This window comes from Vicia villosa, linkage group LG2 (assembly GCF_029867415.1).
Source record: "Vicia villosa cultivar HV-30 ecotype Madison, WI linkage group LG2, Vvil1.0, whole genome shotgun sequence".
In the NCBI taxonomy this organism is placed as follows: domain Eukaryota; kingdom Viridiplantae; phylum Streptophyta; class Magnoliopsida; order Fabales; family Fabaceae; genus Vicia; species Vicia villosa.
Window position 1 is genome coordinate 116,993,652 of NC_081181.1, and position 72,089 is coordinate 117,065,740.

Consider the following 72,089-nt stretch of genomic DNA (forward strand, 5'->3'; position numbering starts at 1 on the left):
AATTCTTTAAATTCGCATTGGTACAAATGTTACGACTTAGAAATTGAAGATTAAGTCACATACTATTAAAAAATTGTAGATATTGAAATTTAACCTTATACCTTGAAGTATTTCCATCTTTCATCAATATTGTTATCCAAAATTGGTTTAAGTTGTTTTAACAATTCCTTGTAGCACTTCAGAAGAGCTAGTAGAACATTCATGAAATGCCTACTAATCGTTTCACCGGACCTAACAAGCTGTCTTCTAATCAATCTATTCTTAACATGATGAGCCAATATGTGTAAAAACATAGCCACTAACTCCTCAACGCACATGTGTCGAGTAGGAACTAATCCACCAATACCTTTCAACATCTCACATAGTTTATGAAAAGCGGCCCTATCCATCCTTGTATTCTCAATACATGCCACATCACTTGTGTAAATAATTCTCTAAAAATGCACTTCTCTGACTAAACTTCTCTCATAACAATCCCATGACCTTTTTCGCTTTTTCAAACGATTACTTAGACAAAAGTAGCATAACATCATTGTCATCAAAGTAAATAAATTCAACATCTCCAAATGCATGATCAATATTGTTATTATCCTTTTCTTCCTCTCACGAGCTTCCGCCAAATGAGCCATAACCAAACCTTAAATGACTTATTTGCGAAAGTTTCTTTGCACTGTACTACATTATTTTTCCAATGCACATAAGTTAATTTAATAAAAATTATTAAACATGAATTATCATCAAATACATAGGTATATATAATACATCAAGTGTGTGAAAAAACAGTAAAATGGTGATTATGATACACGAGAGTTTTCAATATGCAAACACAACATTCTACACGGTGCTCATGTTGGATAAACAAGAGTTTTCTACACATAACAACATTCATAATGCAATGACATTGTTCGAAACATAATCATGTTCGATACATGGGAGCTGCAATCTACACCCCGCAATGTTCAATACGTAAAAACGGTGTTCTACACGGTGAGTATGTTGGATACACAATGGTGCCCAGAACATAACAAGGTTCATAACATGGTGACGGTGTTCGATACACAATCAAGTTCAATACGTAGCAGCAATGTTCTACAACACACAATGTTCAATATGCCAAAGCGGTGTTTTTACACGGCGATTATGTTGGAAATGCCACTGTGTTATACACATAACAATGTTCATAACGCAATGACGGTGTTCGACACACAATCATGTACGTTAAATGACGATATTCAAAAAACCATATATGATAATGAAACACATGTAAATAAAAATAGTCATTGAAATAGGAAAATTAATACCTGTTAAAAGAAATCAAACTCTAAGCAAACTCACTGAAAGATAGATGAATTTGTGATTCCTTAAATCAAAATCAAAGTCTTCAGGAAAAAAAAGATCCATGTATTAGCTTGATTCTAAAAAAAAAATATAGATTCAAAGTAAAAGATAACTTACCATTGTTGTAACTTGTGGAGAAACAAAAAGAAGCTGAGAAAAGTGAAAAGGAATGTGTGGGTTATAGGTTTTATAGAAAATGGGTAAATTTTAGAGGGAATAATGCGCGGGTAAATTAGGGATATTTGTGACTTCTTCCTATGAGAACGTGGGTTTACATTCCCAGGAATATATTATTCCCAGCTTAGTTCCATGGGAATAAAATTAGATAGAACGTGGGTTAAATGGTTTCCTGTGTATTATTTATTCCAAGGTATTTTTTCCCCTTCCCATCTACCAAACATAGGAATAATTATTTCCTATCTTAGATTCCTAGGAATCTTTTTTCTAGCACCCAAACAAACACACTCGTAGCTACGGAATATTTCATTTAATTTGGGATCTTCCTAAGTTTTACTATGTTTTAACGCTTCTGTACCTACGGAAAAAATCAAATTTTTTAAAAAAAAAAGTGTTTTCGAAAATACATCTACGAAAGTAGGGAACATAAATGAAATTTTGTGGGTGGCTAAGAAATTAAGGGGTGGATTGAGATTTTCTCTATTTTTTAACCCAAACTCTAATAGACTTTTAAGTTCAAATATGTTACTATCATTCCTCTTCCATTAACTCCATCCATTTTATTTAATGATCAAAGTCCAACCAAACACACATTACACTTAATGGAGAACGAAATAATGCTTGTATTTAGATACATAATTTTATATACATAATTTGTTCTAGCACTATTCGGCCATTTAAAACAGTTTGACACCTTGTCTGGTGGTATCCAAATAAAAGATCAAGGAATTCGTATAACCTCATACTGATGAGAAATTTGAATAGGAGATTGATCTGAGACAGATCTGTTCTCGGACCAAAGCTCCAGGTTGACAGTGCCAGAGTCCCAGTGAACAAGACACTTCAATACCTCGTTAACATTAAATCGATTGACCAGTGCCAAGCCAAGACATTTATCAACAAACCTCCACTCACCTGAAATGAAATTATAATGAAAATTCTATACTTGAATGAATAAACATCTTCACTTAAGGTCTCTTCAACTCTCTACTTGCCAGCATGAAGACTGTCATCACATTATGAGATTAAAGTGTTTTAAGGTCGGTCGATAAAGGGATAAAATGATCATTACCATTGGGAATATGGTGTCCTTCGAAGATTTGCTCCCTATCATCTGGGAAGACTTCGTGCTTCGATCCATCGATTGAAGTAAACGAGACAAAAGATTCTGATGGGTGCAAAAGATTGAATGTTGGGTGAATTCTTAAGCAGGCCAACCTGCAGAATATATAAGGAAGCATAGTAGGAATCAACCATACTAACAATTGAGATACAATGCTAATATTATCAGGGTACAAGACAAGTTTTAAATAAAACCTCGAGAACCCTTCGGAACCAGCTCTGACGCTGCGTGCTATTATGCTAGAGTTTATTTGGATGATGTTGGCAGCGTTCTTTGGGAAATATATATGCCGTTGAAGAACCAATCGTCCACCAATATCACCCTCCAATACCACAGATTCCTCCTCTCCATCATGCTCAAGTTCTCGACTGCAAGGGAAAATAGGTTTGCCAAAAAGGACATGTTGAGTACAAAAATGTATAACAGATAAATGGTGGAGTGAGAATAGAAGAACATGATAATAGAAGGGTATATACAATAGCCTTTGATGGCTCTGCAACAATAATTTTTCTCCTATGAAACAGTAAAGTACAAGGGAAACTTACTTGATTATGGAATATTCCTCAGAACACCCAGCAGAACGATACTCTATACCACTGTACTCCTCGTATCCACTGATTTCAATCTTTCTATGGAGCCATTGTATTCCTGAAAACACATAGTTATTGTGATGAATAATAAAATGAATATTATAAATAAAAAAATTTCATACTTGTAGCATAAGGAAAAGAGAAGTTAGATAAGGGAATTTCTGAAAACTGTCGAGCTTAACAGCTGACTTCAACTGATTCAGGAAGCTTATTTAGAAGACTCGTAATCGTTACAAGATCACTTTGACTTTTCTGTTCATAAGTACTTGTTGAAAAGTTTATTCAAGCAGGTTTTAAGTGAATTGAGCAGTGTTATAAGCAAGTTAGTTCTAGCTGAGTGAGGAAAAATATTCTAAATGCTTAACTACTGCACTGCATAAACCGTAAGTTTGTTTTTTATAAGAGTGTTTTTTATAAGAGATTAAATAAAATGCTAATGGATAATCAACTAACCTGAAGGAAAGTGCGTCATGGAGATGATTCTACCCCCAATCCAGGGAACAACTTGAAGAAGCCACTCACTACTTTTCAGTTCAATAGGAGTTCCCGAATCTCTGTCTTCTACATCAGGAATTTGAATTGCTTTTTCTGCAAAACATTCAGAAAGTAGTAGCATAACTTGATACATATTTGTAATTTTTACACTACTTGCATTGCAATAAATCTTGGTTCTCAAGAGAAGGGAAAACCCATATAAAGGTAAAAATATGGATACTATAGCATAGAAATAGCAAGGTAATATCCAATCCAGGAATAATGTTTGATAGATGTCATCAGGGCCGGTCCCGACATTTTAGAGGCCCAGGGTTAATAATAAAAGTAGACCTCTAATAAAAAAAAAATTAAAAAAGAACACCATTTATTTAAATTATAAATAATATCAACATCAAAATTAGTCATTTATATGTGTAACTAAAATAAAAAATGTCAGAAACAACGTTTAGCCAGTGCACGTGCCTCCGTAGTACAAGCCGAATTAGTCAATCTATTATGTAGGTCGAAACCGGTGCGAAAGCAAGAAAATAAAATAAAAAATGTCATATTCTAATTAATCATTAGAGTAATTGTAATCATATATCACTTTATACTGATAGAGAAATATGTATTTAAAATTTATATTTTATATATATTCTTAAAGTTATAAGGCTTTTATGAGACAATGCCATAAACACTTCAAAATTTGATTAGAAATAATACTAGCATGAAGAAGGTCGAACTAATTAGAACAATTAAAAAATAATTATATATATATATATATATATATATATGTATATATATATATATATATGTATATATATATATATATATATATATATATATATATATATATATATATATATATATATATATATATATATATATATATATATATATATATATATATATATATATATATATATATATATATATACTTACTTAATCATAGTAATTTAATTAAAAACAATACTTTTATATGACTATAAAATAACACAAAATAATATATCTTTCTATATAAAAAATAATAATGAATTAAATACATATAATAGTGTGTTATATTTTATTATAAAAGTTTAATAATAAATGAGATAGTTTAATAATAAATCTTAAAATATTTATTTGTAAAATATCAATATTATTTAAAACTTATGTTTAAAAAAATGAAAATAAAACTAAAGAAATAATTAACAAAGAATAGAATATAAAATAATGTGTTTTTTATCATAAAAATTAATAAATTAAATAGTTTAATAATAAATCTTAAAATATATATTTGTAAAATATTATTTAACAAAGATAGGGTTATACTTATTGATTTAGATTTTGGTTGGCCCTTGTTTGGCCCGAAAAAAAAAAAGTTTGATTCTGGAGTTGAACCCAAGACATGAGATGGATAACAAAGCCCCAGAACTGCTGCGCTACAACTGTTATACTGCAGATATTTTCTACTCGCCATATATATAACATATTACTTATAATTTCTAAAGCCCAAATAAAAAAATTATGAGGCCCCTTATTTTTGGAGGCCCTGGGCTGTGGGTCTGGTTTCCCTGGCCCAGGGCCGGCCCTGGATGTCATATAATATCTTTCAAAAGCCGGCTTATTTTCAAGAGATAATCTAGAAAACACAATAACTATGCCATAGGATAAAATGTAGATCAGAAGATAAAAGGATGATCAAGAAAATAATAGTTTAAGTGAAATATAAGCATAGATAACATTTAAGATAATATTCATAAATTGACCAGGTAAAGATTTGAACAAGCACGTACCCAAACGTTCCTTGTATTGCTTCTCACTAGCCAATACCAGCTTCGATGTCTCCTCCTCTGAAGGAAAATTTATATGCAGAACTTCCCCATCCACTCCCCATGTATCAAGCTGTTAAGAAAACCAAATTGTATAAATATTAAGATCAAGTGTCCAGTAAAAGATAGATTAATGAACAAATGAGGCAAAATATTTTACAGTTTCTATCTGTACACAAATTTCATTATCTTCAAAGTTTCCTCAGTCACATACCGTTGCACCCCCACCTAATAATAATTGAATGTGGAGGCGGCGTGTAGGTCTTTTCCATGATCCTTCAGTTTTGTGCACACTCACAGTAACAACCGATGAATGAAGTTCAGCCACATAATGTGTTAATAAATAATTTCCTTTAGTGAATTCATATCCATCACCATCATCCTCAAATAGAAAACCTTCAGCTTTACCTGGCAATGATTAAAATCTTGTTCATACAGTCTTTAAGAGCAAGACACTACTAATCTGACGAGTAAAGACCTTATTAAAATATCAGTTATCGATTTATCGTATTCAAACACACTAAGGTCAAATCGAATGCATGGACTTACCATATTCATCTAAAGCAACGAGAAGTGTTAATTCGTCTGATGGAGAAGCTTCTCCAACATGCTGAAGAGGGAGGCCCACAGGAATAATTGATCCCCCTTTCAAATATAATGCAGGCAAATCCTAACATGCCCCAAACAGAATAAAATTAAAAATATTTTTGTAAAGATAATAAAAAATAAAAACATAATTATATGTCCTACTAAAATAAAATACATATAAAATGAGCAGAAAAAAATACCGGATGTGCATCACTGAAATCAAAACCCAACCATATCCCCTTTGGTAGAGCAACCTCCAATTTGTCCAACCCTTGATTGCGTATGGTGCTGATCAAGATACAAACAAGATATTAAATCATCGTAACTTGTAAGATAAGGTAATAAGTGAGAGAAGATACTACACTTCAATTTTTAATATTTTCCTCTATAATGCCAAATGAACAATTTCGGATGAAGTGTTTCAACTTACATACCAAAAAACACACATGCGGAAACCAATAGAATATGCTCATAGATAGTGACAATCTATCTCGAGTCTCAATAAAGATATAAATTTGACATTAGTTTAGAAGTTTTTTCGGAACAATAGTATCAATATTAGATTAAGATTTGAATTAACCAATTCAGCCAAGACTTAATTAAATTTCAGTTTTAGAAGTTTCAGCGAATTCAAACATCAATTGATCGTAACCAGAATCTTGGAAATGATCACAATTCACAAGGGTGAGCCACACCATCGCCAAGGGCGCCACCTTCATTGTTAATACTGCTTATAAGAGAGAAGGAAGGATGCATTGTATTGTTTAACAGCTAGAAACGATGAGTTGTAATTTCCATTTCCTATTATTCCCCCTTTCTCAATGACTAAAAGCTATATAATTTTTTCCACTAAAATGCATAACAGTATCAGGAAAACGAAGCCCAATTTGTGCAAAGACATCTTTCATAATATGGCAGTGTAATCTAGATTGATAATATACAGAGTAAGGAAGTAGAATAACCTTGCATACACTAAAACTGGACCGAGCAAAAATGAATTTTCAAGTTTCCTCAAGCTAGGATCTTTTGTATCTGCAAAACCAAAAATAAAAATTCACGATGCATAAGAAAAAAGCTCAAATATCATTCATGAAACCAAAGGTACTAGAAGCAATCAACATAACAAGAACCCACCAGCAAAGAAAGTAGGAGTTGCCACTGGAGTGCCCCTCGTATGTGCAAAATAAAAAAGTGTGTAGATTAGGGGGATAAGGCGGTAGCGCCTCTTCAATGCCAATCGGCAAACTTCTTCACACTAAAAATCAGAACTAAATTAGTGGTGTACAGTGTTAGCATATAGGTAATTTGAAAATACAGAATATCAAGCTCAAATATACAACCTTCATAATTTTACTCCGCATGATATATAAAGTAATAAAGACATACAACTCCATCTTGGAATTTACATGAATGTTCACTACATGACAAGTTGGAAAACATTATAATGATTAATCTTATGCAGACAAAGTTGATCCAACCTCTTCCCCAAAGGACCAGGGTTCATGGTCAGTGGATCCAGCTTCAGAATGTCCACGGCAAAAGGGAAACAAGGAACCTACACCCATCCACCTTCCAAAAAGCCTCGGTGTTGCGTTGCCAGCAAATCCACCAATATCAGGACCTGAAAGTGGCTGACCACTGAGTCCCTGAACACAACAAATTCAAATTAAGAAGAAAATTTGAACATGTATTTAACGTGACCGTTTGTATTTATATTTGATATCAACACTGACTAGATCATAACAAGAGAATGCCATCTTAATTCATCTGGCACTGATCTACATATTCAAAAATTAAGGAAAAACATGTGAAATTAATTTTTTTTCCTTGATGAGGAAAAGTAATATACCTCTCATATAACATGTAGTTCTAAAAAGGAAACCGATAATAAAATCATGTGCCATCAGCGTCCTAAAGAATAAATCATAACCACAACTCAAAGAAAACTTGGAATGGATAGTCCTTTGTAGCAGCTACTTGCAGCCATCTTGTTTTATGACGATAAAATAGTGTGCAGTTAATAAAGGTATAAATCATCATTTGGGAAACTAATTGAAACAACAACTTATATCTAGCTAAGCATACACTTATCCAATCCAATGTACCAGAAAAATGCATACGTAAAAATGCGTTATATAAGACGTGACAAGGAAAAACTACAAATGCTTAAATCATGCTTGACTAAAAGCTGCAGAACTGAATGGTGTCAATAAAATATCGAATGACAATGGTGTTCAAGGGAATTATCACCCATGCTCCTAAGATCCTCACCAGTTGCAGTACCATGGAGATACTCATATGAAGATGCTCCCAGGTTGAAAGATTATCTCCAGTCCATGTTGCAGCATACCTTTGGCTGCCAATAAATCCAGCTCTGGTGAGAACAAAAGGACGTTTGTTTTCACTAGCTAGTTTCATGCCTTCATAGGTTGATCTTGCCATCAGCAGACCATACACCTATAGTGAAAAGTCATGATCAATAATAAAAGTCCAGAGCGCACCACAATACAGGATAAGGCATAAAAAACTCAACAACTAAAAATTCATAAACAAACATCAGAATCAAGCCACATAGCAGTATCTTAATGCATAATCAAAGTGCATCCTACTTGTAAGCATTTTCCACAATTTTATGGTAAATTGATGTGATTCCAAAATCGTAAAGGGAAAAGATTATCACATTATGATAGAAAGAATGATTCTGACAGCCTCCAAGTTCACCATCACCTCTATGAACATTGCTCCCAGGCATTGTGTTCATTGCAACCTGGAAAAGAAAGGGATTTTAAAAGGTTGAAACAGGACTTATCAATAGTCTCAAATAGTGAGGCTGCTTGGTTTCTTACTTTGAGAAAAGAAACCAAAGAGATTATAATTACCTCGGAGACAGCTGGTTCGTTCATATCATTCCATATACCATCAACACCATTGGAAACAAAGTCCTTAACTAAATTTCCCCACCATGCACGAACGTTTGACTGTGTATAGTCAGGGAACACACAAGGCCCGGGCCACACGTCCCCTGAGAATGGATATATGGGCTCAATGCATCAACAAAAGGAAAAAGGACAGAGAAAAAGTACTAATGTGTAAAGAAAATTTACCAACAAAAGGTGTTCCATCAGCCTTTTGGACCCAAACATCATTTTCAGAACCACTGTCATATACAAAATAACCTCTTTCCTGCTTGATCCCTGGATCAAGCATCCAAATAGCTTTGAAACCACTATAATGGAGATCTTTCACTAAAGACTTAGGATCCTTAAAGCGCTCCTGAAAGATAGCATAATACTTACGTTTCTAGACAAAATATTATTGCTATAGACATTACAATTTGGCAGCCAGCCCGAATCAAAAGTTTAACTTAGAATTTTCCAAATTACAAATACTGGTTAGAGAACTAATTCTAGGCACCAAAAGAAAATCATGCAATGCATCAATTTAGCTTATGAGTTGCAGACTACACCTACTCGTCACTTAAAATATTCATGAGCACAACTAAAAATACCTTATGTGAAAATCAAAACAATGACACTGTAAATTGATTATTGATCAGAGGAAAAACATGCCTTGTCAAAGGTAAAACAACGAAAACCATCCATGTAATCGATATCGTGCCATATCACATCACAAGGTATGCTCTTTTCCCGAAATGTTTTTGCAACCTGCAAATGTTAAATTGTTAACGGAGCATTGAATATACTTTTAGTCCTTATAAAATTACAAAATTTTGTTTTTTGTTCCTACTTTTTAGTCCCAACAAAACTATCATGCAAATAGTTTTAGCTTTCGAAGTTAATTCAGCACATTTTTTTAATGATTTTTGTCAGGCATGTTTTAAAACATTATAAAAAGTTTCTCCATAGAAATTTAGAATTTTCTTGCAAGGAATGAATTAAATATGAATTTATAAACACCAAAAACTAGAGATAAAAGTAACCAACATTTAGACTTAGAACCATAAATAAAATATGAAGCATTCTTTTGCAAAACTAACAAGCAATTATGGACAGTCAGAACATACAAGATGATAGGAATGAAGATTTGAATTTCTACAATACATAAACATATAAGCATGCAATATATTCGATATGATATGCATCAAAATTTCAGATAGATCTTAAAAGGATTTCCTTTTCTCTTATCCAAACAAATAACAAACGAAAAAAAGACAGTAACAACAGTGAACAGCAGTCAGAACTTGGAACATGTGTCATATACAGCACCTCCAGCTCAAGCTTTCTACATCTATAGATGTTAGTAATCCCTCTCATCACTATTGGGAGAGAGTAGGAGTAGCATGAAGTACCTCCAGAACTCTCTGATCAGATAAATAGCTCCAACGGCATTGTTGATAACCTAGTGACCACTTTGGAGGCATAAATACAGTTCCTGATGATAAAAGAATATGTAAGGATGTGTGACATGTGTCTTTCACCACTAAAATGAAGTAAATGATAACCTAGTTGAAGTTTTTGCTAAGAAAATTACCAATTGCTTTTGATAGAGATATCAAAACATCCGTAGGTGAAGCAAAAGGACCAAATGTAATGACAGGGTATGAGGATGGAGCAATGAAACGTACTATTGATTCTTTCCTCAGATCGATCTATATATGAACACAGCAAAAGACCATCAAACAGATCATTATATCATTATAAACACATTTGCCGAATATGACAAAAGGGTAAATTTAACAGCACCTCACAGCGCCTTGTAGTGTCAGCAAGAATTCCTAGGGCCTCTCCATTTGGAAGAACAGCTAACACCCATGGATGTGATTGGTATAAGGATGCAGTGTCAGGACCATAACCCCATGCGTCAGTGTTCCATGTGAAAACCTTAAAATAAAATTATAACTGATGAGTCTATATATATAATAAGAAAATCTATTTGAAACCAAAATTTCCTATGGCTACCTACTCTTTTGCCTGTTCTCTCAAGTTGTCCACCAACTTCTCCAGTTCCATAGAGGGAGGTACCTATAGGTAGCTGGTTCGAGAACAAATTCAATCAACTTTTGAAGACAAAGGACATGGAATTGCATAATCGGCAAATTAGACCGCGACAAAATGAAATGGGAGAATAAAAGATAAGCAAACAAACTATACATTAAGCTAAAACGAAGCAACTGACCTCGAGTTGGACAACTTGCTGCTCAAGAAGGCACTCAAAGGTAGGGATATACGAGGGAAGCTTGTGAGTTTTACTAGTGATGGGAGTGTCTCTATCTTTGCTATTCAGAAAAGAAATACTAGGATATGCTGCATCTCTATCATCTGCAGAACAATCAAATCGAAACACTCCATCATCCAAAATAGGCTCAAAAATCATATTCCCTGATCTCACATCGCTACTTCCACTAGAGACTTGTCCTTCGTGATTTGCCATTTCAATAAATCTCTTTCTTCTGCAAACCAAAAACAGCATAAGCAGTAAACACACAAAAATGATGATAGTGTAAAAATAACGTGAAATTCAGAAAACAGTAATCATATTTACAATCAGCAAAAATGATGATAGTGTAAAAATAACGTGCAATTAGCTAGCCAATGTAACTGCAACTCAAGGCTTCTTCTGCTTCCATTGATCATGGACTTTAATAGTATGATTTTTATTTTAAAATAATAGTCCATTATTGTTCAATAAACTATTTGGTTTATGGTGAACTTGAGTGGAAGAATCAGTGTTGGAGAAATTATATTCAAAACACTAGTAGACATATATGATATTCAAACACACGCAATTCAAACACACGCAAGTGACGACATACTGTGACGCTGTATCCGTTAAACGGCAACTCCATAATTTCCGTGTGTGTGCATAGACAATTCTGTAGTTTTCAAATACAATATTTGATATTCTCTACCAAGTAATTATCTATCAATTTTAAGATCAAAGGATAGATATCAACTATCAATTTTATTTTTTGTTGAACATTTTTCCACTAATACAAGAACCTTAATTAACAAATGATAAAACAAAGGTTTTTTCTACTTCCTATCAACATTAGATTTTAAGTACCTAGATTGCCCTCAAACTAAAAAAAAGAAAAGATATTTGGTCTTTTTTAAATAATTAACTAATGGGTCTGTTTAATTCATATAGGAAGCTACCCATCAAAAATAAAACAAAAGTTAAACAAGCAACTACTAATATAGTATAATGAAAAATGGGGTGCGTGTGTATGGTCTAGCGGTGAATCGTTTGGGTCTTGAGAGTGTGCTCCTCTCAAGGTCTCAGGTTCGAAACCCGCTAGATATTTGTGTAAGTTGCATCATGAAGCAATCCATATTTGTGTAAGTTGCATCATGAAGCAATCCATATTTGTGTAAGTTGCATCATGAAGCAATCCATATTTGTGTAAGTTGCATCATGAAGCAATCCAAAAAGTGAGTTGCTTATCATTAAATAATATTAATCTTGATAATTTGTGGGGTCAAATATAAATTGATTGGACCACATATTGATTGCTTATTAAAATCACTATTGGAGTAAAATTGGTTTAGATTGCTTATATGTTACTTAAATGCAATGTGGCAATTTAGTCCCACACAAATAACTCAAGCAATTTAAATAAGTTCTCCCCATTAGAAATGCCCTAAGTCAAAGTTAGCAAGGTGATCACTTATTTGACACGTGGTGAGATGAACATGTTACGAGACTTCTTCGAATGAAGGTCACCTGCCACGATCCAGATGAAGTGGGGTCAATATAACGGAATCTGGAACAAACAACATGAAGGCATTACAGTTTCACTAGGTCTAAAAGGTTATACATATCTACCTATAAAATTAGGTTAAAGATGATTTTTTTTACAAATCACTCCCTAAAGACATTCCTTAACACGTCACAAACATGATCATTATTATTGTACTCACAAGTACAGATGGCAAACATTCATGGGCCACAACTTTTAACAAGAGTTTTTCTCAATCATGCACCATTTAACAATGGTGGTCACACAATTTTCATCAAATTTTGACAATCAAGAAGCCTTAGCGAAGATGTAGGTCGTTATAGATGAGCTATATCGTCATTATTAGGGGTGTTCGCGATACAGTTTAGGTAGTTTTGACGCAAAAAATCATCCAAACCGCAACAAAAAACGTGTGGTTTGGTTTGATTGACTTTTAGAAATAAAATCAAACCAACCCAAACCAAATCAATGCAGTTTGGTTCGGTTCGATTTTTTTCAAAATTTTTATTGAATCATACATAAACATATAGATGACAACATAACTTTGTATTGAGTCATCCATACACTACCGAATAACAATAAAACTCATCATATTTGGACCTCAACTTTCAATTTAATATCTAAAATCATATTAGACAAAAGGAATAATAAACATAAAACAATATCAAATACTTTATAATGAAAAAAAATAGAGGAGATGAGAGATTAGTGAAAATGAAAAAGAAAGAGCAGAAGAGAGGAGAGATTAGAGAAGAAGAGGTGCGATAAAAACAGAATTGAAAGAGAGAGAAAAGTAGCATAAAAATGAGAAAGTGAAAAAGAAAGAATATCAGAGAGTATAGATTAGAGAAGAAGAGACAAGATGTATTTGGAAAAGAAGACGATATATTGCTAGGAGAGATTTGAGAATGGTGAAACTGAAACCCTAAGTGTGAGGAAGAGAAAATCGTTCGTAATCGTAAGATAAAGATGAAGGATAGAAAAACACTTAGAAAGGGGGGGTTTGAATAAGTGTAGCTTTAAAAACTCTTAAGATAAAAACAATTTGCACAATGATTTTTATCCTGATTCGTTGTTAACTAAACTACTCCAGTCCACCCCCTTGGAGTGATTTACCTCACCTGAGGATTTAATCCACTAATCACACAAGATTACAATGGTTTTCCACTTAGATAACCTCTAAGTCTTCTAGAGTATTCTGATCACAACCTGATCACTCTAGGAACACAATGCTTAGATACCCTTTAAGACTTTCTAGAGAATCCGATCACAACTTGATCTCCTCTAGTTCTTACAAATGAATGTAAACAAATTCTTATAAGAGTTACAATGCTTCTTAATAAGCTATTATCACAACTGTGATTTTTCTCTTAAGTTTAAGCTTAATCTCACTAAGATATTATAACAGTAATGAAGTGAGGTTGAAGATGAAGTTTGAGAGCCTTTAGAATTTGACAGCGTTTCTGTATGTTTGCGCAAAGTGTTGTATTCAGCTTCTCATCAGAACTTCTATTTATAGGCGTTTGAGAAGATGACCGTTGAGAGCATTTAATGCGTTGCGTGATCCGTACAACAATGCATTTAATGTTTCACTCTTTTGTCAACTACCTCGAGCCTTGCTTTTCCTGCTGTAACTGACGTTGCCTTTAATAGCTTCTAACGTTCCTTTTGTCAGTCAGCGTAGCCTGCCATCTTGTACTTGCTTCTGATCTGATGTTTGTGTAAACAACGTTTGAATATCATCAGAGTCAAACAGCTTGGTGCAGAGCATCTTCTTGTCTTCTGACCCTGAACTGCTTCTAGCGTGATACCATGAGAACTTCAGTGTTTCTGCTTCTGATATCAAGTTCTTCTGATGCTTCAATAGACCATGTTCTGATTCTGCTTAACCATCTTCTGATGTCTTGCGAGAGCATGTTCTGATGTTGCATACTTGAACCTTCTGAGTCAGTGCTTCTTGCGCTGATTTTGTGCATACTCTTTATGTATTTCCTGAAATGGAAATTGCATAGAATTAGAGTACCACATTATTTCAAGCAAAATTCATATACATTGTTATCATCAAAACTAAGAATATTGATCAGAACAAATCTTGTTCTAACAATCTCCCCCTTTTTGATGATGACAAAAACATATATAAATGATATGAATTTGCAATCAGAATATCAGACGGCTAAAGACAATTACACAGTTATAGCATAAGCATATAAACATAGTGTGTGAATATGTCTCCCCCTGAGATTAACAATCTCCCCCTGAGATAAATAATTTCCCCCTGAAATAAATACTGGAAGAAATTTATAAATAAAAGACTTCCCTGAGTATTTTTCATTTCAGTTGAGACGTTCACATAAGCTTAGAACTTCAGAACATTCAGAGCTTCTGCTTCTTGCTTCCAATAGGACAGCTTCAGAGCTTTGAATTTCTTCTTGAATCATTGTATGCTAGATTGTATCAGAACATTGTTGAATGTACCAGAGCATCATCAGAGCATCTCTACATCCTGAAATGTTTCAGAACAAGCTAAACGACAAAAGTCAGAGCATGAATGAATCAGAACATAAAATATGTTTCAGAGCATATACTATGTATCAGAACACATAAAATGCATCAGAACATAAAATATGTATCAGAGCACATAGAAAAAATGTATCAGAACATATAAAGAGTAAGAATGTGTTAGAGCATATTCTATCACAAGAATATCAGAACATTCTTCCTTCTTGCTTCTGATCTTGAAGCTTCACAGCACTCAGCTTGCTTCAATTTCCATGAGCTTGTTTCTATATAGAATTGCTTTTCCCCATGTCTTTGCTTCTCATGTTGAGATTTTTAGAATGTCTTCAATCCTGCAAAACACTCAAAGACATAGAACTTGCAAATTCTGTTAGAAATGTGGAGACTTACTCCCAGCAACTGATAATATAAATCAGATCATTTATCACATTCTCTCCCCCTTTTTGTCATAACATCAAAAAGCATAAAAGATTCAGATGAAAAACAAACAATATGAGAGAAAAGAAGATAATTTTCATTGATTTCATCAGAAGAATTATCAGAAGATACAAAAGGAGATGCAAGAAGACAGATGCAAGAACAAGGAGACAACTAAGACACAAAAAGACTACGACTAGCCTAGCTTAGACATAATCTTGGCCAGCATGTCGTGAATCCCAGCAGTGCTTTCATTCTGCTTCTTCATGAAGTCTCTGAATTCTTCATGTGCTTGATCATGCTTATTCAGGCGAGAAGCAAGAACTTCTTGATTCTGTTGAAGAGCCTCCAAAGTCTTCTCCAGACGAGAGGATTCACCAGAAGTTTCACCACCAGCATTCAGTGGAATAACATGTCCAGCAGAAGAATCCAATGTAAGAACATCTTCTTGAGTTTCCGGAATAGGACTTTTCTCAGAAGATTGATTCTTAGCATATTGTTTCTCAGCATCAGCTTCTTCCATAGAAGCATCTTCATCATATTCTGGAGTATGAAGATCAGAAACTCCATCCTCCAGGGCTTGAAGAATCTCATCCAAATTCTTTGGAGGAATGGGAGCAGTGTCGATTGGATGATAGATAACCTCAGGAACATCCATGGTAGGAGTCTGCTCATAAGAGTTTGCCCTAAGCCAGTGGAATAGCCATTGGGAATCTTCAGTCAGAACAGGAAACTTAGGCTTCCACACAACAATCTCCCAAGAGTGTGCTTCTTGTTCAGCTTCTGAAGCTTCTGCCAGTTCATCAACAAAAGCTTTCTCTTCAAAACAATGCCTGCCTCCAATGGGACTGTGCCAGAACTCTTCATAGGATCTCAGAATTCCAAGATGACCAGGAGCTTCTGCTTCACATTTCTTCTGAAGCTTCTCTCTTCAATCTTGCTTCTTTCTTCTTTTGTTCCTTCTGCTGCAACTCAGCCAGAGAAGGAAGCACTCTTCCTCGAATCCATGCAGGATCAACAGAAGATTGAGCTATTACAGAAGTGTTCAGATAACGCTTAACAGACTTATTAAGCTCTTCTTTGAACAAGGAAGCAAAGCCTTCAACAGGAACCCTTCTGGTCAGAATATCTAGAAATATTCTTGGAACAAAAGTTACCTTCTCAATATGACGCATCCTTTGTAGATCAAAGCCATTCATAACATGTCCTTGAATGACACTAGAGAACCTGGACGTTCCAATAGTTCTTAGAGGATCCAACAAGTCACTTTCTATCAGAATGTCTGAAATCATTCTGGCGAAGGGAATAGCATTCTTCTTGAAGTCTGGAAACTTCTTGCGTTCTTCATCTTGTGATTCTTCAATACTTGTTTTCAAATTCTGAAATAGAATATTTGAGATGTTAACTTCAATCCCTCTTCCAATGCAGAAGAGAGCATACTTCTAATCCAGATTGATGTATGTTGAGGTAAAAGATCTCTTTCTATGATAGAGAGATCCTAGAATAATCTCAGCCCAAACTTTGTAGAACGGCTTCAACAAACCAGTTTGATGAGATGCAATACCATAAGCATTAGATATTTGTCTCTCAACTGTTGTCCAACAAACTCTACCAGGAAGAGCACCTGTGCTTCCTTCTTCATCATCCAGATTGTACAACTTTCTGATTAATTTCTCAGTTATCACAACTTCATGCCCTAACACGAAGGAGATGATTGCAGTTGGGGTAACCGTTGCATGAGCCTAGAAATATTTTACTAATGTCGGATAAATTGGTTCAACCAGTCTATCAAGGTAGTTTGACTAGCCTTGTGCCATTGTCTCAGCATCAGTGTTGAAACCATGTAATCTTAGATTTTCAAAATCTACCGAAGACTCACACAGAACTTCCAATTTAGTTGAAGGAATGGAACATGTCTTCAAGGGAGCATAACCATGCTTGTGATGAACACGATGAGCAGAAGACATTTCTTCTTTACTTGAGGAACTTGATGAAGAAAGCATGGAGATATACTGAGGATTTGGTTACGAACTAGGGTTTATGCAGAAAAAGAAAGAGAGAGATGAATGAAGAGAGAATGTAAAAAGACTGAAATGAATGGGAGATGAGTATATAAAGGGACTGATTAGAAGGGAAATACAATACGTGTTTGAATGAATATGATTATAGAAAACATGGAATCAAATGCATTTAATGAGAGATGACGTTAGGAGAGATAATGTGAAATTTGAAATGATTTGCACAGTTACCTAGGGCGGCGTCTCCTCAACTGTACGCATGCTTGTCCAAAAAGAGTGAACACATGTTTATCTTCTGGAACAACTGGTGACAGCTGTTTTACTTTAAAAGAGCTTATGAATCAACTTAGATAATGAAACGTCAGTGATAACAGAATCAGAACTTCTAATTGATCACTATCAGAACTTCTTATAAGAAGATAATCCAAACATATTTCAGAGCTTATCCATGCGTCAGAACTTCTCATCTTCTCATTTTGGGCATAAATCCATACTGATATTCTTCAGAATGAACTTAAACCTATCTTCAGCAAGGGGTTTCGTAAAGATATCAGCCCATTGATGGTTTGTATCCACAAAGTTTAAAGAAAGAACATCCTTCTAAACATAGTCCCTAATGAAATGATGTTTAATCTCAATATGTTTAGCATTGGAATGTAAGATAGGATTCTTAGATAAACCTATAGCAGAAGTATTGTCACAGAAGATAGGAATGCTACTCTCATATCTCTGATAATCTTCTAACTGACTCTTCATCCAGAGCATCTGTGTGCTACAACCAGCAGCAGCAACATATTATGCTTCTGTTGTTGAGAGGGCAATGGTAGCTTGCTTCTTGTTGTACCAGGAGATCAGGTGACTTCCAAGAAATTGACAACTTCCAGAAGTGCTTTTCCTTTCAACTCTATCTCCAGCATAGTCAGCATCACAGAATCCTACTAAGTTGTACTCTTTAGATCTTCTGTAGACTAAACCAATATTAGTAGTACCTTTCAGATACCTCAAAATTCTCTTAACAGCTGTTAAGTGAGATTCTCTAGGATCTGATTGGAATCTTGCACACAAACAAACACTGAATAAAATGTCAGGCCTAGAAGCAGTCAAGTATAGAAGAGATCCAATCATACCTCTGTACAACTTATGATCAACCTTCTTACTTACCTCATCCTTACCTAGGACACACGTTGGGTGCGTAGGAGTTTTGGCTTATTTGCTTTCAGAAAGATTAAACTTCTTCAGAAGTTCTTTCACATACTTCGTTTGATGAACATATGTTCCATCAGAAGTTTGATTGATTTGAATCCCAAGGAAGTACTTGAGTTCTCCCATCATACTCATCTCGAACTCAGCCTGCATAGACTTAGCAAACTCCTTTCCAAATGTAGCATTAGATGTTCCAAAGATAATATCATCAACATAAATTTGACAAATTAAAATATCTTTCTTAAATGTTTTACAGAAGAGAGTAGTATCCACTTGTCCTCTAGTGAAACCATTGTTTAGAAGGAAAGAACTTAATCTTTCATACCAAGCTCTAGGAGCTTGCTTCAATCCATACAATGATTTCTTTAATTTGAAAACATGTTCTGGAGACTTAGAGTCTTCAAAACCAGGAGGTTGGTGGACATATACTTCCTCATCTATGTAACCATTTAAGAAGGCACTCTTAACATCCATCTGATATAGAGTGATGTTGTGTTGAGTGGCAAAAGAAATCAATAAGCGAATAGATTCTAACTTGGCCACTGGTGCAAAGGTTTCTGTATAGTCAATACCTTCTTGCTGACTATAACCCTGAGCCACAAGTCTGGCTTTGTTTCTTACCACTTCTCCCTTTTCGCTTAGCTTGTTTTTGAAAACCCACTTTGTACCAATGATGTTAAATCCTTTTAGTCTAGGAACAAGATCCCATACATTATTCCTTGTAAACTGATTTAGTTCCTCTTGCATGACAATTATCCAGTCTGCATCTTCTAGAGCTTGATCAACAGAAGTTGGCTCATCAAAGAGACAATACCTAATTGACATTCTGCATTGTTCTTAATGAATGCTCTTGTTCTGATAGGATCATCCTTCTTTCCAAGAATGACATCTTCTGAGTGAGCAGAGGAGAGTCTAGAAGATCTTCTGACCGTTGGCTCTTTAGAGATTCTGAGATTCTCTAAAGACGCAGCAACTTGATCTTCTGATCTGTTGCTTCTGAGATCTTCATCTTCTGATACTTTGCTTCTTGGTTCTTCAGCTTCTGATATATCAATATCTAAATCTGCGAAATTCTCAAACTGCTTTGGCTTTTCAAGACCAAGCTTATCATCAAATCTGATATTAATTGATTCTTCTGCAACCAATGTTTTAGTATTGTATATTCTGTAGCCTTTAGAGCGTTCAGAATATCCAAGAAGGAAACATTTCTGTGCCTTAGATCAAACTTACCAAGATAATCTTTAGTATTCAGAATGAAACAAACACATCCTAAAGGATGAAAATATGAAATGTTGGGTTTTCTGTTCTTCCACAATTCATAAGGAGTCTTATTTATAATAGGTCTTATAGAGATTCTATTCTGAATATAACATGCAGTATTTATTGCTTCTGCCCAGAAGTGTTTGGCCATATTGGTTTCATTGATCATGGTTCTGGCCATTTCTTGTAGAGTCCTTATTCTTTCGTTCTACAACTCCATTTTGTTGTGGAGTTCTAGGACAAGAGAAATCATGGGCAATACCATTTTCTTTGAAGAACTCCTCAAAGAATCTGTTCTCAAATTTACCACCATGATCGCTTCTGACCTTTATGATTTTACACTCCTTCTCAGATTGAATCTGAGTGCAGAATTCAAAGAACACTAAATGAGACTCGTCCTTGTGTTTTAAGAACTTTACCCATGTCCAGTGGCTATAATCATCTACGATGACTAATCCATATTTCTTCCCTCTGACAGATGCTGTTTTGACTGGGCCAAACAGATCAATGTGCAGAAGTTCTAACGGCCTAGAGGAAGAAACAACATTCTTAGACTTGAATGCAGGTTTGGAGAACTTGCCCTTCTGACATGCTTCGCAAAGAGCATCTGATTTGTATTTCAGATTAGGGAGTCCTCTGACCAGATTTAGTTTTTTAATCTGAGAGGTCTTTCTCAAACTAGCATGTCCTAATCTTCTGTGCCAGACCCATTGCTCTTCGAAAACAAACATAAGGCAAGTCACCTTCTGCTTCTCAAGATCAAAAAGATCAATCTTATAAATGTTGTTCTTTCTTTTGCCTGTAAATAGGATTGAGCCATCCTTCTGACTTACAGCCTTGCAAGACTTTTGATTGAAGATTATGTCATAACCATTGTCACTTAATTGACTTATGGACAATAAGTTATGCGCTAATCCTTCTACAAGAAGTACATTAGATATGAAAGGAGAGTTACCAATACTTATGGTTCTAGAGCCAATTATCTTGCCCTTCTGATCTCCTCCAAACTTGACTTCTCCACCAGACTTAAGCACCAGGTCTTGGAACATAGACCTTCTTCCCGTCATGTGTCGCGAGCACCCAGAGTCCAGGTACCATGACATGTTGTGCTTTGTCTTCTTTGCTGCCAAGGATATCTGCAACAGAAATTATCTTCTCCTTAGGTACCCACAACTTCTTGGGTCCTTTCTTGTTATTTTTCCTCAAGTTCTAATTGAACTTGGGTTTAGCATAATAAACAACAGGAGGTACATCATGATATTCTTTAGGTTTAGCAGCATGATATTTTCTAGGTTGTGTCACATGCTTCTTAGTGTGTGTAGCATGAAAGCTTTTGGCATGTGAAGTGAGCCTAATATCATGTGAGTGGCCATATTTGAACTGATCATACAATGGCTTGTATGTGATTTTCATATCATCTACAGGTTCAAATTTGTGTGGGGTATCACCCTCATAGCCAACGCCAATCCTTTTGTTTCCAGAAACACCATATATCATAGAAGCAGGATGACTTCTGCCAATACTTCTAGATAAAAACTTTTTGAAACTCGAGTCATATTCTTTCAGAATATGATTGAGACTAGGAATGGATTTTTCTGATTCAGAAGGAGATCCAATATCTTTGGATAATTTTAAAACTTTTTCCTTCAGTTCAGAATTTTCCACTTCCAGCTTCTTAGTTTCAGAATCAAATAGCTTTTTCAGCTTTTTGTATTTGATACTAAGATGAGCCTTGAGTTCCAGAAGTTCTGTTAAACTGAAAACTAACTCTTCTCTAGATAGTTTAGAAAATACCTCTTCAGAATCTGATTCTGATGTAGATTCTGATCCATCATCAACTGTGGCCATCAGTGCAATGTTTACCTGCTCGCCTTCAGAGTATGATTCTGAATCTGAATCATCCCATGTTGCCATAAGACCTTTCTTCTTATGAAACTTCTTCTTGGGATTCTCCTTCTGAAGTTTTGGACACTCATTCTTGTAGTGACCAGGCTCATTGCATTCATAGCATGTGACCTTCTTCTTGTCAGATCTTCTGCTTCTAGAAGATTCTCCATGTTCAGGCTTCTTAGAACTTTTGAAGTTCTTGAACTTCCTATGCTTTCTCTTCCAGAGTTGGTTTACCCTTCTGGAGATCATGGACAATTCATCTTCTTCTTCTGATTCTGATTCTTCAGAATCTTCTTCTTCAGCCTGAAAAAGCGTTAGTGCATTTTTTATAATTAGATTTTAATGCAATAGACTTACCTTTCTTCTGAGGTTCATTAGCATCCAGCTCAATTTCATGACTCCTCAGAGCACTGATCAATTCTTCAAGAGAAACCTTATTCAGATTCTTGGCAATTTCGAAAGCAGTCACCATAGGACCCCATCTTCTTGGCAAGCTTCTGATGATCTTCTTGACATGATCAGCCCTTGTGTATCCCTTGTCAAGAACTCTTAATCCAGCAGTTAGCGTTTGAAATCTTGAGAACATCTTCTCAATGTTTTCATCAGCCTCCATCTTGAAGGCTTCATATTTCTGGATCAAGGCAAGAGCTTTAGTCTCCTTGACTTGGGCATTTCCCTCATGAGTCATTTTCAATGATTCATATATGTCATATGCAGTTTCCCTGTTAGATATCTTCTCATATTCAGCATGAGAAATAGCATTCAGCAAAACAGTCCTACACTTGTGATGATTTTTGAATTGCTTCTTTTGATCATCATTCATCTCTTGTCTTGAGAGCTTTACACCACTAGCTTTCACTGGATGTTTGTAACCATCCACCAGAAGATCCCATAAGTCACCATTTAGACCAAGAAAGTAACTTTCAAGTTTATCTCTCCAATATTCAAAGTTTTCACCATCGAATACTGGTGGTCTAGTATAACCATTGTTACCATTTCCATTATGTTGCTCAGCAGAGCCAGATGTAGATGTAGGTGTTGGATCTTCACCAGCCATCTTGACTTAAGCGTTTTTCTCTTCCTGAATCTTTTCTAAATACGGTTAAATGCTTGCACCTTAGAACCGGCGCTCTGATGCCAATTGAAGGATAGAAAAACACTTAGAAAGGGGGAGGGGGTTTGAATAAGTGTAGCTTTAAAAACTCTTAAGATAAAAACAATTTGCACAATGATTTTTATCCTGGTTCGTTGTTAACTAAACTACTCCAGTCCACCCCCTTGGAGTGATTTACCTCACCTGAGGATTTAATCCACTAATCACACAAGATTACAATGGTTTTCCACTTAGATAACCTCTAAGTCTTTTAGAATATTCTGATCACAACCTGATCACTCTAGGAACACAATGCTTAGATACCCTCTAAGACTTTTTAGAGAATCCGATCACAACTTGATCTCCTCTAGTTCTTACAAATGAATGTAAACAAATTCTTATAAGAGTTACAATGCTTCTTAATAAGCTATTATCACAACTGTGATTTTTCTCTTAAGTTTAAGCTTAATCTCACTAAGATATTACAACAGTAATGAAGTGAGGTTGAAGATGAAGTTTGAGAGCTTTTAGAATTTGACAGCATTTCTGTATGTTTGCGCAAAGTGTTGTATTCAGCTTCTCATCAGAACTTCTATTTATAGGCGTTTGAGAAGATGACCGTTGGGAGCATTTAATGCGTTGCATGATCCGTACAACATTGCATTTAATGTTTCACTCTTTTGTCAACTACCTCGAGCCTTGCTTTTCCTGCTATAACTGACGTTGCCTTTAATAGCTTCTAACGTTCCTTTTGTCAATCAGCGTAGCCTGCCGTCTTGTACTTGCTTCTAATCTGATGTTTGTGTAAACAACGTTTGAATATCATCAGAGTCAAACAGCTTGGTGCAGAGCATCTTCTTGTCTTCTGACCCTGAAGTGCTTCTAGCGTGATACCATGAGAACTTCAGTGCTTCTGCTTCTGATCTCAAGTTCTTCTGATGCTTCAATAGACCATGTTCTGATTCTGCTTGACCATCTTCTGATGTATTGCGAGAGCATGTTCTGATGTTGCATACTTGAACCTTCTGAGTCAGTGCTTCTTGCGCTGATTTTGTGCATACTCTTTATGTATTTCCTGAAATGGAAATTGCATAGAATTAGAGTACCACATTATCTCAAGCAAAATTCATATACATTGTTATCATCAAAACTAAGAATATTGATCAGAACAAATCTTGTTCTAACAAAAGACATAATAGGTTTAAGTTTGGGTTGAATGTGAGTTAAGTGAAATTGTGTTGCAAATTACAAACCGCAAACTGAACTGAACTGCACGGTTTTGTTAAAATATGACCCAAACACATCCGAACCAAATGTTTTTTTTTTGCGATTTACGGTTTTCTATTGAGCTGATTTATTTTCACACACCCCTAGACAGTACAAACCTTGCAAGCAACTGCCCAGATAATACAACAACAACACCAACAAGGTGACAAATACTAGGAAGGGGTGAATTTTAAAAACCCTGAGACCCTTTTGCTGAAATTTGAGTCGCTTTAGTCTTAGAACATTTTAAATTGCCCCATATGGTGACGCTTGATGGGAAAAGTCTAAGAACATTTTAAATTGCCCCATATGGTGACGCTTGATGGGAAAAGCGACCATCAATGGTATTTCATGACCTTCAACACGTATATGACAAAAAGTTTGTTTACCCAGTTCGATTAAAATATCTAAATTTAGGGGAGAGAGCAGCTCTCCAATTCACTTTATTCAGAAAGTTGTCACAAGAAATTACAAATGTGTTACAAGAAAATAGTCTTCGCCTTCAAAGTTACCAAGAACAAACCCCTATTTTCACCCAAGTGTTTCTCAACATCTCTAACTCTCAATATAATAATCACTTAAACCCAATTTGTATTTTCCATTCCCCTTAGATACTCCAAAATTTTTCCAAAAACCATTGTTTTTCTAAGTATCCCCTTATAAAATCTTAAACCCTTATTTCTCCCTTTTATTTTAAAACTCTAAAATTGTCACAATGTAATAACAGAAGAGATACATATAAAATCCAACAAACAAAGCTCAAAACAAAATCCATTAGCAAATGGATCCATGAACCGAAAAAGTAAAAAAACACGCCAATAAAAAAAATGTTGATTTATCGAAAAATCTCAAAAATAGAACGAACTAATTTCAACGTAGCCATACGAACCCGCCAGACCTCTGTCGCACGGACCAGCTGCGCTGCCGTTGTACGGATCGCCACAACGCTACGGACCTCCCGAGTCGCCGCCTTCCGTCCACCGACCGTCGCACTCCAACAACCACTGCTTGCGTCACAGCTACCTCCGCCGCCGATCCTGATTTTTAAATCGACACCACCTTTCTAGATTTTCAGGCTGCCGCCAATTTTGGTCGACTACCGCCTCCGCGGTTCAATTGCCACCGCCGCTTGTCGGTGCTTCTAACCCAATTTTTCCCATTTTTTTGACTTTTTAAAATATTTTCTAAAATTTTCTGATTTATGCAATTTTTAAATATGATTTCTTCTCTTCATCAACAAAAATTTCAAGAGATGTAATGAGCACATGGATGCACTAAGCACCCAAATTTATTTATATTCCATTTCATATGATATATTTTACGTTCCATTCCACTTGATTCTATTCTATTCTGCTTTCCGCCCCCATTACTTTTAAAATATCTAAACATAACCTAAGTTCTAATCAAATTTGCCTAGTTAAGATATTAAAAATCATAAACAACCCTAACTCATAATAATTCTATGAATACCAAGCTTATTTTACATAGCTAGATACACCAACGTTCGAAATTCTAATTCATGCATTACCTTTAGGGTTGGTTCCCTTTATACACTCTCCGTCACAACCTTAGAGATGGAGAACTATGAGGTTCTAGAAGAGCTTCACAACGTCGAAGCCGAGATTGAAGATGTTCAAGGTGCTTGCTTCTTCCCTCAATTTCTCAACTCTCGCTAAGCCATTTTCAATTCATAATAACACTCCCAATATTTATGCCACAAACAAACAAATAGGTTAACATTGTTGCTAAAATTTTCTAGATTAAATGCAAACAGAATGGGGTTCATGTTCTCCAAAATTCATGGACAATTTTCATCTTGATATTTTTGAATATGAAATAAAATTGTTTGTGCAGAACAAATTAGGGCCTTAATTGAAAAGCAAGAGAGGTTGTATGAGAGGAAATCTGAGCTGAATTCTATTCTGGAAGCGTGTAAAGAATCTGAAAATGAGGTCAATAATGCAAGTTCGAGTACCGTGGAGAATTGGGATGGGCCGTTTGAATGGGATTCTGAAGCAGCTGATCTTAGATTGAACATTTTTGGCATTTCATCTTACCGTGCAAATCAAAAAGAGGTAAAATCAATACTGTTTTTTCCCCTCACAAATTCAAAGGGATTTTATTCCTTATAGTACATATTCATTGTTTTATTTGTGAGAAAGAAAGCGGGGCATCATAATCCTTGAAGCACATACACATGATTGATAGGTCGACGTCAATAATAATGAAAAAACGGGAGTAATTGAATGTAGACACATGTCTTAGTCTGAGACATGGACTACACTAACACATGTCAGATATGAGATACACATTCAACCTGAAGTGCTAGTGTTACATAGTTATAATGCGGGGAACATTTGTGTTAGGCAGGCCATTTCATGTTAAGAATATCAATATGTTACACGACTTAAACGATTCAATTTGTTGCTTCTCTGTGATTTACTAATATGTTTTTGCTTTTGTTGCGAAGTGCTCGAGCTTCTTAACATTGTGGTTTTTGTTCATGTTCTATAGTGGGTTTCTGAGGGGTGGTTGTTGTTATCAGCTTTGAATTTGCACACAGAAATTTACACGTCAGAATTTTCTCTGTAGGATATTTGTATATGTACAGGGTTACTCACCTGATTAACTTGTCATAATGGTTAGTTTGTGTTAGAAAATTTAAGTACTCTGGTTTATGATGCTGTTAGTTTTTTCTAAACACTATTTGCTTTCAATTTCAAAGGTTAGGCAGTGTATATTTTCTAATTTATAATGCTATCACAAGTGTATCAATTGTTGAACTATTGACATTGAGGGCTTTTTAGTTTGTCTTGTTTTTTTTTCTTCTTTTTATTGAAGAACTATTTTCTTGTGTACAATTTTATTAATGAGTAGTCCCATCGATGACAGATTATTAATGCCATATTGAGTGGAAGAGATGTTCTGGTGATTATGGCTGCAGGTGGTGGCAAGAGCCTCTGCTACCAGCTTCCTGCTGTTCTTCGTAATGGAGTTGCTCTAGTTGTCAGTCCTTTGCTTTCGCTAATTCAAGATCAGGTGCATTTCATTTTGTTTGAATGCAGTCCATTTTTTTTTGGTTCATGAGCATTTTCATGAATTTAAATGGTTATTTTCTGTTTCTTTTTTGACTGAATGGTGAGATTGCTTTAGGTAATGGGTTTGACTGCTTTGGGCATCCCGGCATATATGTTAACTTCAACAACAAGTAAGGAAAATGAGAAGTTCATATACAAGGCTTTGGAGAAGGGTGAGGGGGAACTCAAAATTCTGTATGTTACTCCAGAAAAGATATCAAAAAGCAAGAGGTTTATGTCAAAACTTGAAAAGTGCCATCATGCTGGTCGTCTTTCTCTAATTTCAATTGATGTGAGTTCACAATGACAGACTCTTTAGAGTTGTTTCAAATTATGTTTGCTGATTTTACAATTTTTATGCACGTCATTGGTTGTTGATTTTATGAATTAATACAAGTGTACCTGGAAAATTGTTGTATTTTGCTTCATTTGCTGATTTACTTTTAAGCTTTTTTAAACTAATGCAAAAATACACGGACTCATCATAGGTTGTACAACACTAAAGATAAATTTAAGAAAAAATGTTTCTATTTTGATTTTCTGTTTTTACTAATAATTATGAAAATGCCATCTTATTTTCATTTTTTTTCTTCCTATTTTCAATTATTTTTTTAAGGAAGAGGTGAAAACAACATTTGTAACTGAAAATTATTAACAGATATAAACAACCATCAGGGGCAACATACCCCTTGTGAGAAGTAGTCAAGTAGAGTACCCTGTGAAGAGACACTCCTAAGACTGAATTAGAATTTATGAACTTGTAAGGCCTCTAGAGGCGAAGCATGCACAACCAAAGGTTTTGAGAAAATTTAAGTTAGTTTTTGATTAAAACTTAGATGAAATGGATGGAAAAAATTAAGAACAGATGTAGGAAAATGATTTATTAGATTAAATATCGGTTAGGAGGGCATGGTCCTAAAAAATGTAGTTTATAGACAAAGAACTATTTATAGTAAGGGCTATTGCAAAATATTATATTTCACTTTGTATTTATGATGGAAAACACTTCAAGTTAATAAGGTTAGTTTAGCAAAAGTGTCTTGTCTTATGACAATTTCATTGCAATTCTTAATTTGTGTGTAAAAACTTTAAACAACACTCATTTTGAAATGGATAGAGTGTTAAACTAGCTTAACGACTATATAATATTCGTCGACTTATGTATAGGAATGAAATGATTTTATATTCATTAAAATTGATTTTATATATTAAACATTCAATTTTGTTCTTATGTCAATGTGCTTTTTGTGTTGAATGAATGAAATGCCTATGTGTTCGCTATAACCGTATTAGGGAGACTAAAAAAATAGTTGGAAGTTTTTTTATGTTTTGGTAATAATAATTACCTATCTTTATTATAAATTTTAAAACTTTTAATAAATATTATAGATAATTCTAAGAAGCTTTAAAATTATTATTTTTTTTCCTAATGGTGAGGGCATAAGTCCAAAAAAAAAACAACTACACAAAAATTACACATGGATTACAAATCCCATGAACATCAGTTTGCAGCAAAAATGATAATGTATCAAGTTGTGGAGGGATCATGAGGGATTACAAAGGGGAGTGGAAGGGAGGTTTCTCCAAGTATGTGGGAAGGAGTAGTGCTCTTTTGGCTGAATTTTGGGGAGTGTTAGAAGGTTTGAAACTTACTTAAAGATTAGGTTATTTCAACGTGGAGATCAATATTGATTCGGTTCAAGTTGTCAAAGCTATGGAGGAAGGAAAGGTGGGGTCTGTGGATTGTGTAGCCATTCTTAGTCAGATTCTGGAGATAATTTTTCTTATGAAGGTTGTCGTCATAACACATGTTCATAGGAATCCAAATGCATGTGCGGATGAATTGGCAAAGAGAGGATGTGTGGACAAGAAGTAAATCTTCTATGAGCACGCTCCAAGCTTTTTGAAGCACTTGCTGCAAACTGATGTTCATGGGATTTGTAATCCCTGTGTAATTTTTGTGTAGTTGTTGTTTTGCTTTTGGGCTTATGCCCTCACCAATAATTTTTTTCTTAAAACTTCTTAGAATTATGATTATCTATAATATTTATTAAAAATTTTAAAATTTATAATAAAGATAGCTGATTATTATTACCAAAACATAAAAAAACTTCCAACTATTTTTTTAGTCTCCCTAATACGGTTATAGCGAACACATAGGCATTTCATTTGTTCAACACAAAAGTCACATTGACAAGATAGTAAAATGGAACTGAAAAATAGGATTATTCTATTAACACAAGAACAAAATTGAATGTTTAATATATAAAATGTTTAATATATAAAATCAATTTCAATGAATATAAAACTATTTCATTCCTACATAAGTCGACGAATGTTAATAAGATCAAAGAAAACAAAATTTCTTAATTTAACACTCCATCCGCTTCAAAATGAGTGTTGTTTAAAGTTTCTACACACAAATTAAGAAATGCAATAAAATTGTCAACACTCGTTCAAACACTTCCTTTCCAACACTTTTTCTTTTATTGCACAAAGTTCATGTGAGTCCCACCACTTTATGTGGTGGAACCCATTTCCAAAGTGGCGGGATCAACATGAATTTCACCTAAAAAGAGAGTGTGTTGGATAGAGAGTGTTAGAGCGAGTGATGCTAACACTTCTCTTGTATTAATTAGTAAAATTAAGAAATGAAAATGGTAAAATGTTTCCTCAAACCAAACATAGCCAAAAGTATCTCAACGGATTCAATCCTGCCGCAGTCTCATGTGTTTGTCATGTTCTTGAAATGCATTGATAATACTTTCCAATGGTGGAAGTTGTTGATGCACATGAAAATCGTCTGCCAAAAATAATAGCATAAAATTTTAGCTTGGTTTAAAGAGATATTCAGCAACAGTCATTTCTTGTGTTTGCCAAGTGGTTTGGTAGAAGGATTTGCCTCAGTAAAAGACTTGTATTCATATCCTAGCACACACTTTAACTTTGTTACTTTTAGTCATCTATAATTGGACAAACTTAGATGACATTCAAATCAGATGTTGTACGTTAAGAGAAAAAAAACAATTGTGTCTCTACCTAGTAACTAAGTTTTTGGGTTGATTTGGTTCTTGACATTATATTAGCCTGTCTACAGGCAAGCAATAATGAGTTAGATCTTTGCTGCAACCATTCTTCATTATAGAGTTTTATTTAGAATTTAAAAGGCCTCGTGCAATGAATTGCCATGCTTCAAGATCAAAGAGATTTTGCACTAGGGTTTGTGTGAGGATTAAAAGCTATTCATGTGCCTCGTTCTAATTGCTTAAGCTTTTGGGTTGATTTGGCTCTTGACTGCTCCTACACTTGATTACTTAATTATTTGTTGATTTATTGCTTATGGCTTCTAGTATGTTGTATGTTCTTAGTATTATACATTTTTATTAAACCATATGAAATCCGATGCTCTGTTTATTCTACATGTTAAGTCTCTGCTACGACTATCCTGCAGAGGTCTTGGTGTTTCATAGCAATACACTGTTTGTTGCATGATAGTACTAGTTCTGATTTTGTTTTGCTGCTTTGCACTGCAGGAGGCACATTGCTGTAGTCAGTGGGGTCATGACTTTCGACCTGATTACAAGAATCTTGGTATTCTCAAGACACAGTTCCCTAATGTTCCTATGGTTGCTTTGACTGTAGGTTTTTATCTTCACGTTTCTGCTAAGTATTGCAAATAAAGTTATTAGATTTGCATTTGCTCTCCATACTTGATTTTGATTTCTAACATTAGATTAATTTTGTCAGGCAACTGCTACTCAGAGGGTCCAAAATGATCTGGTAGAGATGTTGCACATTCGTAGATGTGTCAAATTTGTCAGCACGGTCAATAGGCCAAATTTGTTTTATATGGTATATTTGTAATTAGTATCAGCACAGTCAACAGTTTTTTTTTTTATACAGATGCCCTCCTTCCCCAGCCAAAAAAACTTATACCTCTGGCTTTAATATCAAGTAAAATTAGTTTATTATCTTTGATCATATTGTTTCATATTTACACTGCAGGTAAAGGAAAAGTCATCCGTCAGTAAGGTGGTTGTTGACGAAATTGCCGAATTCATTCAAGAATCTTATCCGAATCGTGAATCAGGGATTGTTTATTGCTTCTCTAGGAAGGAATGTGAACTGGTACGCATGATTATGGTTTTCCTCCAACACTTAGCAATACATATTTTGAATGTCAAATATTGCCCTCAAGAAAGCAAGCGTAATGCTCACATTTCAAGAGTGTCTTTTCGCCCTTGAATTTCTTAGGGATGTGATTATGTTTTATGCTTCTCTTTGGTTTTATGCACATGGCAGTTTCAAGGGAGTTGCCATCCCTGTATGCAGATATTTGGTAGCTTTGCACTTGCTGGTTGTATTTTCTTATTGTTCTCAGTTTTGTTTTTCCTCTTGTATTTTCCAGGAAACCTTATCCTTTGCCGCGTTGCACATTTTTTCTTTCCTCTAATCTTTTTTTCTTCATACAAAAAATTGCCTGACCTAGGCCTCTAAATACACTATATGAGCTAATTGATATATTTTTGAAAACTTTTATGATTTATATTACCTGAAATCCTGTCTGTTGTTAGTTGAAATCACCACATCAAGAATAGGGTGCTATGTATATCCACCCACCTCTATGCTAGGAGGCGACGGTGGAGTAGATACAGGATACTCATCCTCTCTATTGCCAACATTATTTTAGGTTGCAAAGGAGCTAAGGGAGAGAGGAATTTCTGCTGGTCATTATCATGCAGATATGGATGTAAATGATCGTGAAAAAGTACATATACGGTAAAATAATTGTCAGAATATTATCACTTTTATATGTTAATGCTTTATTTATATACGTTGGTTGAGTTCTTGCTTAGTTGTGCTGACTATGGCACTGAATACTGAAGTTATGCTAGCTGGTGTTTTAGGAACTAAGCGAGTAGAATTGCATTTGATTTTAGTATTGAATGTGAGCTCTATCTTTACCAATTAATCCCTGAACCGTATTTTTCAAAGACCTTGACTAATTTAAGTATAGATTCCAATTGGCAGTCTTGGGCCCTGCTTAATGGTATTAAAGTAGATCAGCTGTCCGATATAGCTTTTCTATCTTAAATCTTGTCATAATGTGATGTCCAAAGAAATTTGAGATACATCTGGTTTTTTGTGCATCATTCATGTTTATAAAGATATAGTCGATTGTAAATGATATGATGATGGCATTATTTATTAAATGAGTTTATGGAGATTTGACATTTGATTATGCAGATGGAGCAGTAACAAGCTGCAGGTCATAGTTGGTACGGTGTGTATCATTGCAGTTGTCATCTTGTATGGCATTCATTCGTTACTTATGGCTTGTTAAAGCATTTAACTTTAATATAATAATTTACATTTCAGGTAGCTTTTGGCATGGGAATCAACAAACCAGATGGTTAGTATTGCAATTTGACAATGCCTTCTTGAAATTCCCCCAACATTATCTTGTGTTATCACACTATTGGTAATAGCTTTTCATCGGTAACTAGGATGGGCAAAGATTGAAAGGATCATACTTAACATTATTTTCCATGTGTTCAGTGCTGACATGGCTACAGTGTTGTAGAGTACGCCATGTATTGTTCACAAGGACTTTTTTTATTTATTTTTTCTTTCTGTGAAAATCAATGTTCTTTTTGGCCCTTTTGGAGATCAGTATGGTGACTTTCTATTTCGACGTGATGTCTCTTGCAATCTGAATTTTATTGGAATTTCTGAGATCTTTTTTGATATTCGCTTACATGGTTATATTGTTTCAAGTAGATGCTCGCATGGGTAGATTATGCACCTTATTTTATTAAATATAGAAGCTTGACTGTGGATTTTTTGCAAGTGAGAAGTCCTTAGGTGGACATGCATATTGTATTTGCTGCACCTCCACTGCAGCTGACAGTATCTAATGCTAAATATTTTCATGTAGTCAGGTTTGTCATCCATCACAGCTTGAGTAAATCAATGGAAACGTACTACCAGGTTTTGCTCCAATTCTGAAAATATTTTCTTTTGTTACATATCCTTTATGTTATTATAGGAGCCAATTATTCTAGAAACTTAAGCAGTTGGGTGAAGGCCTTGGACTTTTTTTTAATCTAGCACCATCTCATTTGAAAATCTTTTGGGGTTGATGTGCGATTAAAAAGCCAATGTTTGTCACGCCTCGTGCTAAAAATCAATTTATTGAAGAGAGATGGTGGTTGGCTTTTAGTTAACATCATTAAATAATTTTTTCAACAGGAAAGTGGTCGAGCTGGTCGAGACGGACTTCCTTCTGAATGCCTATTATACTTCAGACCTGGTGATGTTCCCCGTCAGGTAAAACTTTGAAAAACTCTTGACTTTAAGATTGTGTGTATTTCTATGCTATAATTTTCTGCAAAAATTGTAGCTTGTGGGGTATAGGACCTATGTATCTTGAACTCCAATTTTTATAAAGGTCTATTTTGGGCACCGGCTATTCAAGAACATAGGATGGGATAAAGGTAGTGTTTGGTAAACAGGTAGTGTGTATTTCTATGTTCTGTTTTCTGTTTGGAGCATTTTAAAAACAGAATAAAACAAGACAAAATATGAAAAAAATTGTTCTGCTAAAAAAGAGTGGAACCAAAGAGACCAATACAGAATAGGATGTCCTCCATCTGTTCTTGTGCCAAATGCTGCAAGAAATTATCTAGGACCTAAAAGTGTAAATAAATAATATTACATTGTTGCTTGTTGCAAGATGATTGATGGATTATGTGACAAGTTTTATTAATAACACTTTTCTCAGAGCTCAATGGTCTTCTATGAAAATTCAGGACTGCAGAACCTCTATGACATAGTACGGTTTTGTCAGGTAATTTCTTTTACGATTTTTAATATGCACCACTAGTTGATGTCAGACGTCATTCATCTATTCCTTTCATTTTCGAAGTTTTTAAAGCTTCTTTCTTATTTCCCATCTATTTATTTGAGGGATCTTGAAAGTTCAGCTTATTGATGGCCTTTCTATGAAGTTATAAATAATTAAATATACATGAAACAGATAATTATTGATGCCCTGATTATAGAACATTGTTATGCTCATTGGTCATAAGTCTGGATACCGAGTTTTTTTTTAAAAAAATAATTGATTTATTATGAAGTATGATTGTTTGTAAGAATAGATATGAACTAAAATATTTAGAAATGATGCATAATAGATAAGGTTATTATATTACCAAATTTTTTAGGGCTCTTATCTTTGAAGGATCCTTCTCTGATTCTTATGGATTTTGGCTTATATTTAGGGAGTTATTTGTCCCTTTGTTTAGTTAGGATTCATTAGGAATCAATTATTAGCATAAATAGGTCTACCTAATTAATATTTTACATCACACCATAATATATAAGAATTAGTATTTTTCCCCCTCTTTTCATCCTTCTCTCCTAAAACCCTGTAATTTCAACTAATTATGGTTATTCTATTCTTTAATCCAGTCCAAAAGACAATGCCGGCGAAGTGCCTTTTTCCGGCATTTTGCTGAGCCACTACAAGAATGCAATGGTACATTTTAATACTGTAATTTACTGCTCTTTTTACCTGTGTCCCATTGAAGGCTTATGTCATACATTCGCATTTTTTAACCTTGATGTTACAGGGATGTGCGACATTTGTGCATTCTCAAGTGAGGTGAAGGAAGTGGATGTCTCTCGTATGTTGCTTTGATTTTTATCTTCTCTTCTCCCCCTCCCATATACTTATAATTGCACTGCTTTCTCTGTTTTTCATAGTCTCTTCATCCCATTATTCACACAAACCTTACGTGGGGATACTCTTTTTTGCAGGGCATGCAAAATTGATGGTTTCTTTGTTGCAAGATATTCAGGCAAGTGATCAGAGGTCAACAATGTTGCAATTAGTTGAAAAAATGAAAACAAAACAGAAGGAAATAGGTTGGTCTGTCCTCTTATCTGTTTTTAATTTTGCTAGATATATTCTTTTCTGCCAAGTATCAAGATTCTTGGGACTAATCGTCCTCCACTCTGGTTTCTTCTTGCCAACTAACACGCTTTATGTTAGGGTAAAAGGGTTGTTAAAGAGTCCTACATTGAAAAGACAATATATGTTTTTTATAAGTGGGGGGCAATCCTCACCTTCCGAACTGCTTTTGTAACGTTGAGTTAGGCCCAACCACAATTCTAAGATGGTATCATAGTATCTTAAAGATCCGTTGGGCCCAATAACAATTTTAAGGGTAAAATGAATGAGTGTCATAGTAGATAGGATTAGTTAAAGTTGTTCTTTAGAGGTGATACTAATTAGGTAAGTTAGAAAAATAAGGATCGATAGATTCATTATGTCAACTAGATAGCTAGCGAGTGAAAAGAAACATCCTTTATGAAGAGGAAATCCTTGGAGGAAAGACCTCTCTCCTATTCTCAATCATTTGTTAAATAAAACCATGATTCTAAAATTTTTCCCTTCCTAACCAGTCTGACTTGTTAGATCTCTTATGACGAAGGAACGGATGAATCTTGGATGTTTTTGGAATAGAAGACCAAGTGTGACGGCTTAAAACCTTGTTTGTGGAGTTTAGAATCATTAGCTTAAGGTGTTGCATTGGCTCATGAAGATGTAGGACGTTGATTGTGATTAACATTAGAGGTGCACCCTTCGAGAAGAATATCGAAGGAGATGGAGAAACCAAGTATACCATGGGTCAAAGAGGTGGAGAGACAACTATAAGATTGTGATAGGGACTTGGGTATTGTAGGGTGCCAAGTCCCACATTGAGTAGTATAGGATGCTTGATGTAGTACTTAACTGATTTGGTTCTTCCCCCCTTGGTAGTTAGCTTTTAAGGGAGGGTTTCCCAAGTGCTTATATACTTATCAAATGGTATCAAAGCCTGGTTGTCCGTGGCACAAAAAGGGCTACATGTGGAGGGGCTGACCGTATAGGCCAAGTAAAACATATCGTAGAGTACAGTTGTCGGCTCTCGGGAGCGGCTGACCGTATAGGCCAAGTAAAACATCGTAGAGTACAGTTGTCGGCTCTCGGGAGCGTTGTCATGGTAGGGACTTGAGTGTTATGAGGTGCCCAAGTTCCATATCAAGCAGTATCAAGTGCCTGGTGGAGTTCTTAAGTAGATTTCACTGAGCAATGAGTATGGGCATTTTCATGGAGAAGAAACAAATTTAGTTGAAGCAAAAACATAGAGGACATGGGGAGGACACGGAATTCAAGAAAACCAGAAAAGTAAACAAGGTTGAATGAGATTCATAATAAGGGAGTGAGAAAGTAAACTTGCCAGTTGATGAAGTCAGGTCCATGGGGAAGTGAACCGGTGAAGGAAGACGTAATTAAGGATTTGGAGGTCATCTTCTGGGTAACCAAGAAGTAGAAATGGGTAGTCGAGTTGTTGGTGTATTAGTTTTGTTAGAATGGATATAACTCATACAAATAGGGGAAATAAGGGTAGAATGATTATGTTGATATTTATGTAAAGAATATATTCTGTTTATAGGAATATTAAGTAATTAAGATAGACATGATATCATATTTATCAGGTAACTACTAATTAATACTGAGAATGTATATTGATTCTCTCGATGCCTATATAACAGTCTCTATGGTGTCGTTCAAACATTGTTTCACCCTCTCATCCCTCCATTTTCTCCCGTTCAACAGATTCATTTTGTGAATTGATATGTTTGGAAGAAGAAATCCTCTGTAAAGCAAAAAACCCTTTGAGAGGGAGAGGCATCTCTCCTTATTTGAATCATTCTATTCATAAAGTCTCTTTCTTTTGATTCTTTCTATCAATTTCCAGTTTTTATCTAAGTTCCTATCAGTGCTTAACCTAAAAGTTGGAGATGTAACACTGTAACCTATCAGTTAAACCCTCTTCCTTTCATTCTTACAAGTCATAACCCTTGAAAATTGCATCATCTGTCTTGTGAAGGTAATTTATTAATTATTACAAGTTTGATTGTCAACTTTTTTGTACATTGAATTTTGCAGGATCTGACCTAAAACGAGAGGAAATGGAGCAGCTCATCTTACACCTTTTACTGGAGCGTGTTCTGGTAATATAGTTGTCTTAATATTGAAAGTTGGAAAACTTTCTTGTTCTATAAAATAAGTCCCCATTTGCCAGACAAGGCAAGACAACATTGGTTACATTTTCAAGATAAAATTAAAGAGCATGCTCTACACTCATATATAAAGAGTGAAGAATATAATAGAGTTTCATATTAACCCTTTCAACAACTTTTGAGGCTAAATTCTTTGATCATTATTGATTTCCATTAGCTAGTTTATTGGTCTTTTATGGCACAGTAAAACAAGCTGTGGATCAGACAAAAAAGTTAAAAGTCCTTGGGGTAGTAAAATTAATATTTCTTACCAATCAAAAGCAATTCGACTTACACTGCAAGATTTAAAATCACCTATCTTAGCCCGTTGTTCTATTGTGAAATTTCACTTATCAGCAGAATTATATGCAAATGCATTGAACTGCTAGAAATCAATCTTAGATTCATTTAGTCTTTTGCTGACAATCTTGATTCATTTGAAGCACAAATGTAGCTAAAATCCCAATTAGTTCAGAAGTTCCCATATGAAACTAGTGAACAATGATTTTCTTTATTCCATTTGCATTTCTTCACACACAGAACCAGTGTTGCCATTATGATTGTGCTAAAATTAGGGTTCATAGCTTCATATTTTTGCCTGGGTTCCACTTTAATTTATTTACAAAACAATGCTTCCTTGCCCACCACAACAAAAAGTTAAGATTGTGTCACAACTGAATGCCAATCCTTGTAAGACATAGGGTAATAATACAGTCAAAAAGTTGTTTTACTTTGGATTGCATTGGCAATCAGTTATATTTTAACATCTCCAAGTTTTTTGGGTTTACTAGTTAGTACAAAAATGTAATATTTCCATTTTCTAGTGGGTGATTTAGATTTAACCTTTCTTGGTGTAGAAAGAAGAATTTCAGCATACAGCTTATTCTACAAATGCTTACATTACTTTAGGGCCATTGGCGAAGCAAGTTTTGCAAGGTACACGTTTCTCATTGTAGATGTCAGTCCATAAAGCTAATTTATTAGAGCAAAAGCTATTCAGTTTGCATATTGTCATGGGTATGTTGATTACCAACTGGTTGTGCTTGTTTGAATATTATTGTGTGCAGGGAAGAAGACTGTGAAGCTCGAGGTTTCTACAGAACAGAAAACTAAAGCTTCTGAAAGATTGAAACGCAGCCTCGGGTCATCTGGCTTGGAGCTAAAGCTTGATGAGCTGAGAAAAGAACTTTCTTCCATTCATGGAGGAATACTTCCACACTCTGTCTTGTCTACTCAACAAATCAGCTTACTATGTTCTCAAAAACCAAACTCACTAGAACAGGCAAGTTTTATTCACGAACTTTTAGTTTTGTGATGGTGGTTTTTATTCTGATCTATGTCTAAACAAAACAAAAAAACTTGAGGGACTTTCAGCAGTAACCTTAACGCGTGTATTACCGGTCAATCCGCCGCATAAACACTACACAGACACAATATAACACGATACTAGGAATACAAGAGTTTTTAAATTTAAACAAGAGTACTACTATACAAGACAACTGTTGGAGTTGTTGAGTGCTGACACTTCTATTACCGAGAATCAGAATTCTGAGTTTTGTATGTTTGTGCTTGTGCAGTTGGAGAAAGTAATTGGAAAGTTGAAGACGGAAAAGTATGGAAATAATATTCTTGAGCAAATTGTAAACTATTCTGATTTCAAGCCGACTGATGAACAAGTAAGTGATGGTAGAGCTGCAAAAAGGTCAAAGACCAAGAAGAACGTTGTTCTTATTGAAACTAGTGAAGATGAAGCATGACAAAGGATGCTGTTATGTTTAGTCCTAAAATTCTATTTTATGCTTTCATTGTATAATGTTCCATTTGACTAAAGTGAAGTGTATTCCTTATATATCGGCTTCTGCGTCATCCATCAGAGGAAAATGAATCTGGATGACAAACTAACGCACTGGACTATTATCATTTAAGTCTTTGAAAGTGAAAATTGAGTTTTCTTTATGCTACGGATGGATATTTGGTTTGAGTATATTTTTGTTAAAATTAGGTAAAATTTGCTATATGTTCGTGAAGATTTTGTTAAGATTTGAAAAAATTAGGTAAAATGTAAGTCTGTGGGCATTGATTTTTATATAGAATTGATAAGCATTTGAAAATATGAAGATTTTGGATATGCAAATACTATGATTAGTGTTTTGTGCTGATGTAACTAGAGTTGATAAAAAAAAGAATGGATTGCAGTTGGTTTGGAGCTATAGATGCAATGTGAAGAGAGTTGACATGTAAGGTTAGTATTTCAACCATCAAGTCGGTAAGAGTGGAAAATAAAATTTGAATGAGAAAGGAGTTGATTACCTGAGGCTTGTGATACAATTAGTCGTCAGATCGATTTGAGGAATTAACATGTCACCCTCTAAATTAAACATGGCACCTCCTAAAATTTAAATATTCCAAGTTTACCTTTGATGAGATACAAATAATTTTCGGACGAAATTTTTGATACATTTCTACAAAAAGTACAGAAAATTTTGAAATTTCTGGTACAAAATACAAGAAATTTCTGGTATCACCCAAGGAGTTTTTCTAAATTTCCGGTAGAATTTCATATTTTTGAATTTTAGGAGTGTTAGACAAGGGTATAATAGTAAAAGCATATCAAATGGGGGTGCAATGTATAATTTAGGGGGTGACATGTTAATTCCTCGATCAATTTGGACGGTTGTAAGAACAAACACGTGAGGGGTTACTTACTCCTATAAGAAAATTATGGGTGTTCAAAATCAAACTGACCCAATAGAAAACTGTAAAACTGAACCAAACTAAATCGAAACTGTAAAAAATCGCATTTGGTTCGGATGTGTTTGAACCATTTTTTAATAGAACCGTGTAGTTTAATTCGGTTTGCAGTTTATTTTTTTGCAAACCAAATCAAACCAAATCGTATTATGTTACAACATCTTACTGACCAATATATATTTCTTTTATTTTTTAGAGAAATCAACAAGTATTGTGTGTATATTTTATCATATTCTTTGTATGATATTTATTTTAAATTACAAATAAAAAAATAAAATATTATTCATTTATAAATACTATGTTGACAAAATATATTTGATTGTATTCTTTGTATGATATTTATTTAAGAATGCAATTTCATGAATATCATTCTTTAGACTTAAGATAAATTTTTAAGGAACAATTTTATCTATCAAATTTTAAACTTTTTTTGACAATTATAAACTTTTATTTTATGGTAATGTATGAATGATAAAACACAAAAGTATATTTTCCTTTATATGTGTATATATGCCTCAATAATTTTTTTTGTAAAAAATCAAACCAACCCAAACCGCATTAGTTTGGTTTGGTTTGGTTTTAAAAAGCTAACCAAACCAAACCGCACATATTTTCTCTTGCGGTTCAGATGATTTTTAGCATCAAAATCGCCTAAACCGCACCGTGAATACCCCTAAAGAAAAGAGTCCACATGTTTCGCGCCAAACGCAACTTCAAGTCGTCAATGGGCCTTTGCTTCTTTGGGCCTCTTGGGCGACCTAAAACATTTTCCCCAAGCCTTTGTTTCTACTTTGCAGAAAAATGGTTTGTGATACGTATCTTCACTCGACCACATAATTTGTGGACGTGGAGGCCCTTTGACGAGATGTCACCATTCATGGGATTAAGTACATTTAATGCCTTTCTTGTAAGGGATAATGTTTCGTTGGGAGTGACTGACACGTCCCCTATGTTAGTCAGTGATGACGTTTCCCCTTCCTTAGAGTACTCAAGTGCCTTTTGAACTGTTATTCGAGGAAATCTCAGCCGTTGGTAGTGCGAATGATCGTACAATCCTCAATGCTCGAGTAGGGTATAAAGGACTTTTGAAACGTCATTTAATTTTTCTGGGATAATGAGTGTTTGATTTTGTTTGCTTGCTTATTGTACATGCATTCTTTCACAACATAGTTTAATTATGGTGATTGTGTGATCAAGATGGCCACTTAAGATATATTTACGGTCATTCCTCTTAGTGAGGAGGCACATGCGAAGATATGCCCCGTAGAGCCTTGTCATTCGCCCGCGTGCACAAACGTCTTTCGCAAATATTAGACTCAAAACCTCTAATTAACAGGGGGCATGGATGTATCGCTACAGCGAGGGAGACTTGTCCCAAAAGGAGCTATACTCAAAGAACCAGTTGATGACCTTCTGTCAGGAACTTGGTTATGTTGGTGGGGTCGTCCCATTGGATGTGGCGTCCAAAAATTAGTTGAAAAGGTGCATTTAGACTCGTTGGGCGGTGGATGCCAAATCAAAGGAGGAAAGGAAGAAAATATTTGGTAAGTGGCCTTGGGACATTGTTTCTTTATTTCATTTAATTTTCTTGAATCGCTTCTAATGTCTCTTATCATGATTGTGTAGATGCGATGAAAAGCAAAAATGTTATGCGGTAATTGAGAAAGAAGATTCAGGTTGCTTCTGCTTGGTCAGAATTTTGACACCTTTCGTCGGAGGAGCTTTTACCTCGGGTACGCTCGTTCGGATGCCTTCTGGTCCGATTACCAGGTAGTTCACTCAGATTGCCCCTCCTACTGCTCAAAATGAGATTCAGATTTCTTCTGACCGGGTCGGGTAGATAAAGTCTTTGATAATAATATGTCATAATTTATTAATCATCTATTGAAATATTTGACTATAATTTTTTAGTATAAAATTAATAATTTTCTACTACTAGTAATTAAATACTAGTACTAGCAAATAAAAATCTGTATATTTAAATATTTGAAAATCATGAATATAGTTATTATAATATTTGAGCTCTGTTAATTATACATTTTATTGTTATATCAAATTTGTGTCACAAAATAACACAACTAATAATACTATAATGTCATTTGATAGATGCAACTTTTCCAAAGGATAATGCATAATATATGTGGGTGTGTGATGCTTTGCTTCAAACTTGAGCTATGTTTATTGGCACGCATGCTAAAAAGTGAGCAGCAGGTAACATTGCAGATGCATAAAAAGATAAACCTAAATTTGCCTTTACGATAGCTAGTTAGTCTTTGGTTTTTGTTTGTTTCCTTCGTCTGCATCATCTTGTTGCCTGTCTAAGCAACTACTCTACCTTTTTTGAGGAGGCACATGTACTACTTTTATGTTTTCTAAAAGTTGATGCTTTACTGATTTGCTGTTTTACTTTTGGCTGATGGTGCAGTTTATAAAAAAAAGATTTATGTCTTAAATGTATTTTTAATTCCTCTACATTTAAAAAAAAATGTTTGTTTTTTTTTTTTTATATTTTATAAAAAATAAAGTTATAATATTTTTTTCTTTCAAAATTTTTATGCGTGTTTTGGTCCTTTACCCCAATTTAAAGATTAAGAGACTGTTTGGTAAGACAAAAAAAAGAGTTTTTAGGTTTTAGCTTTTAGCTTTTCAGCTCGTATTAATAAAAAAGCTCTGTTTGGTAACTCTATTTTAGCTTTTAGCTTGTAGCTTTTTTACTAGCTTTTAGCTTTTTTTTCAAAAGCTATTTGAAGTAGCTTTTGAGCTTGTAGCTTTTAGCTTGTGAGTTTTTCTTCCATTAATACCCTTATTACTTTAACTAAAATATATTATTACCCCTCATTAATTAAAATGTCATTAATGTCATTTTGTATCTATCAGCTAATGAAACAGCTAATTTACCAAACACTCACATTAGCTTATCAACTATCAGCTTCCAGCTATCAGCTACCAGCTAAAAGCTACCAGCTATCAGCTATCAGCTAGTTTTACCAAACAGAGCCTAAGTTTGCTGATCTCATAGTGTCTAAGTAGGCAAAAGTATTAATAAAATATAATATAAATGTTAAATTTGTTCATTTATACATTGTCACACCAAAAGAATCAGAGAAGTTAAATCAGAGAACAAAAAATTTGATTTTTAAAGTTAAAGAACAAAACTTTTTTCATAGATAAAAAAAATGAAATTTAATTAATATTTTAGGAGTGAAGATCCCATTTTAGTTCTTCACAAAAATTACAGAGGTCAGATTAGTCCCTGAAAAAAAAGTTCCTATTAAATCTCTTACAAAATTTAACCGAGACATGTTAGTCCCTCAACTAATATTTTTTTCAAATCGGTTTTTTCTTGTGAACGGTGACTGGACTATCACTCTGTCATTGAAGATCCATTTTAGTCCCTCACAAAAAAGGAGAATCCAAATTAGTCTCTGAGAAAAAAGTTCTTATTTAATACCTTACAAAATTTAACTGAGTCATGTTAGTCCCTCTTTTAATATTTTTTTCAAACGATTTTTTTCTATTTTAAAACTGTGTCTGGACTTGACAAGATAGACTTGTTTTCGGAAATTGAGTACGGGTCAAAGGTTGCGTTCCTTTGCACATGGTCTTTAGAGTCTGAGTTTTCACCATAAGTTGTATTACCTAGTTGCGAGACATCATAATTTTATCATTCAGAATTTGAGTCATCAGATTCTGATCTTTCATAAATCACTCCAGAACTAAACATTCCTAAGAGATCATTAACAACTGAAACAATAACAACATCTAATGCCCAAGAATACATAACAAGAAAAACGTTGTGGTATCGCAATGATTTATCTACAATTCCTTCATAAATAATTTCAAATCAATAGTCATAAAATATGAGTCCTGTCAAAGTTTAAAGATAAGAAAAAGTCGATTTGAAAAAATATTAAAAGAGAAACTAACATGGCTTGATTAAAATTTGTAAGAGATTAAATAGAGATCTTTTTTTCTCATGGACTAATTTAGACTTACTCTTTTTTTTTAGGGACTAAAATGAGTCTTCACTGACAATTCAGTTACGGTTCAAAAGTAAGAAAAAAATCGGTTAAAAAATTTAGTAGAGGGACTAATATGACTCGGTTAAATTTTATAAGAGATTTAACATGAACTTTTTTTCTCAGGGACTAATCTGACCACTACAGTTTTTGTGAGGAATTAAAATGGACCAACTTATATTTTAATACATATTTTTCCAATATAAGGATTAAATAAAATAATCAATTCTGATATTATATGAATTAAAACAAAGTAACAAAAGGTCTGTGAAAGAATAACATATATATATATATATATATATATATATATATATATATATATATATATATATATATATATATATATATATATATATACTAAAATTAAACAAACATAATTTATATGGACTAAAACTAAAAATGATATATTTGTATATATCAAATAAATATTTAAAAATTTTAAAAATAATTATACATTATTTATTATTATATATAAATATTAGGTTTAGCTAATGTTTTTTTAGTTTAGCTCATGACAATTTTTTAATGCGTCAGGTTCTAGAGATATATCTCTGACACACCCAAATTAAATAAATTATTGACCAAGACTCTGAATCAGTGACTTTTTTTAATCGAAGATACAACTACTTAAACCTTACGTAGATGCATCTCCAAATGCACCCAACATCATTACATTTATTAGCCAAGACACCAAATTTTATGCAATATTATTCAGGAGATGTATCTCTAACAAACATACGTAGATGCGTCTTCGGACGCTATTAGTTCAAATATGCGTCAGAGGCCATTCCCCTTCCTCACTTGCTCATACTCTTTCAAAACACATTTCTACAAACACTCCCCGACCTCCATTATCTGAAATTCACTCCTAACACATTCAATCTTCATCAAACACCATCAAACTTCAACAAACATCACTGTTCAAACATCATTGGAAAGAACAATCAACTTGAAAAGACAAATTGTAAGTTTTTCTTTTAAGTTTATGTAAAATTGTGTAAAAATTGAGCTTTAGGTAATGAAATCGAAAGATATTTAGTGTTTGAGAGCTTATAACTACTAAGGAACGATTTAGTTAGGTAGTTTTTACAATTATTGGATTAATTTTTATGTTTTATGAGTTTGCATTCCGCCATTGACGATGCTTGGAGTTGTAGAATTTCCAGAGATGTATCTCCTAATTTTTCAACGTTTACCTAGAAACCGGAGATGCATCTCCATAAGCAGTCTGGTTGCAATGTTTTGCTTTTTTAGTAGTGAACTGATGATGTAACGTTTGTCTTGTCTACTTACAAGAATTATGGCTGAAAGACCATCCATATTGAGACACGACAGGATTGCATAACATGCATTCGTTCGGAGGGAAAATAGTCCACCATCCTAGGCTCCTTCTACCTTTAGACAGGTTGATGCAGAGGCGACATCAGGTTCCAGGGATCATGTCTCTCCTCCTTCTTCTTCGTCCTCCCGTAGCAGGCAAGGATCCCCTGCCCATGCCTCCCCGCCTCCATCTTCACATAGACGCATGAGTTCACCTATTCTGGTACCTTAGGAAAGAGACGCTTCATAGGCCCAGGCAAAACTGGTGGCACCCGAGGCATCACATGCATCCCAGTCCCAAGCGGCGCCTGAGGCATCCCTGTCCTAGGTGAATAAGGTGGCACTTGCAACACCTCATGGTTTTGAAGGAGGTCCATTAGACTTATCACTGCCTCTTTACCTAGACCATGTTGCCAAACATATATGGGACGAATATGTAAAATTTAGTTTGAATTATTCATTTAAACATGTGTTTATTTTATTATTAACTTTTGTTTGTTTAAGTCATTCTTATTAAACCATGTACGCAGGATCGAGATCCGCTAAAAATCATCAACCATATGCGGAAGATCACTCGCCTGGAAGAGTCCAATGAGTTGTGGTTTTAGGAAGTTTTAATATTATCAGGGTTACGAGATTTGAGCAAGACTGTTTATACTACAATTAACCATGGCATGACTAATGCTTTTGTAGAAATATGACATGCAGAGACGTCATCATTTCATCTACCTCACCGTGAGACATTGATGAGTGCATCTTTATGCATATTCTCCTATATTTTTACTTAGGCATTTCTTTACTTTATTTTGATTATTCTTATGTTTTATTATGTTTTATATTTTATTTTATTTTTGGTTTAATTTGATTTTCGCACTTTATTTTCAGCATTAGCAGTCTGCACTAAAATGATCATAACTGGAGCTCCGGTTATCCGATTGAGGCGTTCTAATAATCGCCGGAAAGCTAAGAGAAAGAGCTACAACTTTCGTGTTGGAGTCAAAGTCAGATTCGGAGCACAATTTTCCAGAATTTCGTTTGAAGCTGCAGGCACTAGTTTTATAAGTTTTGGGTCGTTAGTTTTGGGTCTGAGTGATGTTTGTTTGACCCAGTTGGGTTATGACCCGAATTTACTTTTGTCTTCTCTTTAGTCTAGGTCTGGTCGTACAACGGAATATGACCATTGACCATTCACGATTTTACTATTCACGTTTTTGGGAGAGCTTGTACGTTTGATCATGAAGAACTAATTCTTAGAGGTTAATCTGTTGTAAACGGCTTCCGCCGATACTTTGAGGTTCTTATATTTTCCAATTAATCTATTTCCTTTCAATTCTAATCTTTGATATGTTGTTTGCTTAATTCGATATTATCCAAGGTTGAATTGATTTATTTCGATGGTTGCATGTTCCTATACTTTAATCGCGTTTGCTTAATCCGCGTATGTTTGTCGTGTTTGCTTAATTCACGATTGCTATATATAATCCGTTTGCTTAATTCGGGAATTAGGAACATACATCACATAATATCAATTGCGCTTGTATAATTGTTGTTATAATCAAAAAGGGAATAGAATCCGCTTGTGAGTTGGAAATTATTTGGATCGATGATAAGTTAGGAAGCCAAAACAGTAGATTAATCGTTTCAGCTTATTTTGATAATCACTTATTTTCACTATTTTGTTTAATCGAAATCTAAAACAACCCCCCCTAAATCGATTTACCTTTGGTTAATAATCAACGAGAATCCTTGTGATACGATACGCGAGTCACTTGTCGCTTTCTACGGTTTTGTTCAAAACAACTCGTTTTTGATCCGCGCGCGACAGCGGATCAAATTGGCGCCGTTGCCGGGGATTCTTGTTATTATTAATTGTTTTTAGAGTCATAGGTTTAGTGTTCTCGCGTTTAGGCCGTAGTTACCTCACGGTTGTGGCCAATCCGCGTTTAGAGTCGAAAAATTCAGTTTTTGAAAAACTTATGTTCGATTGTAAAAAGTTTTTGCCTACTGGAAGTAGAAAAATTGTGCGATCAATACTCCTTTACTCTAGAAGAGTAAGGGAATTCGACCCAAAATTGTCAAATTCATCGTTTTTCTATTTTTAATGAAATTTTTATTGTTTTCATAGAGTCGAAAAAATCCAAAAAAAATCTCAAAATTCTTATTTCATCTAATTAGATTAAATTTTGTGTTTTTATATTTTTCTGAACTTATTTTAATCGTTTCCTTCATTCTATTCGTTTATGGCTGTTATAGGACATTGTTGGCATTTTCGCATTTGTTGCTGCATTGCTTAATTGATTTTGATTCTGAACTTGATTTTGATAATATGGTTGATCAAAGAACACTAAGGCAGCTAGCTGCGCTTGATGTTAATTATAATGGTTTATGTATTGAATATGCTGATGTTGTTGTTCCCTTTGAATCGAAATCTGGTTTAATACACTTGTTGTCAAGGTTTAGTGGTCTTACAGGTGAGGATCCACATAAGCATCTGAAAGAATTCCAAATTGTTTGTTCTACATTATTGAGACCTAAAGGAATAACAGAAGACCATATCAAGCTGAGAGTCTTCCCGTTCTCACTTCAAGGTGCTGCAAAAGATTGGTTATACTACCTTGAGCCGAATTCTGTTACAAGCTGGAATGATCTCAAAAAAGTGTTCTTAGAAAGATTCTTCCCTCCCCAAGTTACAACTTTTGCATCTTCCAGACCTTCACTAGAGGATATTGTCAAACAAATGGCTGCAAATAATCTCTAGTATCAACAACAAATAGATTCTACTATTCAAACTTTGCAAACACAAATTAGACAGCTTGCCACTTTGATGAATGTCATGCAACAAGCTCAAGGATCAAACCAACTACTTTCTCAAAAAGTAGTGAATCCAAAAGGTCCTAATGTAAGTGCGATTTCCTTGAGTTTCGAAAAGGGTGTTGAATCGGTTGAACCAGCACCAGAAAAAAATAAAGAGGTGGTTAAGTCCATTCCTAAACTTGATTCTGAAATTGTTGATGACACTTATAATGATTTGTTTGCAGCTGTCAATTTTCCATCTTTTTCTGGTTTTGATGATGTTTACTCGTGTTCTGATTGCACTGACACTAACGTGTGTGTTGTTTGTGCTGAGATTATTGATGCCTTGCAGGGTGACTTTTTTCCTACAGGTGAAGTTGTCGATGAAGTTGTTTATGCCGTTGAACTTGAAATCTCGGCTGCCCAAAACACACCATCCGTTGAACAACCACCTTCTTTAGAGTCTGCACTACTTCCTGAAGATTTAAATTATTCATCAAAGACTGAATTTGAGAATGAAGAGAAATCATTGAAGAAACATAGAAATGGAATTGGATGGACTTTGATTGGCATTCTTGATATTATTCCATCATGTAATGAGCATAAGATCTCACTTTCAGATGAAGAAGAATTAGTGAGGCAGCCCTTTCAACCATTGATCTTTGATGTTGTGATAAATGACATCACTTTCACGTGTACATTCGACACTTTTACTTTTCGGAGATTGTTGTTTGATCCTGGAATAAAAGGCGAAGGCACTAAAATAAATTTCAAGGTCAATGTACACCGTATTAGGCTATTCCATGAGAGCCCTACTTTGGAAGGAGAGATTGTAAAAGAGGTTTCACTAGCAAAGGCTGTTTATGCGATCACATATCCTCCTTGAATACTCGGGTGTGTTCTTTCCTTTCTCTCACTCTTACTTTATATTTGAGTTCTTTTCATTGAGGGCAATGCTTGTTTAAAGTGTGGGGGAGGGAATCATTTATTTTCTTTGCTTTTATTCTTTGTTTTATTTTCTTTTGTTTTCTTGTTTTGTTTTCAGTTTAAAAAAATAAATAAATATGCATCGTTTTGAAAGTTTTAGGCTATAGACTGATTTGAGTCGAGTTTGCGGAGACTTGGAAAAAAATTCACAAGATCGGTATCGTTCTAACACCGTAAGTCTCCTGCATATGGAAATTGATTTGAATTTGTTATTATGTTTTAGCCTTAATTTTGCATTCTTTGACAGCTCTTGAGTAGTTTATTTTAGCAGTCGGCACCATCTCTCACACACTTTACGCAGGGAAGCCGATGAATATAAGTGAATGTTCCAAAAAGAAAAAAAGAAAAAGGTAATGCGCCTTCTAAGTTTGGTGACCCTCACCCGGTCACTTAACCCAACGGTTGTGGAACCATAAAAAAAAAGATTTCAAAACTCTTTGTTAGTTAGTTCAGCGGTTTCTGGTGCTGAACTTGGTAGGGAGGATTACGGTCTGATCCCCCGCAACTACATCTGAGTAAGCAAAGGGTTATGCCACGTAAGTACCGGAACCCCGTGCAAAAGGATCAGAGTCACTAACCGGTAGTCCTGCTATAAGTGTGTGGAGATAACAGGCTTAATGTGATTGCGCCTGAATGAAAAAGAGCAAAAAGGATGAGTAAGTTAGGCTATGGTGTAATAATATGATTTGAATTGGTTTGTGTATTTAGGAGGCTTATGTCTGCATATCTGTGGTTAGTGTTCTTACGATTTTCTTAGTGTGCAAGATTAGTACCTGTCGATGCAAACTTACCCGAAAAAGATTTGTAGCCTAGGATGAGTAACTGTTGATGTATTTGTGCTTTCTTTGTTTTGTTTTTCATTTTGCTCGGAGTGCAAAAGTTCAAGTGTGGGGGAATTTGATCAGTGCATCTTTATGCATATTCTCCTATATTTTTACTTAGGCATTTCTTTACTTTATTTTGATTATTCTTAGGTTTTATTATGTTTTTATATTTTATTTTATTTTTGGTTTACTTTGATTTTCGCACTTTATTTTCAGCATTAGTAGTCTGCACTAAAATGATCATAATTGGAGCTCCGGGAATCCGATTGAGGCGTTCTAATAATCGCCGGAAAGCTAAGAGAAAGAGCTACAACTTTCGTGTTGGAGTCAAAGTCAGATTCGGAGCACATTTTTCCAGAATTTCGTTTGAAGCTGCAGGCACTAGTTTTATAAGTTTTGGGTCGTTAGTTTTGGGTCTGAGTGATGTTTGTTTGACCCAGTTGGGTTATGACCCGAATTTACTTTTGTCTTCTCTTTAGTCTAGGTCTGGTCGTACAACGGAATATGACCATTGACCATTCACGATTTTACTATTCACGTTTTTGGGAGAGCTTGTACGTTTGATCATGAAGAACTAATTCTTAGAGGTTAATCTGCTGTAAACGGCTTCCGCCGATACTTTGAGGTTCTTATATTTTCCAATTAATCTATTCCCTTTCAATTCTAATCTTTGATATGTTGCTTGCTTAATTCGATATTATCCAAGGTTGAATTGATTTATTTCGATGGTTGCATGTTCCTATACTTTAATCGCGTTTGCTTAATCCGCGTATGTTTGTCGTGTTTGCTTAATTCACGATTGCTATATATAATCTGTTTGCTTAATTCGGGAATTAGGAACATACATCACATAATATCAATTGCGCTTGTATAATTGTTGTTATAATCAAAAAGGGAATAGAATCCGCTTGTGAGTTGGAAATTATTTGGATCGATGATAAGTTAGGAAGCCAAAACAGTAGATTAATCGTTTCAGCTTATTTTGATAATCACTTATTTTCACTATTTTGTTTAATCGAAATCTAAAACAACCCCCTAAATCGATTTACCTTTGGTTAATAATCAACGAGAATCCTTGTGATACGATACGCGAGTCACTTGTCGCTTTCTACGGTTTTGTTCAAAACAACTCGTTTTTGATCCACGCGCGACAGCGGATCAGACATCTATCACATTGGACGATGTCGCATGTCTGCTGCATCTTGTAGTTAGGGAGAGATTTTTGGATCATGGGAAGATTACCTGAGACGAGGCACTAGAGTTGATGGTAAAATATCTAGGAGTTGACCCCGAGAGTGCCATTAAGGAGCTTGACTTCACCCGTAGGACTCATACTACGTTTAGCTATTTGCATAAGGTGTTTATTGATGAGATAGCGAGATTATGATAGCTTGTCGGTGATAACGAGCAGGTACGACATCATAGAGTGTATTCTATGAGAGCATACTTGTTGTATTTGGTTGGAACTATCATTTTGGTGGAAAAGAGTGCCACTTATGTGGATGTCATGTACTTACGGTACTTTGAAGACTTTGAGGAGATCCATGAGTACAACTTGGGGGCGCTTATTTCAGTTGTTTGTTCTACTTGAACTATAAATTATATGAAGGTTGTATATGGAACACAGAGCAGGTGGCAGACAATATCAAACTTTTGACGGTAACATTTCCTAGCCTTCTATTGCTTGTGTGCCATTTTGTTAATTATTGCAATGCCCTTACTATGTAATGTTTCTTGTTTTCCAGGCTTGGATCCTACAACACTTCAAAGAAAATACATATTTGGGTCTTACTATGAAAAATGTTGCAATAGCTAGGCTTAAAAACGAGTTACAACGGTAATATTAGAAAATACATATAAAAATAATCAAAATTACTAGTAATATTTAGTTCAAGAGTTTTACTTGAAAGAGATAGATGTTTCTAACAAATTATCCTGTCTTGAACTTTCTTGATTCGTCTTGAGAATATAAGTATGACAAACAACTCATAAGGAATACTCATGGACAATGTGTATGTTAATGAAATACTTCTTGTACACAATATCATTATAAGCAACACTTTTATCAACAAATATGATTGTGTCAACCAAATATAAAAAGTACGTCTTAATCCCATATAGTAAGTGATGCTCCTCGCACTCTTCATTGTCGTGATGAGCCAGTGAGGATTCTAAACTATGTGTACAATTTCTCTTACCATTTGAACCTCATATGAAAACATATAGTTTGGAGTATCATCTTATCAACTTCTAAAGGTCGACTCTTAAGAGCACCCACATCGGTGGGTACCTCACAAATTTCAATAAATTTGTGTCAGTGTGTGCAGACAATTTTCAGAATATGGATGGTAATATTGTGGAAGAGGTGCTTTGCAGGGCACCGTAGCAATACTGTCCACATGTGAAATTTGAAAATAAAAATACAATAAAAAAATGTAGTTGGGTGGTTTAGTGGCAATATTTGAAATTTATTGTAAGTTTAGTGGAACCCATTTTAAAATTTTAGATGAGTAGTATAGATGTTTGAAAAATATGGTTGGATAGTTTAAATAATTGAAAAATATGAAATAATATATTATATTTGGTGGGGTGAATTTATACCACCAAATTGGATGGAATTGATGTGGATGCTCTAACTCCTCAAACAACGTGTTTAGTGCCTCGATCGACTCTATGAACCAGACGAGATATAAAATTCAATCAACGGATAGGCAAATGCAGCATATATAATACATCAGATAATATCAATCATGCCATGTGTAAATATATATATATATATATATATATATATATATATATATATATATATATATATATATATATATATATATATATATATATGATATATCAAAATTTAATAAAATATTTACGTTCTAGTTTTATGTATGAGCAATGGCATGTTTAAGAAAAATGAGTAACTTAATTATCTAATGGATCTTTGGAAAAATAATACCAATCTAAAAATTTGAAGTTGAACTTAAAATTAAAATCGAGACTGAGATTAAAAAAAAAAATTAAGAGTATTATAGTTAGTGCTATTAATTGGAAATTTCTCTATAGACCTCCCAACCTTCTAGTCCATCTCTGGTGAAAAACCCAAACTACCCCTGACTTCGGAAGTTCATTTCCGAAATGCAAGAAAAAGGCGTTTTCGGAGATGCATCTCCGAAAGCGTCTTTTTTTTTGAAAAAATTGTCTTATTTCGGAAGTTCATTTCCGAAAACAGCATTTCGGAAGTGAACTTCCGAAATACTGCGCGTTCTGCAGATTTATTAAAACACTCCCCCTCCCCCATTCATTTACCCTAACTCAAATCAAAAACAAGCAAAGGCGAAAATTTGTGCAAACAAAATTCCAAGGCTGCATCAAGGCTCCAATCACACTGCTAAACAACATTCAAAAGCCCTCAATCCTAACACTTTGTAAGTTTTGAAATTTTTAGATTCATTATTCAAATGCATGTTATTTAGGGTTTTAATTGCATAAATGATATATGGTTAGGTTGTTAGTAGTATTTAGGTTGTTTAGAAGCATTTTGATTTGGTTTGAAGTTTGGTTTAGGGGTCTGCCATGGAAGTTGCAGAAAACTCCATCGCAGGGGTGTTTCGGAAGTTCATTTCCGAAAACACCTTCATCCCAATTTTCGGAAATGAACTTCCGAAATGTATCAGAAGTTCAAATTTTTTTGTTTTTTATTTCGTCTCGCATATTAATCGATTTCAATTGTTTACAGGAACATGTCAGACAACCAACCAGCACGCATCAGACAGGGAAGGGAGACCAAGCCTGCGTCGGCTAGAGAGGGTAGGGAGTGTCCGTTTTAATTTGCAAGTACTTTATTTTTAACGCCTTTGTTTATTGTGCTTGTTTCTTTGAAGTTTGTGTGCATGCGTTCTGACTTCTTTGACGGCGTGTCGCTGGTTTCCAACGTCTTTGTTCTTTAATGACTTGTCTGTTTCCCAAGCGTTTTTGTCCCCTTTCTTCTGTTATAAAAGGAGGTCTCATGGACCTTTCTTTCTTCATTTTTACGCAGGAATGGGTGGCGCTAAGGGAAGAAAGGGTTCTTCAAAGAAGGAGGTGAAGGAGGTGAAGGAGAAGAAGAAGGTTTTGACTGGTTCTGCTTCTCGTCCCCTTGGGGTCCATTGCTCGGACGTCCAGGCTCAGTCTTCAGGCGTGATCAACGCTGATGGTTCTGAGACTGAGTGGGATGAGGATTGGTATAATTATCTTCATTCGGAGGAGTTCGCTCGTCGGGAAGAATAACGTGTTTTTGTTTAGTTTGATGTGTATTTCGTAACGCTCGTCGGGCAGAATAACGTGTCTTTGTTTTGTTTTGTTTTGATTTCGGATTGTATCTTTCGCACAGTGTTTTTGGATTGGATTTATCATCTTAGTATTTTCAGTTTATCTGTTGCTTATTTTTATTTGGCGTTTGCGTTTAATTAAAATGTGAGACAGTTTAAGAAAAAACATTAAAAAAAAATACAGTTTCTGCATAATTCGGAAGTTCATTTCCGAATTCACCCCCATGAGGTGTTTTCGGAAGTTCATCTCCGAAGACACCCCCATGAGGTGTTTTCGGAGATGCACTTCCGAATTGTGGAAATTTTTTTAAAAAAAAGCGCTTCGGAAGTTCATTTCCTAAGCAGGGGTATTTTGGGATTTTCGCTGGGGTGACTCCCATAGAGAGGTGGCTAAAGAAATTTTCCTATTAATTATTAATTAAAAATAGGAAATATTTTATTATTTTATTTTTTCAGACAAATATTTGTGGAGTCAATTATTTGAAAATGTCCTCCCCATACTCATTAGCATTTATTTAAAAAAAGAGAAAAGTCATACAGGTATACTAGCATTGAGCAGGGAGGGACTGTTAGTAGTATTTATTATTGCTATTATTGGACAGCATAACAGTTGAAAAGGTAGCATGTTTTATAATGAATAACAAAAGCTGAAACCGGCTCAATGTCCCCTCCTTTTTACTTTAGCTTTTCATTTCAAAAAGCTATTCTTTCTTAATTACTCATATCACATGCAAACACCAACAACCAAACAACACCTTTAAACCAAACAGTTACCAAACCCCACTTTCCAATTTCTTCATTCATTATCTAACATAACATCCCTTTCCTTTTCTATTCATTCATAAATAAAAACCAATAACCACTTTCTCATATATCATATCACACCCCAATTTCATGGCCAACCCCTCCTCCACCACCACCATCACAACCACCGCCAAACGCCAAAAACACTACCACCACCACCATCACCACCACCACAAAGATCATCATCATATTCTCATACCTGGTCTCCCTGATCACATAGCTCAACTATGTCTCTCTTCAATCAACCCTTCTCTTCTCTTCAAAGTATGTCATTCATGGCGTAGACTTATCTACTCACCTTCTTTTCCATCTTTCTTCTCTCTCTACGCCATTCTCTCTCCTCCCAAATCACACCATTCCCATTCAATTCAATTCCACAATTTCGACCCCATATCAAACACCTGGCAGATCCTCCCTCCCCCGCCACAAAACACATCCCTCCAAAACATCCTCCTCCACCACCCTTCATTCCTCTCTCGAAACCTCTCCGTTCAATCAATCTCCGTCTCAGACAATCTCATCCTCCTCGCCGCCACAACCTATAACCTCTCTCCAGCACTATCCCATCCTTTGATCTTCAATCCATTCCAAGGCTGGTCATCCGGACCAGCCCTCGCTAATCCACGCCGATGGTGTGCGCTAGGCAAATACAACGGCACGGTCTATGTAGCAAGTGGCATCGGCTCTCATTTCTCCATCGACGTAGCAAAGTCGATAGAGACCTGGGACCCGATCAACACTAGTAATTGGGAGAAGAAATCCGAGATGAAAGACGGAAGGTTTAGTAGAGAAGCTATTGATGCTGTTGGATGGAGAGGGAAGCTTTGTATGGTGAACGTGAAAGGCGATGCTGCTAAAGAAGGTGTTGTATATGATGTTGAAGAGGATACATGGAAAGAGATGCCGGAGGGGATGTTGTTAGGGTTTAGAGGACCGGCGGCGGCGATGGAGGAGGAAGTGATGTATGTAGTGGACGAAGGTAAAGGTATTCTTAGTAGATACAATCCAGAAGATGATGTTTGGGAAGAGATTTTTGAGTCTCAGAGACTCAAAGGAGCTGAACAAATGGTCGCGAAACGAGGTAGGATTTGTGTGGTTTCCACCGCCGGGATCTCTGTTATTGATGTAGCGGCGGATCCGCCGAGAATCTCGGTGGTGGAGTTACCGGATGGATTTGAAGCGGTGGCTGTTCATGTCTTGCCGCGGATGCCGGTAACTGATTTTGCCGTCCAAGTTTGAGTGGACGAGTTTTATTTTTGTGTATAAAGAAAATATTAAATAATAATAAAATTTAAAATGAAAATCTGACTAATATATTATGTTTTGATAAACGAAAAAAAAAAAAATTGGTTTTATTAGGAGTTGGAATAGTCGTTTTTTTGTTTGTGGCTTATTTTATGCGATGAGCTGACATTAGATATTTGAAATGAAAGCTGAAAGTGAAAATTTGTCTGTTGTAAGAGATTAGTATTTTATATTTTTGACTGAGTATGTGTTTATGTGATGCATGATTATTGATGGTTTCTTAAAAAAAAAGGTGGGGCTAGTGTAATTGGTTATGGCACTATTATAATTAATACTATACTCCTGTTATTTGTTAGTACTACATTGCCCTTATGGAGCGGCAATATGAAAGCATGGAGATATGGGGATTCACGTGGCGAGCTAGAGGGTGGGTTTTTGATGGATGGGATTTTATGTGATGTTCATCTTTATCAGACAATGAGTGTACTTTGTATTTATCTTGGAAAGGAAATCAGACCAAATCATGTTTCCTTGTTTCGTTGGATACATAGATGAGATGCTTCGTAAATATTTTCTTGTCTTTTTCTAAAAATATCTGATTGTACTAATAGTTTTTGAATTTTTTTGTTTCACTTTTTAGGTTTAGGATCAAATTTATTTTAGTGTTACATTTTGGTATTTTGTGGAGGGATGTTCACTCTATTGATGATGTTGGAAATGAGAATGGATTTGAAAGTTGTTTTAGTAACAAGTTACCGAAAATTGTTAGCAATGGTTGAAATACTTCTTTAGGTTGAAAAGGGTAGGAACAATATAGTACAAGTTGAAGAAAATTTCAACGCTATGCACCGAAGTTTTGTTGTATATTAGTGTTGTTTTTTTGAATCTTCCGCTTGATATATTGAGAGAACAAAAGAGATGTTAGAAGCTTGCTTGCACAAATATCTTTGTTGAAGAAGCGGTTTTCAAGAAAGAGACGTTGGAGTAGGTACAATGAGGATCTTGATCTTCTAAATAATTTATTTATTCATTGTGTCTTTCTCAAGTAATCTGTTTATAGGAAATGGTGGAGCTAAGAATTTTAGGCAGCCTAGGCAAAATCTTTATACCATTGGTTATTCATCTGTTTTAATTTTTACACCCTATTTTTACTGATTTTCCCCCTGATTTTACCCTGATTTTGTCTAAAAATCGGCTATTAAGTTGGGGGAGTACAAAGAAAATAAGGGTTGAGCCCGAGCGCGTGCCCGGGCTCGCTGGGCCTTGGAACCGCTCCTGTTTATAGGCATGATGTAATAGACTTAAGAGATCGTGTCAAGCAGCCTTGGCCTTGCACTAAAACCTTTAGCTGACTTTCTCCAAAATTTTGGCAATTGATAAGATGGAGTTGTTTTTGCATAGAGTACAGACAAAAGGGCGTTGTACTATGTTTCCAGCATGGCGCTTGAAGTTCCATTTGAGCATCAGAGGTTGATCCATTAGAATCTGAAATGCTTCTTAGAAACCTAGTTAATTGTAAGTTTAATGATCATGCACGCTTAAGCAAATGTTAGAATACCCTATTGTTCTTTAAGTACTTTGTTATCATCAAAATCCAAGGAGTATGAACATATTTTGCTCCAATAAAACCTTCGATAGAATCAGATCTAGAGTTATTACACTGACTTATCCCCAACCAAAAAGAAAGCTTTTACCTGATATGATTAGAGATTTTCCAGGATAATCTCAATAACCAAATAGGACCTTTTCCGGCAAAGTTATAGAACAAATCAGAGACTTTAAGACTAGTTAACCTCAAGAACCAAACTCAATTTCCCAAGAATATCACACTCTTGAAAGTAATAAAAACAACACGACACCAATACAATTTCTTCCCCTAAGTAATTTTCATTGAAAGACACTAAGGCAACTTAGGTGAAAAGAAAAATATTTTAGAGAGTGAGAGAGAAGAGATAAATTTCAAAGAAATAGACAAATTCTCAATTCAAGTGTGAAATGAGGAGAGGAGGTGCCTCTTTTATATAGGAGAAAAGAAAGTTAAAAAAGTAAATGACCCATGAACAATATTAATGGTCCAATCATTTGGGTCCTTATTCAAATTGATTGGATAACCTAAATAATTAATTACAATTGACCATTTATGAATGTTTGGATAAAAAGTCATTGTCAATCATAATATACTAAAACAATCCATTATATAATTGATTTTGCCTCTTCCAATCGATTGGCTTAAGGTCCCAATCAATTGGATGGTTCAAAATATGCTTCAAATAAAGCTGATAGTTTTCTAATTAACTGGCTAAGGCTTGTGATAAGGGCCAAAGAAGAGTAGATTTATACGTTAAAAATGAGAACTTATTGAACTTTGACTATAAATTTCTTAAGAAAAATCCTCTACTAGTGATAAGATTTGGTTTTAAGTGTGTTAACCACCTTTTTGTAGAATGTAAAGGTTTTTATATAGGTACTTTGGCCCTGGAAGAAAGCTGGTCTCACAAAAGAGATGAAAACGAAAAATAAGCTCGCCATATGAGCCTCAAGCGGAACCTAGGCGAGCTTGCCCAACAAGCTAATAGTGAGGCTCAGGCGACAAGAAATCGAAATTCTCCAGAAAGAAAAAGCTTCATGCTCGCCCAACGAGACTGCAGGGAGGAAGCTTTCCCAGCGAGCAGCATACGTAGCAAAACAAAAAGTTCCCAGAAGCAAAACTCTCCCTCCTTTCCCATCGAGGTAGTAGTCAGAAATTTCTCCGAGCAAGCCATTTGCTCGTAAGGTGGGACAAGGCAGTTTGGGGCTGCTGAGCTGGCAGAAACTTAAGTTTGAAGAAAAGGATCTCGGCTGGTGAGGCAACAGCTTGCCATGCGAAAGCACCAGGGCACCACTTCTATAAATAGAGGCAGAAACATAATAATTGGATCATCTTTGGTATAAACCAATACCATAGCAATAGAATAGACAGTAAGAGAGAATGTTTAAAGGATACGAGCTGGATATGCATCAAATATCGGGAAATCACTATAGATGCTCATTCATCTCTATTCTTCCATTTTGTATCAAGCTACCATGATGATGGATAGCTAATTCCTCTCTTTTGTTAGGATTGGATATAATTCACTGTAATAGTATGTACATTTATTGATTATAGTATTATATATAATCTCTTTATTCATACTTATCGATGTTATCTTTGTTTTACCGTTTAATTTCATAGATTGGAATTTTCATTGATTAATACGGTTCGAATCTTGATCTAAGATAACAATCTCTTAAAACTCTATTTCTAAGACATAAACTTAGGGTTAAACATTCACTTTAAAGTATCAGATCTTAATGCTGCTTGATTTTTTGATAGATTGAGAAATCGTCGATTAAATAATTCAAAATAAATCTTATCAAGAGTTAAGACATTAATACTGTTGTGAGTAATATGTGAGGATGATAATGAATATTTAGAATATTTATAAGTGATCGATAGACCACATAAGTATTTGGTGGATGAAACCAATCCCAACAAGTTGTCATATCTCTAAAATTTATCTATTAATTACCGTTTTTACTTTTTAGTATTTTTATGATAAAAACAAACTTCCGATTATCAACTTAAAACCTATTAATTGTTGAACGACAGTAATATCGCACCAGTCCTTGTTGATACAATAACAAAAATACTTACTTTTGATTACTGAACATCAAAATATTAATTGTTTTTTTATCCTGAGATCGAAAGAATAGCAAGAATAAACAACAACAACATAACTTGAAAGAGAAAACTACTAGCCAAACAAATAAGCCAACAAGAAGGAACTTCTGCTTCAAATTCTTCGGAATCTCCAAAACCAAAAATCATGGCTGACCATAAAGAGAACAATTACAATCTCAACAATAATAACAATGTCAACAACAACAACAACCACTGATTCAGAAGTTGGTAGAATGCCTTGTCATCATTGCCCATGAAGATAGGCTCATATGGCTAGAACTCCAACAAATACGAGGCTAACACAGATGTAGACAAGATTGCTTCAAATTATTTATGTGAATCCTTTCGCTAGTCTAGATCATGAAGATCCCTACACTTACCTCACCAAATTCTATAAGTTAGTCGGTACGCTTGGAGCTTCAGAAGCATATGAGGAAGTTGTATTTATTAGAATCTTTCCTCATATTTTGATCGGTAAAGCAAATGATTGGTATTTGGATCAACTCGTTTAAACTATGAGCAACTGGAACATTCTTGAAGAAAATTTTCTTAATAGGTTTTTCCCACACAACAGATTCATGGATGCTAAAGTCGTGATCACCACAATTTCTCAAGGTTCAACATAAATGTTTTGTGAAGTGTGGGAGCATTACAAGCCTATGGACTTCAACCATAGCCCAAAATTTTGTTAGATGCAACTGTGGGTGGTTCCTTGATGTCCAAAAGTGCAGAAGAAGCAATATCTATCATTGATCGAATGACACTCAACTATCACCAAGTTCAATATAACAGAGGTTCGACACAAAGGAAACTTAGAATACTTGAATTGGGAATGAATGATGCAATTTTGGCTCGTAATAAGTTGCTTACTCAACTGTGGAGGAACTTACCAAGAAATTATCAAAACTTCCACAATAGTTTAAGGAAATACAAGAAGTAACTGTTAAACCTCAACATGTCACATTTTGAGAACTTTACACGGGTGACCATCCAAATGGTTTTGTCCTCCAACTAATGAAGAAGTAAACTATATGGGAAATCAGCAGCAAAGGTAAGCACCGTACCAAGGTAACCAAGGTTATCCACGCAGAAACAACATAGACTATGACTAAGGTTGAAGGCAAGATGCAGGACCTTCAAATAGGCGTAATCCATATCAAAACTTCAATCAGAATCATTCTCAACTAGACAGAACTTCAAATTTGGAAGCTACATTGAATCAGTTTATGCAATTGTCTATTGAAAATTAGAAAAATATCGATGCTTTGATCAAAAATCTTGAACACATGTAGGGCAGGTTGCAAAATAGTTGGTTGAACAACAAAGGGGAACATTCACTGCCAACACCCACACAAATCCCAAACAATATTGTATGTCAATAACAACAAGGAGTGGGAGAGTGATTAAAATAGGAGGTGGTGAGAATGCTAAAAAAGATAGAGTTGTTGTTTAATCAAGAGAAAAATAAGTGGGAGAACAAGAAGATAGTGAAATGGAAGTAGAGGAAAATAATAATGAGGAAGAATTAGTTGAAAATGCAAATGAGAGAAAAAGAAGAAAATGAAAGAAAAGTGAATGGTGAGCAGAAGATGAAAAATCAGAAAACCAGAGAAGAGAAAGGAAAAATAATCAAATTGTCGATTCAGCACATACCGTATCCTCATGCACATACCAAGAAAAATAAAGAAAGGCAATATGAAAGGTTCTTGGACATCTTCAAGCGGTTAAAAATAAACATTTCATTCGCTGAAGTGCTAGAAAGATGCCCACATATGCCAAATTCATGAAGGAGATCCTCACGAAGAAAATAAGGTATACAGATGAATAAACCATTCATTTAGATGCAAGTTCTAGCGCAATTATTCAAAGAACCCTTCCGCAAAAAGAGAAAGATCCTGGGAAAGTTATGTTATATGTCACAATAGGAAACATAAACGTTATCATGATTCAAGCATAAATCTCATACCATTATCAGTGATAAGGAGGATAAGTGATATGTATATGAAGAATACAAAGATGATGCTACAGTTAGCCAACAAATTCATCACCCGTTTGTCTAGCATATCAGAAGATGTTTTGGTAAAGGTGGGCAAGTTTTTATTTCCAATTGAATGATTTTATGGTAATGGATATTGAAGAGGATGATGATGTACCTCTAATTTTGGTGCGGCCTTTCATGAAAGCCACAAGAATGATGATTGATATTGATAATGGTTTGATCAATGTCCGAGTACAAGGCGAAGAGGTGAGCTTCAATCACTTTGAAGCCATGAAACACTCAAAAGACAAAGGAGTCTCTTTAAAATTGGATGCCACTAATGAAGCCATCGTGGATGTGCGGAAGCAAGTACACATACCGACTCTTTTGGAAAGAGCTCTTACATATGCATTTCACGTCCTCAATGCAGATGAAGAAAAGGAAATTGAAAATTGTTTTAAATAACTTGATTCATTAAAAGAAGTTCATAAAAAATAAACAAGGATTGAAGAGTTACAAGATGAACCAAAGAAAGATGAACCAAACTTGAGTTGGAAATGTTGCCATCCCATTTGAAGTATGTTTTCCTTGAAGAAGGAAGTAACAAACCTATCATCATAAGCAATTCATTATCCTCACAGGAAGACCAAAAGTTGATTCAGGTTCTAAAAGAAAATAAGAAATCAATAGGTTAGGTATTATAGGATTTAAAGGGCATTATCCCGTCAAACTGTATGCACAAGATTGTGATGGAAGAGAATTTTAAACTGGTAGCTTAACCTCGGCGGAGGTTAAACCCGACCATGATAGAAGTGGTACGAAAGGAGGTAATGAAAGTTTTAGAAGCTGGCATGATTTATCCTAATCTTAGATAGCACCTGGGTGAGTCTCGTCCAGGTGGTTCTAAAGAAATTAGGCATGATGATAGTAAAAAATGACAAGAACAAATTAGTTTCAACAAGGATTGTGACAGGATGGATAATGTGTATTGACTACAGAAGGATTAATCAAGCAACCAAAAAAATCATTTTCTCTTACCATTCATGGACCGGGTGTTGGAAACCTTTTCAGGTCAACAATTTTATTTTTTCTTAGATGACTATTCTGAATAAACTAGATTACCGTCAATCCAGAAGATTATGAGAAAACAGCCTGAAATTCTTGTACTAGCAATACAAATGGTAAGACAAATGTCTCAAAACAAATCACCTGCTGACAGAAAACACTTTCTAAAATAGGAGATTATGCAGAAATTAAATTGTAGAAAGATAAACAACACAATCAATTGTTAACCCAGTTCGGTGCAACATCACCTATTCTGGGGGCTACCAAGCCAGGAAGGAAATTCACTATGATAATATTAGTTTAAAGCCTAAACAGTCCCAGTTTACAACTTCTCGCCTAATCACTACCTTGTGGGACTTCTACCTAGAACCCTCTAGATATAAGATCTCCCTCTCACTTACTACAACCAATCACCTCAGTGATAAAACCAATCACAGTCCTAGTGAATAGAACTAGAGAACCAAATATAAGATTACACTTCCAATAAATAAAACTTAGTCTTTCTTAAAAGCTTCAACTAAGAACAATACTCAACTATTTTGCTTAATAGCTTCAAGAGTGAGAATAATCAGTCTACCTCAATGTATCAGAAGATACATGAGTGACATACAAAGAAAAACACAAAAACCTTAAAAGAATCCCAGAACCCTTATTTTGCACCCACTATTTCTTGTTGTGAATGCTTGCTAGTTTAGGTCTAGCAAGTCCTTATTTATAGACTCTTGCAGTATAGGCTTGGACTCTTGAATCAAATTCAATCTTCTCCTTTTGAATCAGCTGCAGATCTTCAAACAAAATACGAACAAATCAAATCAAATAAAATCCAAGTTTCCTAAAAAGTCTCCAAGATTCTTTTTAAGAAACCAAATTAAATATGCACTGTCCCTAAAAAATCCTTGATTGGATGCGCCTGTATGAGCACTAGAGTCCTCCAGAATCTCATATTTTTCAATCAAATCTTCAATGAATTAAATCAACAGTACTGTCAAGATGTTCTAGTATAACATTTCACAACATGTGGCAGAACATCTATAAAAACACATGACAATAGAACCTCTCATGACAATTGGTCAAGATGTTACAACATCTTGCTCAATATTAGATAAGAACCATATTTTAGCAAAATTTATGCCAACCATAAAACCATGGATCTAACACAGCCTTCACAGGTCCCTTCGGTGTCTTTGCATACAGACTGATGCCATTCAGATTATGTAATGCACCGACAACATTTCAATGGTGTAAGCGAGCATTCTTCTCGATATAATTGAGAAATGCATTGATTTTTTCATGAAAGACTTCTCTGTATTTGGATCCTCATTTGAGTTATGTCTGAATAACTTGGACATCATACTGAAGTGGTGAGTGGAAACAAATCTAGTGTTAAACTGAGAGAAGTGTAACATCATGGTGATTGAAGATATCGTACTTGGGCATAAAATTTTCTCTAAAGGCATTGAAGTTGACAAAGCAAAAGTAGATGGAATTGAAAAAGTCCCACCACCATTAAATGTTAAGGGAATCAGAGTTTTCTTGGCCATGTCTTATTCTACAAGAGATTTATTAAAGATTTCTCGAAGACTGCAAAACCGTTAAGCAACTTGCTCAACAAAGAAAAGCCTTTTAATTTTGATAATGCTTGTAAGAAAAATTGATAATTGCACCCACAATCACATCGCTCAATTGGAAACTCGGTTTTAAACATGTGTGACGCGAGTGATTATGCAGTTAGTGCAGTTTTAAGGTAGAGGAAGAATAAAAAATATCATGTCACACATTATGCAAGCAAAATCTTGAGTGATGCACAAGTGAATTATGCGACTACGGAAAAAGAGTTGCTTGCAATAATGTATGCATTCGAGAAATTTCGATCTAACCTAATTGGTTCAAAAGTTATTTGTTATACTGACCATGCAGCGATCAAATATTTGATCACCAAAGCTGGTTTAAAGCCTAGACTAGTCAAATGGATGTTTCTGTTACAAGAATTTGATTTGGAAATCAAAGACAAGACAAGAATGAAAAACTTGGTATAGTTTGAAATTAAAACACCAAATTGCCATAGTTTGATTTTTTTTCCTAAGATACCACTCTTTACTCTAACGCACGACCATTGATTAGACAGGCGGAAACATTAAATTTTTCTCTTTCTAGACTCAGTCATCCATTAGCCAAGCGCATGAAGGAGGTTTTTTATTTTCTTGTTTTTTATTATTTATCCATTGAAATTGTTTATCACTTTTTTTATTTTCTGAAGAAAAAAAAACTCTTCATACGCTCGGCCAATGGATGACCGAGTCTAAAAAAAATTATTTAATATTTTCGATCGTCCAATCAATGGCCGTGCATGAAAATAAAAAATGACATCTTTAAAAGAAAAAAAATTCAAACGGTGACAATTTGGTGTTTTAATTCCCAAAAAAAAAAAAATGGCATTCCAGTAAAAAAATCTGCATTTCTCTTCCAATGATAAACCTAAACTCTCATAGTACCGTAGCTGTCTTGCCTTATTTAGTTGAAAATTGATGAAGCTATAAACCCAATTCCATTCCCCACTTGAGTCATGAAATCGCTTTCAATTTCACTATCTGCCGATGAGACAAGTCATCCAGCTAGCACCTAGAAGGGGGGTTGTGGGACCATATTTTAATGCAGATGAGTCACCAAATTTGAATTACATGATTCTCCAAGAAACTTCATGCAATGATACAATGTTAGTTCCGAAAAGAATGGTCCTGCAATGCATTTTTGGTATCCATAATATTAGGTAGTTTATATGAAATTAGTAATGGAAAAAAAATAGAGTTTTGGGGTGGCGCCTCAAAAAGACTATGGCGCATCAGTCATGTGTTTGAGTGTTTTTATTTGAATTTAGGATATCTCATTTAGATTTTCATTTAATTTGAATTGAATTAAATTTAATGCTAATAAGAGCACTTAAGAATTTGTTTAAAGAATTAGTATTGTATTATGGTAATTTTTTACTTATATTTTCATAACAATATTTATTAATTTTTTTATTCAATAATACATGTTGGCAAGGTCATTTGACTAATTATTATTGTTTAGATTGAGATCAAAGATTGAATCTTATTAGAGGTTGTAAAACAGGTTCGGCCCATCAAGCATGTATGTTTGTCGATATTTATTACGGAGTAGTTCAAGGTTTTAGACTCATCCCCTCTAGTATGTTGGCTCCATCCGGCTCTGTTTTTTATAGATTTTTGTAGACGTGGACATTGATGGAATACATCTTGATAGAATAAGATTCAATCGTCTTTCTTGATTGATTCAAGATTCTCGCTCTTTCGCCTTCACTCAAGTGATTCAACCACATCTTGGTTGCAAGACAATTCTAAGTGCAGTGATTTTAAATGAAAAAAAAAAATTCAAGTAATAAGAGAAAATAATAGAATTGAGAGAAAGGGAAAAAGAATATGGATTAATTCTACAGAGTTTCTTTTAATGTTTGTTTGAGCACTTCATGTTACTTCTTGTTTTTACAAATGTAGGGTGTCTCTCTATTTATAATGAGATTGCTTTCACATCACGCAATCTCTAACTAACTAACTGACTAGCTAATTGTCATCAACAAACTGTATTCGACTCTCTGCCGAATACCTGTTATTATGACTGCTTCAAGCTGTATTCGACTCTCTATCGAATACAAGCAGATTCAAATGTTACAAACTATATTCGACTGCATTCGACTTGGTTGATGTTGAATCATGTATATTACAAGCATGCTTAACACAAAGAATTACATATTTAACATATCATCTAATTCACTGTGTTTAAGTTATCTACATTCATCATAATTCTCAATCTCTTGAACAATTCCACCTGCACAACCTTCTCCATGATGTATGCAATGTGATTTTCAATTTTGTAGTGTTCCAAGTACAACTTCCCTTTTGCTAATTGCCCTCTAAGATAGTGGAATATCATTTCAATGTGTTAGCTTCCTCTATATGCTATCAGATTTTTTGCCAAATCGATAACAGACAAGTTATCAATCTTCACGATCATTGCTCCATGATATTCACCTGTAATCTCCCCGGTCAGATTCACCATCCATGTTTCTTGACATGCGCAAAAATAGACAGCTTTGTATGCTGCTTCACATGATGACACTTCTACCACTGGTTCCTTTCTTGAGCTTCAAGCAATTGGGGCACCACCCATCATAAACACATAACCATTTATGGATTTTTTATCCTCAACATCACCACACCAACTTGAGTCTATGTATTCCACTAGTTTGCATTCATTTCCTTAATCTGATGCAAGAAACAAAATGTCATAGTCTAGTGTTTCCTTGAGAAACCTTAGTATCCTCTTGGTAGCTGGAAGATGAAATACCTTTGACTTGTGCATGAATCTACTCGTCATACCTACAATGTATGCTAGATTAGGCCTTGTGTGATAAAGGTATCTAAATGATCCAACAAGTCTTATATACAAAATTGGATTGACATCATCTTCATTTGAATCCTTCATCAATTGCAATCTTGGTTCATATGGTTAGGAAGTTGCATTGAAATTCTCCATCTCAAATATTTTAAGTATCTCACTTTCATATCTTCTTTGGTGCATCACCAGGCTTCTACTAATCTTGTAGAATTCAATACCAAGTATGAAATGTTTCCCAGGTCAAACATTTTGAACTCCTTACTCAGGTTACATTTGAAATCTTCGATCTCCTTCTTGCAGCTACATGTTATCAATAGGTCATTAACATAGAGACATAGTAAAAGAAGTTCACATCTGCTTTTCCTAACATATAATCCATGCTTAGTTGTGCCCTTTACAAACTCTTTCTCCCTTAGAAAACCATGTATCTTCTTATTCCAGACTCTTAAAGCTTGTTTGAGTTCATACAGAGCTTTATGCAACCTGTATACCTTGCTTTGCTTCACAAAGTCGACTGGTTGCGCAACATAAACTTCTTCATCTAAGGGGGGAATTAAAAAATGCACATTTCAAATCCATATGACACATATACCAGTTGTTTATGTTTGTTAAGCCAACAACCAGCCTTATTATTTCAATCCTAGCAACTAGTGCTAAGACTTCATCAAAGTATATTCCTTCTCTCTGAAGAAATCCTTTGGCTACAAGTCTTGATTTGTGTCTAGTTACTTCTCCTTTTGGATTCACTTTCACTTTGTACACCCACTTCACATTAATTGTCTTCTTACCTCATGGAAATTCGACTAGTGACTAGGTTTTGTTGATCTCTATGGACTTCGGTTCTTCATTTATTGCTTGCATCCATTTTGAGTCCTTCAATGCCTTGGTTACATTAATTGGCTTAGTATATTCATAGAAAGCATAGTGTACCAACTCTTCTTTATCATTGACTACATCATCTGATGTGATCACACATTCCTGCAACCTTGCAGACATGTTTCTTACCCTTTGAGGTCTGCTTGAGCTTGCTTGAACTCTGTCTCCTTCTGGTCAAATTCCATTATTTGTTTCACTAGTTGGTTTTTCACATAGGATCCTATTCTTATTGAATCCTCTTGACATTATCATTCCAATCTCACTCCTTCTGATCATATATGATCACATCTCTGTTAATCACAACTTGCTTGCCCAATGGGTCAAACAGTTTGTATCCACTAGTTAATGATATCCTATCATCATATGGCTTGACTTGTCATCGAGTTTCCTTCTCAACTGATTAGGCACATGTCTATGTGTTATGGATCCAAACACCTTCAGATGACTTAAGCTAGGCTTGATACGAGATCAACATTATTCTAGTGTGATTCATTCTAGCTTCTTAGTTGGACATCTGTTTAAGATGTATGTTGCAATCGACACTGCTTCACCCCTTATAACTCATTTTATAGACGCTTGCCTTTTAACATACTTCTTACCATATTCATGTTGGTATTTTTCTTCCTTTCAATAGTACCATTATGTTGAGGATTGTATGGTGGAACCACCTCATGCACAATCCTTTCTCTTTCATATAGTGTATCAAAGTCTCTTGACACATATTCTCCACCACCATCAGTACTTAAGTTCTTGATCTAATGGCCACTTTTTCTCTCCACCATAGATTTAAGGGTTATTACCATTTTACCCCCCTGCCATATAGGTCATTTCTGGTTTACCCCCCTGTAAATTTTTTTTTGAAAAACAACCTTGCCATTTCAAAATACTAACTTTTTAGCCCCTAAAGTTAAAATCCGTAGGAAAATCTGCAGGTTTCCTGCGCATTTTCTTTCGGATTTTCTTTCGGATTTTTCTGCGGATTTTGACTTTAGGGACTAAAATGTTAGTATTTTGAAATGGCAAGGTTGTTTTTCAAAAAAAAAAAATTTACAGGGGGCAAAATCAGAAATGACCTATATGGCAGGGGGTAAAATGGTATTAACCCTAGATTTAAACTTGGTAAATACCTAAATCATATCACTTTTCTTCTTGATCAGATAAGTCCATGGTTTTCTACTATAGTCATCTATGAATGTAATAAAGTACTTTTTACCTCCAATTGAATCTACCTGAAGAGGAACACACACGTTTGAGTATTTGATCTCAGGGGTTGCTTTCGATTTACTTCCTACATCTCTGCTGATGATGTTCTTATGTTGCTTTGCCTGACACGTTCTTCACACACTTCATTTGAAATGTCGATTTCAAGTAAACCTGAAACCATGTTTCTTATCTTCATATTGATTGTATCTTTGGAGTTGAGATGGCCAAGTATGTAGTTCCATATCCATTCATCCCCGCTAGCCGCAGTTATCATACACTTGTGTTCTATCACATCAAGCTCTATCTTGAAAGTTGTGCTTTGAGACATAGTTGCCTTCAAGATTAACATGTCACTTGAGTCGAGAACTATCATCATCTTATCTTCTATCAATACACTGTAATTTTTCTCGATCAGTTGTCATATGTTGAGCAAGTTGTTTTTCATGCCTATATGTATAATACATTAAAAACCACTAATCTTTTTCCATCTTTCCTCATGATTAGAACATCACCAATACCTTCAGCAACTAGGGTATTTTTACTTGCATACTTCACCTTGTATTATGTTGATAAACCAGTATTTCCTTTCAGTCATGTGTGATGAGCAACCTGAGTCTAAGTACCATTGGTCCTCGAGTCTTTCTTCATCTTTCATTATGACCATTAACAACACTTCTTCATCTTCGTCGTGACTTGCAAGTCTTTTATCACTTTCTCGATTATTTCTTTTATTTTCTAGGTAATCACTAGCATAGTGACCATATTTCTGACAATTGAAACACTGGTATGACTCTTATCAGGTTTTCTTCCACAACCTCTTCCTCTACCTGCAACACCAACTCTATGATTACTTTGGTTTGTGGATTGTCTCTAGTTTGACAGATTTACTTATTATTGGTGACTTCTACCATTTGAATTGTTGTATTCATTTCTACCTTTATTTTTCGTTCCAACTTCCTTTGCCTTTCTTTTCTTTTGTTGATTGTGTCTACAGAGCAACATCACCTTTTGTCTTGCTTGCAGATTTTTCAATCATTCTTTATTCATGAGATTCAAGCATCCCTTGAAGCTCTTCTTTTGTCATGCTTGACAGGTCCTTTGATTCTTGTATAGCTACTACCACATGATTGAATTTCGGAAACAGTGACCTCAAGATCTTTGCAATTATCGATCTTGTGTCAAGGCTTCTCCACATATCTTGATTTGACTCACTAGTCTTGTTACCCTAGTGAAAAAATCAGCCACTATTTCACATTCTTCCATCTGAAGTAACTCATATGTTCTTTTGTGAGTTTGTAACCTTACCTCTTTCACCTTCTCAATGCCTTCAAATGATTTCTCCAGGATGTCCCATGCTTCCTTCTATGAGCCTACATCACCAAATTTCTCAAAGTTGTTTGGATGAACACATTGATGTATTATAAAGATACATTTATAATATTTCTTCTTCAAATCTTTATATGCAGTCTTTTGTTTTTCTATTGCATTTTTTATAATTGGTGTTACTTAATTCTTCACAAGATCCCAAACATTTTGATAGCAAAAGACAATATTAATCTATTTACACCAATTATCATAATTATTTCTGTTTAAGATGGGAAGATTTGATAGAAAAGGCCCATTTGGATGAGAAGTCATTGTTATATGCTTCTCAAGAATCGCAGTCAATGCTCTAAATACTAGATGTTGGAAGACGATTGATTCAAGATTGATTCAAGATTCTCATTTTTCACTCTTCACTCGAGTGATTCAACCACACCTTGGTTGAAAGACGATTCCGAACACAATGATTTGAAGAGAAAAATATTTTGAGGTAATGATAGAAAAGAATAGAATTGAGAGAAAGTGAAGAAGAAGATGGATTAATTCTATAGAGTTTCTCCCTGTATTTAAATACTTCACGTTATTTCTTCTTTTTACAAACTTATGGTGTCTCCTTATTTATATTGAGACTGCTTGCACATCACACAATATCTAACTAACTGAGTAACTAACTGTCATCAACAAGTTGTATTCGACTCTCTGTTGAATACCCACTACTATCAGTGCTTCAACTTGTATTTGACTCTTTGTCGAATACAAGCAGATTCAACTATTACAAACTATATTTGACTGTCTTCGACTTTGACTATTGTCGAATCTTGCATATTAC

The 72,089-nt window shown here is 34.9% G+C and overlaps 3 protein-coding genes and 1 long non-coding RNA gene across 7 annotated transcripts; 3 read left to right on the plus strand and 1 right to left on the minus strand.

The window, feature by feature from the left end:
• Positions 1-776: 776 nt before the first annotated feature.
• LOC131651863 (uncharacterized) lies at positions 777-12,031 on the minus strand. 4 transcript variants are annotated; one of them, XM_058921587.1, is made up of 23 exons: positions 11,875-12,031; positions 11,238-11,511; positions 11,025-11,093; positions 10,805-10,942; positions 10,593-10,710; positions 10,411-10,493; positions 9,671-9,766; positions 9,206-9,374; positions 8,981-9,123; positions 8,782-8,868; positions 8,373-8,558; positions 7,580-7,747; positions 7,236-7,356; positions 7,064-7,133; positions 6,302-6,389; positions 6,063-6,183; positions 5,728-5,921; positions 5,478-5,586; positions 3,682-3,816; positions 3,184-3,286; positions 2,833-3,006; positions 2,588-2,733; positions 784-2,430 (listed from the first exon to the last, which is right to left on the minus strand). In XM_058921587.1, the coding sequence occupies exons 2-23, from the start codon at positions 11,490-11,492 to the stop codon at positions 2,237-2,239; spliced, it is 2,967 nt and encodes a 988-aa protein (XP_058777570.1). In that variant the 5' UTR covers positions 11,493-11,511; positions 11,875-12,031; the 3' UTR covers positions 784-2,236. The 4 variants fall into 4 exon arrangements, with proteins under 4 accessions (XP_058777571.1, XP_058777570.1, XP_058777568.1 ...); XM_058921586.1 differs by lacking the exon at positions 11,875-12,031 and adding an exon at positions 11,604-11,792 and having other exon boundaries at positions 786-2,430; XM_058921585.1 differs by lacking the exon at positions 11,875-12,031 and having other exon boundaries at positions 785-2,430; positions 11,238-11,792.
• Positions 12,032-25,876: 13,845 nt separating this feature from the next.
• Positions 25,877-40,102, plus strand: LOC131651864 (ATP-dependent DNA helicase Q-like 2). The gene is made up of 20 exons (XM_058921589.1): positions 25,877-26,103; positions 26,320-26,540; positions 27,358-27,504; positions 27,619-27,834; positions 31,076-31,180; positions 31,290-31,394; positions 31,548-31,670; positions 32,233-32,321; positions 32,790-32,826; positions 32,922-32,955; positions 33,481-33,533; positions 33,795-33,872; positions 34,327-34,392; positions 35,016-35,082; positions 35,177-35,230; positions 35,364-35,471; positions 37,543-37,607; positions 38,513-38,591; positions 38,723-38,937; positions 39,233-40,102. Exons 1-20 carry the CDS (start codon positions 26,040-26,042, stop codon positions 39,410-39,412), a joined length of 2,106 nt encoding a protein of 701 aa, XP_058777572.1. The 5' UTR covers positions 25,877-26,039; the 3' UTR covers positions 39,413-40,102.
• A 13,604-nt stretch (positions 40,103-53,706) lies between these two features.
• LOC131651867 (uncharacterized) lies at positions 53,707-54,552 on the plus strand. Its single transcript, XR_009298502.1, has 3 exons — positions 53,707-53,771; positions 54,083-54,153; positions 54,383-54,552. It is a non-coding gene; the product is annotated as an uncharacterized LOC131651867 (long non-coding RNA).
• A 755-nt stretch (positions 54,553-55,307) lies between these two features.
• LOC131651866 (F-box/kelch-repeat protein SKIP25) lies at positions 55,308-56,731 on the plus strand. The gene has a single exon (XM_058921590.1). The coding sequence runs from the start codon at positions 55,548-55,550 to the stop codon at positions 56,694-56,696; it is 1,149 nt and encodes a 382-aa protein (XP_058777573.1). The 5' UTR covers positions 55,308-55,547; the 3' UTR covers positions 56,697-56,731.
• Positions 56,732-72,089: the final 15,358 nt, after the last annotated feature.

What these genes read in the sequence shown, in the direction of transcription:
- LOC131651866 (XM_058921590.1), top strand. Translation starts at nt 55,548, where the DNA reads ATGGCCAACCCCTCCTCCACCACCACCATCACAACCACCGCCAAACGC.
- LOC131651863 (XM_058921585.1), bottom strand. Translation starts at nt 11,531, where the DNA reads ATGCTGTTTTTGGTTTGCAGAAGAAAGAGATTTATTGAAATGGCAAAT. An exon ending in GTTGTTTTACCTTTGACAAG is followed by an intron (nt 9,375 to 9,670) that starts GCATGTTTTTCC and finishes GCTATCTTTCAG; the next exon opens with GAGCGCTTTAAGGATCCTAA. An exon ending in GAGGAATATTCCATAATCAA is followed by an intron (nt 3,007 to 3,183) that starts GTAAGTTTCCCT and finishes TTTCCCTTGCAG; the next exon opens with TCGAGAACTTGAGCATGATG.
- LOC131651864 (XM_058921589.1), top strand. Translation starts at nt 26,040, where the DNA reads ATGGAGAACTATGAGGTTCTAGAAGAGCTTCACAACGTCGAAGCCGAG. An exon ending in ACCGTGCAAATCAAAAAGAG is followed by an intron (nt 26,541 to 27,357) that starts GTAAAATCAATA and finishes CATCGATGACAG; the next exon opens with ATTATTAATGCCATATTGAG. An exon ending in GAAGGAAGTGGATGTCTCTC is followed by an intron (nt 35,231 to 35,363) that starts GTATGTTGCTTT and finishes TCTTTTTTGCAG; the next exon opens with GGCATGCAAAATTGATGGTT.